The 72,089-nt window shown below is 40.2% G+C and overlaps 2 protein-coding genes across 2 annotated transcripts; one reads left to right on the top strand and one right to left on the bottom strand.

Moving 5' to 3' along the window:
• Nucleotides 1–9,932: 9,932 nt before the first annotated feature.
• Nucleotides 9,933–15,677, bottom strand: LOC140544133 (uncharacterized). The gene is made up of 4 exons (XM_072667525.1): nt 15,322–15,677; nt 14,885–15,040; nt 12,242–12,304; nt 9,933–11,723 (listed from the first exon to the last, which is right to left on the bottom strand). The coding sequence occupies exons 1-4, from the start codon at nt 15,400–15,402 to the stop codon at nt 11,691–11,693; spliced, it is 333 nt and encodes a 110-aa protein (XP_072523626.1). The 5' UTR covers nt 15,403–15,677; the 3' UTR covers nt 9,933–11,690.
• A 1,641-nt stretch (nt 15,678–17,318) lies between these two features.
• glrx3 (glutaredoxin 3) lies at nt 17,319–42,214 on the top strand. The gene is made up of 11 exons (XM_072667856.1): nt 17,319–17,387; nt 20,872–20,980; nt 22,573–22,647; nt 25,259–25,460; nt 34,574–34,746; nt 35,944–36,005; nt 36,120–36,177; nt 38,878–38,930; nt 39,103–39,142; nt 40,850–40,942; nt 41,972–42,214. The coding sequence occupies exons 1-11, from the start codon at nt 17,323–17,325 to the stop codon at nt 42,020–42,022; spliced, it is 981 nt and encodes a 326-aa protein (XP_072523957.1). The 5' UTR covers nt 17,319–17,322; the 3' UTR covers nt 42,023–42,214.
• Nucleotides 42,215–72,089: the final 29,875 nt, after the last annotated feature.

Consider the following 72,089-nt stretch of genomic DNA (forward strand, 5'->3'; position numbering starts at 1 on the left):
CATATTTCACTTTGTGGCCTAATTGGAATCAAACAATCTTTTCACATTGACTTATACTGACAGTTAAGCAGATTGAAACGTATAAATGTATAAATGTATTTCTACAGAGAACATAAACCTATTTACACGAATCAACAACACCAATAATGTGTCCAGGGGTGCCCAACTTTTAGCATAAGACTGCATAGCTAGCTACACTTTCACAAATTGGTGGTAAAATAATCACTGCATGAAACTGAATGTAAAGCTACTACAAAACACTGTATCATTTACACATGATTCCAAATCTGATTCACTTAAAAAAGCACTTTATAACACACTTATGAAAATAAAGGTGCTACAAATAGTTCTTTAGGCGATGCCAATTCTATTAAGAACTGTTTGAAGAATGTGTGTGTATGTACAATAATCCTGTATCTCCATTTTCGTTGTTTTTCACATTTTTACAAAAACATATATTGTTGCATATTAATTGGACCAACAGAAATGCTCTGAAATGAAATCTTTTCACACTTATATCCACTGAAAGTCCACAAAAAGTGGCTCTTTTATGGCATCGTTCAAAGAACCCATTGTTGCACCTTTTCTTAAGAGTGTAGGTGAGCTTTAGTTTTGGTGAATTTTAGGCTTCATGCAAACCGACACTGATACTTCCATGCTGGTGCATTATCCTGCATGGTGGTCAGGTGTCCCTGAGACACAGTGCCCGAGCACCTCTCCGCGAAGAAACTATCAGTTTGAGGCGTGGAGAAGCCTCCACTTGAGTATTTGAACAATGGAAAACTAATTCTGATGTGTGAATCCTACATTATTAACACAGAGAGAGAAGAAGAGAGTTTGCTGCGAAAAAAGAAAAAATAAAAAGCCCAGCAAAAGCTAAAAATAATCACTGCCAGCTTTGCACAGCGGTGTGGCGAGTGGCTGGGGACCGCCGAGGTGGCAAAGCAGTGAGGAAGAGGAGGGGGGGAGCTGGGAGAATGTTTAAATTAAACAGAGAAATTCAACATCTGCGTTCCAAAGCCTTTACCCTCAATTTCGCATCTATTGTTGTCTCGAGCTTGTGTGAATGTGAGTGTGCATGTGTGTGTGTGTGTGTGTGTGTGTCTGAGAGCATGTGTTATCTGAGAGATTTTAGGCACTCATTCGCACTAATCTCCATTTACTCTGATTTCTTGGTGTCTCAGAGATGAACTGTGGCACAAGTGCAGTGCTGAAAGCATCACCCGTGCACAGAGATGTCCCACTTTCAGACTTGGAGGGAGGCGGCGTGTTGGAAAAAAGCATATGGACGGCATATTCATTAGTGCGCTGCTGATAAATAGATTAATTGGCTAGATTAGGCAACCAAAGCTTTGATCACAGGGACCGAGCCAAGAATGTGTTTGTTGTTTATTGTGATTTTGTTCATTCAGGGGAAACACAGTGCCGGAAAACCTTGCTGTGCAGGCGTTTACGGGATTTATTTCCAGTTAGTGTTAAGAGGAGACCATAAACACGTAAACAACGGAGCAGCGATGATGTCTAATGAGTGTGTGGGTGTGTACACATGTAAATAAAAATAAAGAAAGGGGAAAAAGAGTGCTAATGAGAGCTGAAAAAAAAAAATTAGTGTACTGATGTTGACTAAAACCTCTCAATATCCCTAGTCTACACAGAATGCACTTTCACTGGATTTCATCATCTGAACTGTTCCGCCACAATGTCACTCCATTAGGGTGCTGTAAAAAACACACACTCAAGAATTGCTGCACCTGACAGGCCAGTTTTAATACATGATAACACCAATGATTTCAAATGACACAAAGCAGTAATTATTATGAACAGTGTAAGCTGATATATTTACTGAGCTGTATTTTAGAAACTCCTCCTAGCACCTACTGTACTGTACTGACTACCTCTCGCTCATGTGTTCCATCTAAAATCATCATGAGCTGCTGTGATTGTGACTAATCAAGGGGGAATGAGAAAAAGGGACAGCTGATATAGGGTCAGCTGGACTTGTCTGATACACTTTGTGAATATGTCGCATAATTAATGCATTTCCATGTAATACCAATGTTGCATTAATTGTAGAAAACAGCACAAAATGCTTCATGACCAGCATAAATTCATGAAAATGTTAACAGGGCACACACAGGGCTGTGTAGTTGGGAAAAAGTACAGAAAACTCCAAAAACTTTGAATAGGCTATTAATTGGCAATAATTTTGATTATTTGTTATTACATATGAATTGTGAATATGAAAAACACATTACTTATGTATCATATTGCAAATCACTAAAACACTGAAATATACTAATGTAAAGTCCATTCCAAACATCATATTACACTAAAATGGCTTTTAATTATTAACATATAGAGAGTGATGCATACTTCTGCACACTCAAAAACATAATTTCTGTTTCATTTGTTAAATTTAACCTGTGTAAAAGTAAAAAAGTATGAAATGGGCTGAGTGAACATGTAATGGCACATAAAATAACTATTAATAATAAATCAAAATGAACAGAAAATGTTTATATTTAAGTTTTTTTTTTCTTCTATAGAGGATTTGCTCACCTATTTTTACTTAGAACATCAAAACATGTGTCATTTGACCAGGGGTGCCCAGACTTTTGCATAACACTATTTATCATCACTGTCACACAAAAATTGCCAAAATAGCAGGAGAAGAAAAAAAACATCCTAACTTTCAGTGGAGGTCTGTGGCATATAAAAAGAAATAATTTTGGAGCATTTCTATTGGTCCATTCATTGTGAAGTTTGGACATAACATAAAGAACAACTGCCAGATTTACATAAAGGCAAAAAGTGAAAACAACAAAAATGGAGATAAAGTTTCTATATTAAGTTTATAGGAAGATTATAAATAAATATTATTGTAAATTAGTATTTATAAAAATGAGGTGCTTTTATGTCAGCTTATTCATATATTCTAACCTGGCTAGGCTCTCTCTCTCTTACTCATGGGCAGAAATCACCAACTATCTACACCATTCTTGACTTCTCAATTGAAACTTCTCTTGATTTTGCTGTCTAAACACTTTTAATAAATAAATAAATTATGAAAACTCACACAATTACAGTCCAGATTGCCAACGCAGCCCTTTTTTTCCTTTTTTGAGGGGTGGGGGGGAGAAATCTTACTGGCTGTCTGGCTGAGTTCACGTCCTCGGGTTTCCTCAGCATTTGGATTTTCTCAAATTTTCAACATCTTACTCTTATCATCAGAACTAGAGTCATATTTCATAATTCAGATGACCTTTGGATGCTGCTGGTAAGTTACAGGCTCTCAGTCTGAGCTGGATGAGGCTGATAAAGTGGGTGATGGTGGGAGTGTGTATGAATTGACAGGAGGGTGAAGTTTCCTCTCCAGCTGAAGAGGACGTGTCTTAATTCTCTTTGCCCTTAGTCGTCTCCCGGGGGAGCCCCTCTTTAACTGGGGTTTGATTTAACCTTTGAAAGCAAGGTGTGTGCCGTCCTCCTTGGTAAACACATCCAAACACCTTTACGGAGGAAAAAAGAGGCTGCCAGATACAAACAAGTCGTGAGGCCACGCGTGAATGCTGCTGGCATTATTAATTCATAATATGCTTACTGTTCTTTACGGGAAGGGGGGGGGGTGAAAGGAGATGAAAAGCACATGCAAGAGCTTTCTTCAAACCTGGCTGCTTTTCTGACACACAACCTGGCGTTAAACAGTTTCAGGAGAAGGCCTTTTGTGTGTATATGTGTGTGTGTGTGTGTATGTGTGTGCCCTAACACTTTCAACAGCGCAGCCATTAGCGCAGGCCTGCTGCTGACTGACAGGTCGACACGGCAGTCCTCCTTTCATGGCTTCATGTATGTTGCGCAGGTCTGTAGGGATTGCTTTGAGCGTCAGGAGAGCTCCGAGCACTGTCAAGGCTCAGGGAGAGAGCCAGAGAGGTGATCCAGCTAAGTAAATAACCTTAAAATATACCAGCATTGGTCCGCCTGCCATTGTTTTCCAGCGAGGAATAAAATAAAATAAAATAAAAGGTTTCCCAGAAGTTTTACTGTGCTCCCGGGGAGCAAGGAGTCGTACTGGGAAGAGGTGGTTTTAAGAAATAAATGGACTGTGGTTTGTTTGTGGTAACAAATAAAACGTGCAGTTAATCCATCAATTTCAGTTTAGTGAGGTACAATAGGATGCAAATAGACACATTCATTAATTACGTTAATGAAAGTTGTATATGTTAAAAATACATAATGCATTGAATTTAATTGATTAAAATGTATCAATAATTTATACAAGGATAGCACATATTAGCTAAATTAACATTACCATTGATACAAATTTTGGAATTAATGTGATCAGTAATACTAAGGTGCATGCTATTTATACTATTTGTGCATTAGAATATCATGAAATTAACATCCAGTATGAAGAAAGTTGTGCTATTTACTGCCAATATCAACACTATTCTATTTATAATACAGGAGAACAAGCCTACTACGTACACATAGGTATAAACACCATCAGTGCTTTTTAAATGAATCAATTGGGCCCAACATAAACATGCAAAAAGCCCCACCGTAATATCCATTCTTTCCTGTTGATAACTGTTAGCACTGCTGTTCTAATTATTTAGATAAGCAACTAGCATAATCACATTCTCAGACAGAATCCATGCATATCCGACATGTGAGAACCCCTGCTGTGTTTGTTATGTAGTCATAGAAAACACAGACCTGCTTAGAATCCACAGATGGAACAACATGTTGGTCCAGAATGACTAAGCACTTTCATCGTGACTTAAGCAGACCTCTGTACAGGGCTATCGTGAGGTACCTAGGGTGACATGAATTCTATAAAGTGTTGTTACACTGATACTTTGACAATAAACTGTATTAATCAAAACTAGCCTTAAATATCCAGAAATTAATGGGAGATTTATCGGTGTAGGAACATGATTCACTGGATAGTGCAAATAACCAAGCTGTGTAGTTAATATACAAAACTGTAAAAAAAAAAAAAAAAAAAAAAAATGGTATGGTGGCAGAAAACAAACAATGTAACTAAATATTACAATTATATTATTAACATTTCATATATTTAATATAATATAGTTATAATATATAATAGATGTTTGATGTGTCCAGAGTCTTCATATGATGCTAAAATGACTGAATTAAATTCTAATAAAATGTCTATTTATAATGCAAAATATTTTGAGGCACATCACTTAAGATAACAAGATAATTGTATGTTATTTTTATGTTATTTAATATGTTATTTGTACATATCTTACTGATGTTGCCAAAAAGAGCTAAAACTACCTAAAACTATTATCTCATTAAGAATTTCTAAACGCAGATTTCTTATTGTATATAAAATATCCCCAACATATAAACATGACTGATAAAGCATTTTTGGACACTAATGCAAGTAAACGAAAACTCAAAATTATGTTAATTTACTATATTTTATTCATGTGGAAATGATGTACATATTTTGAATCAAGTAGATGAAATCCACCACTTTATTCAGTACAAGCAGTTTATGCCTGCTGGGCTAAGAATTCTCCACGCGTTCATTATAGTGATATCCAGCCTGGCCATGTCCATGTTTCTGTGTGTTTCATTTCTGTGTGTTTACACTTAGATGTTATACCAAGAACAACCTGTTTTTAGATCCTTTAGATTTGGTGTAAAATACTAACTAAAAATGTCAACCACCCAACACTTGGTTATACTGTAAAATAAGGATATACTGTAAGAGTAAAAAATAATTTACAGTAAATTCTTTTATTGAATTAGTAGGTGTGTAGCTGTGTTTAGGAACAGTATACCAATCTTCACTTTCGGAGATTGTTGAGTCTGCATAAGCAAATAAAATGATGAATATGCTGAATGTAAAATCTTAACAAAGCTATTTTGCATCATGTGTTTTAGGTCCACAAAAGAAGGCCGGATATTTTATATTGCAGCAGTTCAGTTCAGTGATCATGACACTTTATCTAGCATAATATTACATCAGTATTAGCTGAATCAGATAGAGTTTAGTGCGGACTTTGCTTCCTAGACAGCTATTAAAGATGGGCCTTTCCGAAATTGTTCCTTTTGAAACATTATTGTGTACAAATATTTACTTAAAGACATTTAATAAGTAATAAAAAAGAACTGTTGGTAGTAATACAGTTTTTGACAGTGTTTTTATTGTATATTTCACTGTATATTATTGTTTTTCTTTTAGAAAAGAACATTGAATACAAAATAAACATTCAATTTTACTAAGTGAAGTCCAGTGCAATTTGCAATTTCAGCCATTTATAAAGGCACTTTAACATAACTGAGGAAGTTGTAGTGTACAATAAACACAAGCGGCTGAATACATAGGCTCACTTAATATCAAAGAGGTGCATTTTTTAAAATGGGTCAAAGTGCCATGTGTACAATGTATCACTAAAACACATTCACAAGGCCGGACTGTCCCCTATAAAGACATAATGCACACGCATCTATAACCCTTTATTCAGAGCCACAATAAGAAGACATTCAGCTTGCCGAGGCACATCCTATGGTGTGATACACAGTAAAGGGACACTTACAATAGCCGCCCATTCATAACGAAGAGAGCAGAAAATAAGACAGAAGATCACAATTTTATCAATTACAGCAACTACCCTCATGGGTCATAAATGACAGTTTGACATTATCTGGAATCAATCGATTACGCACAGTTTTGAGGATTACACCAGCTCCTGATTACATGGTGAAATCTGCTAATGTATCTTTAAGTGAACAGGGAGGCAGCATCTGAAAGGGAGAGCAAATTTGACTCATTAAAGGAGCATAAAATTGTGTCTTTGTGCGTGACCTTTTGTTCAGCATCTTTGGAGAATTCTGTTACTAAAGAGTCTAGTTTTTTTGAGTGGAGCGAGGGAAGGCTCCACGGGTATTGGGTTCCTATAGGGAACAATGCCGATAGGTTCACCTTGCAGTGCATGGGTGTAACTTAGCCTGGAATATTGTGGATCAAAGCCTCATAAACAAAGTAGGTGGAAACGCTGTAAGAGTATATGGGATCCGGCAAAGGACACAGCCATGAAAGAAGCAGGCCGGACTTTAGGAAGCGTAGGAAGCAAAACTGATTTTGTCACTCTGGCGTGTTTCTTTCACTCTCTTTTACTGGGAACTTTTTAACCGCTGAGAGCTCAGTGAGCCAGTCACTCTGAGGCCTTTCATTTATTCAATGATCATCTCACTGTAGAACTTATACTAATGCATATTAATCAGCAAAGCAAACAGTCAGTTCTTGAAGATGCTGTGTTGGCATACGAAGCATACAAAGCATATCGTATCATAAAGCAACACTGTGATGTTCTAGACGACTGGGTCAGAGCATCTCCGAAACATCAGCCAGGTCTTGTGGGGTGTTCCTGGTATGCAGTGGGCAGTACCTACCAAAAGTGCTCCAAGAAAGGACAGCCAGTGAACTGGTGACAGGGTCATGGGCACCCAAGGCTCACTGATGCGGGCCAGGGAGGTCCCATTTCACAAGATCTTGGTGCCAGATACCTCAGGACACCTTCAGAGAACAGGTCAAAGCTGTTTTGACGGCAGAACGGGGACCTATACTATATATCGTTGCTGACCAATGAAAACCATGTATCTCCAATTTTTTTCATTGTTAATTCTCCATGGTTTGAACCCTGTAGCTGCCCTGAAAACTGTGTGAATAGTTCTGGGTGAACGGACCAATAGAAATGCTCTTAATGATCTGGAATAAAATTTTATTTTATAAAGTTAAGAACATTTTGCCTTGTCCTGTAAAGCCACAATTTTAAAGAGCCGTTTTTTATTGGACAGCAATATAATATTTATAATATATAATATATATTTATAATATACATACTTTAATTTGCATAACATTTGCACTAGGATTATTGCACATTAATGTTAATTTCTTGTAAATGTTTGTATAATTATATCTGTACATAAAAGGTATTTTTTTATTTTACAGCTCTTCATTACTTTAGTACTTTTTACATTTATTATTCTTTATTTTGATTTATTGTTTAGTGTATTTTTCTCTCTTAGTGTAAAACTTGTTAACAGTTTGTTTGATTGTTTGTTACATGTCATACGTGTGTTGCTCTCACCAAGTAAGTAAAATAAGTGTGACATACCTGGTGAATTGCTAGATATATATATATATATATATATATATATATATATATATATATATATATATATAATTTAGAGATCTTGGGCCAGATTCTAAATGTAATTCAAAGTATTATAATTAAGATGAACTTTCAAACTTATTAGAAAAGATATATCAACAGTAATGACTGGATCTACCAACCAAACTCTAAAATCTAAATTATTATATTATAAATTATATATTATTATTAATAAAAACTTAAATATGACAAGTAAATCTAAACCAATCTTAGTGGGACACACCTCTAGCAATTCAGGTTAATATTTTGCTACATATCCCTTCTCAGAATGACTATATCATGTGTGTATATATGTGTGTATGTATATATCATGGTAATACATGCTATCATTGATCAATTCTAAGAACTTTTTAACTGAATTTTCATCGTCTTGTTTACTACTTGGGGGAAAAAAAATACAAAAGCGAAGGAAATGTTCTCTTTGTGTGTGCCGTGCTGCTCTGTGACCTGCTGATCTCCACAATAAAGCCATAATAGCCGCTCACCTCCCCAAGGAGCACCCCAGCAACCTGGCCCTCTTATGGAAGCAGCAGGTCACCGCGGGCGTGTACAGAGAGCAGCGACACAGAAAGCGCTGATACGTCTTTATGAGGCCAAAGAACTTACTTCCTAATAAACAGATGTGCTCCTGTCATAAAGCTTCAGAGGAGGTTGACGTACAGCCCTCATTCATATCCAACGTGTCAGATGGCAATTGTCAAGCTTGACCAGCATGAAAAAGCTCTGGTTCTGCCTCTAGCCCCCCACTCAACATCTCATCACTGTCCTTATGAAGTGTTCTTATGGGCCGCACAGCCAAGACTGATCTCCAAATATGAGTTTTGAAGATGAGGGTTTTTTTTTTCCTCCTCCTTATGCTCACTGGCACTGGCTCCTTTATTAGCAGCTAAGCTCTTTACACTTGTAGCATATTGCAGCAGGTTAGGGGCCTAAGCCTTATTGTCCCACATTATTGAAAATCTAGGCTGAGAGAGCCAGCCCCTGGAGGTCAAGCTTTGTCTGAGCGCACTCTCGCTCTCATTTCTCAGGCGACGAGAGGCAACACTGGGGGAGGACAGACAAGATTGAGCTGGTAATACACTTAAATCCATCTTGGTTGACTTACCACAAACTTCCACCTATCCCCACGGCGTCCCGTGAGCCGAAATAATTCCTTTATAACTTACAAGAGCAGAAACTATGACTTATGAATTCATGGCAACACGGGCGGTATTATGAGGCTGTGGTGAGCGAGGGCTGGTTTATGAGGTAGTCTGAATAGGCCGCTACTTGTCATAGTAAATTGGAGGAAAGATGCTCATGTCAAATTGAGCATCTCCTCTGAGGATACGGATACAGATACAAACAGATTTCCCTTTCAGAAGTCTTTCTGAGGCACCACAACAAAGCCGAAAGCACATTCTCAAGAATGTTAGGCATTTATGAACCCATTATGAACGGACCTCACTTTCTGAGGGCTACTGTTTCTCCTATCAGTACAAATCCATAGGCAGCCTCTTTTATTTGTTAATATATGTGGTGCTATAATGCATTAAAGAATTAAACCAGATAAGCAGCATTGAATCATGTACCTCAGTCTGATGATGTGCCTGATTCAGCATGCAGGTGCAGTTCAGAGTGGCATAGCACCACCTGCTGTTCGCTGTGAAAACCACAACAGCTGCTCTGTGCACTAATTTGGATTCAGATGACCCAGTCAACACAATTACAGCACCAACACAATTCAGTTCATCTTAGGCTTTATGTCAAATGTTACATCATCCTTTTATGGTATTAAAAATAGGGCCATTACAACAAACACAGGAAATGCTACTGACCCACACTTTCAACACTGTCTTTAAGTAGTTACACAGTAGAATTGAACAGGGGGGCAAGTGTGAACAGCAATACACAGGTACAGCATCCACTCAGGGTCATTGGAATATAGGAAGACTAAACTTTACATTCTAGGTTTCAAACTTAAGCCATGTGCACATTATTTTAAGCACATGGTGGAACGTTTACGTCTTTTTTCAGTGCGTTTTCAACCACTATTGTGATTTTACTGGGACAAAACATCTCAAAACACGAACGATAATCCGACAAAATCAACAATTATCCATAGGAATCAGTTAAAAACAAGGAAATCTACATTTCAAATGACGATTAAACATTTGAACTGGCAAGTTCTCCCTTTTTTAGTTGTCACAAAAGGCACAAAAAAGGGTCACCGGAAACTTTACAACACACTATACTATGTAATCGGTACTAAAAAAGACCAAATTAAGTCCCTTGGGTAAAATATAAAGGATAATATGGCTTTTGGTGAATCACAACGGTTAAATTCCCCTCAAACTACATTGTAGTAGAATCTAAATTAGGTAACGCTATTTTAAGACACAAATTAGGGGGTTATTACGGTCTCATTCTTCGTTCAGTCAAGCCTGAGTTCAACTTTTCTAAATGATTTATTCACTATGCATTAGACATTATTCATGTTGACCTTTATTAATACATAATTAGAGGTCTGGTGTGTGGAATTCATTAGAAATTGCATTATTAGTTGCAAAAAAAAAAAATGCACAATAAACACTTTACCACCCTGTAATGGGAAATACTAAGTATGAATTATGACCTACATTTAAATGCTGTTAGTGTGTAATTGGCAGCACTTTCGTTCATGTGGGTTCTAGGTAGTGCCAGGTTTATTGCTTGACGCAAGTTTATTGTGGCTTTCGAGTTACTAAGAGTTGAAAAACTGTTATAGGTTGTACTTATCACTAATTAGAGACAACGCTGCACTAAATATTTTCCATAACAGGGTGGTAATTAAATATTTATTGTGCGGTATTACATTTAAATGACATTTAAGGCATTTAGCAGGCACTCTTTTCTAAAAGTGCTTCACTGTTGACGCAGATCATATCCTTAGCTAGTTTGTAGAGGCTAGAATCCAAAAGATATCTCAAGCTAGATGCTGCCAAATAGAAAAGTCAGTATGGAGTACTTATAATACAGTAATAATTAATTATAATAAATAATTATTAAACAAATAAACAAATGAAAAAATACATTCCATGATGTCCTAATGAAGGTCATAATGAACAAAGCTTAAAGCCTTGTGAGTAAGTCTGCAGGAAATGTCTACTTCGGACAGAACGAGATCTTAATAAACCCCTTATTTGTGACCCTGACAATAAAGAGCTACACTAAATTACCATTCATATTGAATGTAGGAATATGAAACCAGTACTAATGTCCTGTGGTCAGCCCTTTCATTAACTGAGCAGTCATTTGGGTGCCAATATAAACGACAGGAGACAGTGCAGCTGGGTAATACAGTACTCGTGAGCAAAGGATAAACAAGGCACAACGTGTTCTGCTGTGATATGAGCTGGACAAAGTGCAGGCTACTCCTCTTCCTCCTCCTCTGGCAGTGTGGCCCGTTCCCTTCAGTCTCCTTGCTTATTCATCCTCTGCAGGACCCGGCTGACCTCGTGATCAATACCTCTGCATGATATGATTTATATGGCCCTGGGAGACACACATGGAGAAAACATTGATGTGACACAGGTCACCTTTCCGCAGCCGCAGTGTCATTTCACACATAATGTTCATTAACCCTTTGCAAATTGATATTCATATATGCTGAATGGGGTGTGAGATGCCCCCGCCTCCAGGTAAGCAGGTCAGAATGTACATTTCTCACATATTATTGTGAACGTGTATCGATTTGCTAAAAATGAGACATTTCCAAAGGCAATCTCATCGCAGTCGATAATGCTGTGGGGCACAGGGATGCGCCTGCTGATAGATACAGTTCCCAAATAGCAGAAAGCAGAAAGTTTGCACTGTGTGTATGTGTGTGTGTGTGTGTGTGTGTGTGTGTGTGTGTGTGTGTGTGTGTGTGTGTGCCCATGTGTGTGTAGTTATCGTCATCGGATAACATTGTTATGCAAGCAAAGCAGCCTCTGGCCTTGTAAAGGAGGTAAGAGGAGAGATAAGTGAACTAAGAGGGACTGTTCACATTATGTGTTCATACTATATCTTACCGGTTCTCCTGCCATGCATCTGGGGCAACACTGTGACGCACTGCCATTCTGAGCTTCTAGCACCTGTTAAAAAACCCAAAAGTATAATTAGTGCTGTCCACGGTTCCCAAAAGCATCTCCCTCCATCATTTAAGAATCACCTTTGGGTTAAGATGCTTTCGGGTGTATCTTCAGCCATATCTTGGATGTGAAGCAAAATGGAGCTCCCTTCTTTTGGTACTGCCTATTAACTCCCCTTAGCACTAGCAATGCTCCCGACACCAGGAGGGTAAGGACTTAACACATGTGTCAGATACACGGAAGCCAGCCACCGCCTCTTTTCATTACTGGGCAGCTGACATGCTCAGAGGAAAACACCAGGTCCCCTCCTACACCACCTGTCCTGACCAACATCACTTAAGAGTGATGCGGGGGAAAAGCACCATCTACCCACCTGGAGAGAACGCTGCCACTTCTGGCCACTCATGACCCCCCTGGAATGGAGCTACTTTTAAAATGTACCCTAATTTTCTACCCAGTTTGGAAGGCCAATTATCCAATTCCGGATCATGTAAACTCTAGCAACGCCCCCAACACTAGGGCACGTCCCCTCCGGCACATGTGAAGCCATCCAGCTCCTCTTTTTCGAACTGCTGCCGATGCAGCATCGCTAGGCAGCCAGCACGCTCGGAGGTGCGATACAACAGCTAACAGACGGCTGTGCTGACCAATATCACGCTAGGCCCCTGAGAGAGCAAGGCCAACTGTGCTCCTTCTGACTCCGGCTGCTGATTATAGAAATGTGGCCATTTTAATGCCACTGCCAATGCCACTGGTGATCGGGCATGCCTCTCAGTTCTGAGAAGCTGCAACTGGTTAGTTTAACTTAATTTACTTTACTGCAATAAGTAAAATTAAATATGTTTAAACAAGTTTAATTAAGTTAAATGCTTTACTGGTAGAGCAGGGGTTGACAAGGGGGGTCAGAGACCAGCACAGTATGTGGATTTCCCTGCTCGAACAGATCTACCACTCCAGGGAACTAACAGTTGAGTTAAATCATGTGGGGTTGAGATATTATTATTATTATTATTATTATTTTATATATATAAAGGTAAAAAGGTAAACGTAAACGTATTTGTCACTGTCCAGTGAAATGTGTCCTCCGCATTTAACCCATCTGTGGTAGTGAACACACACTCACACACTAGTGAACTAGGGGCAGTGAGTACACACACACCCAGAGCGGTGGGCAGCCAACTCCAGCGCCCGGGGAGGGTAAAGAGCTTTGCTCAAGGGCCCAACAGTGGCAGCTTGCCGAGCCCGGGTATCGAACCCACAACCTTGTTATCGATAGCCCGGCGCTCTAACCGCTGAGCCACCACTGCCCCATATATTTATATATATACATACACACACACACACACACACACACACTAGAGTAGGACAATATGACGATATTTTATCTTCTCGTGATTAGTTTTGTTATCGTGATGACAATATGCTTTTCTAAGCATATGGAGGATATTGTTAGTGCTTAATAAACACTGATCAACTGCTTTATTACTGTTTCATTACTAACAGTGTTAACCACCTTTCAACTATTCTGTTTGAAACACTGTAATTACTAAAATTACCTGCAGGTTAGAAAAAAATATATTTTGAACTTTCAGGCCCTTTTTAAATGCATATTGATCTCCCATTAAGTATTTTGCCTTGCCATCTTTATAATTAAGGTAAAGGTGCACGTATTTGTCACTGTACAGCGAAATGTGTCCTCTGCATTTAACCCATCTGGTAGTGAACACACACTCATACACACACATGTGTTAGGAGCAGTGAGTACACACACACACCCAGAGCGGTGGGCAGCCAACTCCAGCGCCCGGGGAGCTCCAGCTCAAGGACCCCAGCTTGCCGAGCCCGGGAATCGAACCCACAACCCTGTTATCGATATCCCGGCGCTCTAACCGCTGAGCCACAGTTCAGAGCCACAGCCCTCCCAGACTGCTTCTGTTACTCTTCCTTTATGATGAATATATTGTCACTCAGGCATAAAAACCTAATTTCACAATATCTCAAACCTAATTTTCTAACCTAACTTGACACAATTTGCTTCTTGTAGATGTATTTACATCGTCCTTGATTACAACTTTACCTTCCATTGAAAGATGTTTTTTTTTTACCCGAGTTGGGATAAACTGCTGTAGGCCAAAGTTGTGGAGTTATGCTTTTTTATGTTTTTGTGACATAATAAAAAAAAAAGTACTACAACATCGTAAAAAAAAATAAGCTTAGGTTCCATGCATGGACTGAATAGGCAAGGCAGTGAACAGTACATTCCCAATCTTTAACAGCAGAGCTATGAAGGTATATTTAGAAGGTATGTCTTTAGGTGTTGTTTAGTGACTTTGGCTTACAGGCAGATTTATTTACGGTCACTGTAGTCTTCCTCTACAGTGTTGCGCTGTTAGCGCTTACATACTTACATATTATTTAAGTCTTCTATTTAAAAACAAGTGATTTTTCTAAGATATGGCGTCTTTATTGCTTGCTTTATCTCTCCCTCAGTGCACTTTGTGCCTGTGACTCACAATTGCTTAAGGGCACTATGACTAAAGAAGCACAGGTGGTAAGGAAACAAGCCAAGGTCAAGGATCCTACCTGAGCGTGGACCTGGACCTGGTGGTGGTGGTTGTTGCTGCTGATTGTGTCCTTTAGAGGGATGACCTGCTGGGCCTCCCATGTGTCCATTGGGCTCTCGGTCAGGGTGCCATATTCAACCTGGACACAGCTTTGCAGTCCATTGCACACTCTTTTCTGACAAATACAGAAAGAAGAGACAGTCCTATGTTTTTTATCTTCATGGGATGACCTCTAAGACCCAACAGCACTGTATGGGATAGAGCAGCATAACCCCTCTCAGATTATTTATTTCTGCTAATAATAGCTTTGTCAGAGAGCCACTGCCATGAAGAGCAGTGCAGTAGCCAAGCAGGTGGCAAATGAACCAGAATGAATGACCTTTGGGTGTAATACTGGTCAGTGGTGTCTGCAATGCTTTTTAATGTGGCTATAGGTTTTTATAGGGTGCTATTTACCGCCTGGAAGTCCCACTCTTCCTGATCTCCCTCTCGGCCTCTCTTGTTTTGCAGTAGCGGACTAATATAATCCATGGACATGATGAAGGGGGTTCTCCAGCCGCCCTAGATCTTATCTAGAACCCGTTAGATCTTCCATACAATGGAAAAGGAGTAAAACCCCCCAAATCTTCTAACAAAGACTCGGACAGAGGGAGTCAACCCGGAGCACTGTATGAATTAAAAAGGCACAGGCACCTTCACTACTTTACATAAAAAAGGCAGCACAGATGTACTAAAATAAACATAAAAAATTAAAATAAAAGCAGGTCTAAAAACAGCGTGGCCTCAAACCGGCGCTTTCCGCCACTGTGAAGTTTCTCCTGTTCAATTTTTCCTGTTGTGCTCGCCTTCTAAGACAGACAGTCTTCTCAGCCAATCAGATGCAGGTATATGCCCTTAGAGGCGGGCTTATTACAAATACGGTGTTTCCATTGGCTAAAGGGACCTTTAGCGCGAAACAGCGACCTATCAGCTTCAAAGTCACTTACAGTCGTTTAATTTTTACTATATTTATACATATATTAATTATATATTAGTCATGCAAAAACCGTGTATTTCCATTTTTACTGTTTTTTTTTCACTTTCAGACATAATTTGAAGCTGTTCTGTACCTTGTGTCCAAATTCCACAATGAGTGGGCCAATAGAAATACTTCAAAATGACTTCATAAAATCATTATAAAATAATTGACTTCCATTGAAAGTTGTAAAATGTAAAAATAATAATAATTATTACAGCTCCCAGTGTTTGTAAACAATTCAGCATAAAGAGAGGCATGTGCAAACAGTATAACTTATCCTCATATGGCAGGTTTTAGGACGTGGCCTAAAATAATATATTGAGGCCACAGAAGTTTCTAGTGGCCAGAGCACAATATATTGAGGCAGCAAAAATAATAAACTGAGGCCATAAAATGAAAATGAAATGAAAATACGTAATAAATAAAAAATAAAGAAATAAATAGAGGCCACATAATAATATATTGCAGACACAAGATGATACATTTAGGCTGTGAGATAATATATTGTGGCCAGGCCTTATTAAAAACAACCACCATGCAGATACCACATATATACACACAGTTTAAAGCCCCTAATGTGACTTGTTTGGTGGTTGTTTTAGTATGTAGTGCTAAAATATAAACACACACAAGCACCTTTCTGTGGGTCAACCTTCCAATGTGATAATACAATTGATGGGATATTATTTAATAATATAATGAGTTTACAGAATATTACAATATCATTTATTATTTGTTGGCCTCAATGTATTGTGGCATCAATATATTAATTCGTGGCCACAAAACAACCATTATGCCACTTCGGGAGATCTGTACTTTCCAGCCTTAATAAATAAAAACACACAGGCGTCAAAATAATTCTTATTGAATCAGAATCAGAATCAGAATCTCTTTATTTTCTCTTTGTTGCACATACAAGGAATTTGTCTTGGTGAGAGCAACACGAATGACAAGTAACAAAAAAACACAGAACACAGATTATTTACAGTCTTAAACTAAAGGAAAATGACACTAAACAATAAATAGGGTAGGGGATAAATTAAACAAGTAAGAAGTACTAAAGGTAATAAAGACCTGATATTTACAGAAAGTAAAGAGCTGATATTTACAGAAAAGAACATCTGTACAGTGTGCAAATAGACATAGTGCAAATAGGCAGGGTGCAAAATAGCTGTTCAGTCCATATGTATGGCTTTTTAAGTGAATTAAATATAATTTAAATAAATATTTAGTGTCGTTTAATTATTTATATATTTATATTTAATTTGAAAATTATTTATTGTCATATTACACCATACATTTATCCAATCGTTTGTTTAATTTTAAATTAATAAAAAAAATAAAACTCTTACCACTGCACACAATCCGCGGTTTGATTAGTAATGCCTTCGTAGCACGAAAGCCAGTGAATAGGTAAGCGGCTGCATTTGTCTGAAATCATGGCGAACTTGGTGGACGCAGCGACGCCGCAGCAGTTCGAGGAACTGCTGAAAAAGGCCGGCAAGTAGGTGAAAATACCGTCCTTCAGCTCAGGAAGACGAGTTTGGGCCATGAGCAGATGAACCAGCGTGTAAATAATCGGGGTCCGACACGACAAAGAGGAATACAACTAAGGCTTTTAGCTAAGAGCTAAACTACAGTTAGCCGTTAGCAGCATGTGAGCTCCCAGGCTAACTGTGCTAGCTCACGTTTCTACACTTATAACGCGTCGTGTTAGTGATGAATGATGGTCATGAGTTATCTTACATGTGTAATAGTTCAGCCCAGGATCTGAAAGAGCTTGACAGGTAGCTAGTTTTAACGCTGTTGTAATGGTAGCAGTGGCATGTCTTTAACATTAGCACTGGGAGTGCAGCTGGGCATGGGAGTGCAGCTGGGCACTGGGGGTGCAGCTGGGCATGGGAGTGCAGCTGGGCATGGGAGTGCAGCTGGGCACTGGGAGTGCAGCTGGGCATGGGAGTGCAGTTGGGCATGGGAGTGCAGTTGGGCATGGGAGTGCAGCTGGGCAGCTGGGAGTGCAGCTAGGCAGCTGGGAGTGCAGCTAGGCAGCTGGGAGTGCAGTTGGGCACTGGGGGTGCAGTTGGGCACTGGGGGTGCAGCTGGGCACGGGAGTGCAGCTGGGCACGGGAGTGCAGCTGGGCACGGGAGTGCAGCTGGGCACTGGGACTGCAGCTGGGCACTGGGACTGCAGCTCCAGCGGTTCCAGAGTTATGCAGGTGGATCAGAGAACCACCCAAATAAAACCTGCTCATACACAGACATACACCCACAGTGACATCCACACTGCTGTCAGGTTCTGCATGTATATTATAAATAATATAAGCTATACATATGCATACAGATGTGTAGTGAGTGAGTGAGTCTGTAGGGTACACAGGATATACAGTGGATATAATAGTGATATTTGTACTTTACAAGATATAAATAGAATATGTACAGGATTTATTTATATTTTTGCAGGTTTAGATGTACTGGACCGCAAGATATGAATGATAAAGGCCAGAATGTGCTGAGGGAGAGTGAATGGGGGGGAAGGCTCATTGTGTCCCTCAGCTGTTACGGTTGTACCTGGTGAAGGTGTGGTGAGTTTGTCAGGATAACTATTAGTTATATATAATATCTCCTAACTATTTTATTGGATGATTATATTGTCTCAGAAATAATTGTACTAAATAATATATGTTAATATATAATAAATAATATAATAAATATTATGCTGACAATAACAGCATAATAGAATGATAATGTGTGTGTATATATATATATATATATATATATATATATATATATATACTTACTAATTAAATAATTTTTAAATCTTAAAAAAAAAAAATCAAAATTTTAATATATATATATATATATATATATATATATATATATATATATATATTAAAATTTTGATTTTTTTTTTTTTAAGATTTAAAAATTATTTAATTAGTATATATAAAATATAAATATAAAGTAATAAAGTATATATCTATAAAATATAAATATAAAGTAATATTTTAAGTTAAAATAAATAAAATGTATATCATTATTAAGAAATATATTATCCTTATCTTAATATATTAAAATAAAAACACAATATCCTGGCTCATTCATGCTAACGTAGCTCTCGATTAACCACAATGGGCAATATCAAGGTCAGCAAATTGAGTGATTGAGGTCATGTCCATATATTGTACAGTCAGTCAATAATGTAATTATGGGGACCGGCCTAGGTCCGTCCATAGCGGTGCTGACTACAGAGAGTGTGAAGTGGGGAGATGTGTAAGTGACAAGCTGTCACCTCCACCGTCAGCCCAATGGCCTGGTGGAGATCGTTGTTTCGGAACTGGCTGGTTCTGGACTTTGGCTGGACTGGCTGCTTCTTTGTGAACAGACAGTGATTGGTGGGGCCGTTTATAATCCTGTTGGTGTTCCTCAGGCAGTGGCTGGTGTGTAATGGAGTTTTGTAGAACAGTCATTTGGATTGGATGATCATTACATTTATGGCTCTAGTCTGTAAATTGGGATATCCTTGAGTAGCCACACTTGGCCTAAGGTCACCATGTACAACTCAAAGCATCAGCTGGAGGAGTATTAAGCCCCTGGCACTGCACTGTGAACAGTGGATCTGCATTCTCTGGAGTGATGGAGTGTGTGCTGCAAAGAGGAGCAATCATCTTTGATTTTAGAAGAAATGTTGGATGAGAAGTTGTCCACATACTTTTAGACATTAAGGGCATAAACTTGTGGAACTGTTTAGCACTGAGTAAGTAAGGCCAGTGGTTCAGTGGTCCATCAGTATACATGGTTCAAGCTACGCTATATGGACAAAAGTATTGAGACACCTGCAGGAGCTTTTATGACATCTCATTCTAAACCCATAGGCATTAATATGGAGTTGTTCTCCCTTTGCAGCTCTAACAGCAGCAGCAGGTCTGGAGCTCTGCAGTTATTGAGTCAGTTAGAGACTTTTCTGCACTATGCTTTGAGCTCAGCACTCGGCCCTGACCCCGCTCTGTACCTTTACGTGGTCTGACAGACACTCTGTGGCTGAGCTGCTTCCTGTGAGCTGTTCCTCCTAAACTCTTCCACTGTTCAATAATAATAATACCACTCACAGCTGATGGAGAAAGATCTAGGAGGGAAGGTCTAAATTTCACCAGCTGTTGGTGCAGCGGTGTCTCCTATTACATACAGAACCACGCTGGAGTTCAGTGAGCTCTTCAGAACCTCCCATTCTTTCACTAATGTGTGGCAACGAGACTGAATGAAACATCTGAATTTAATGATTAAGAGCTGTGTCCCAATACTTTTGTCAATGTAGTATATGTTGGTGTTATGGGTCTTACATGTACATTTAATGGTCTGAGGAATGCAAGTCTGGACCTGCTACCTGTTAACCCAACTCTTAAATAGCTTGATGATTGGCGGTTGAGTTGTGATGTGTTTGATAGAATAAGACATATAAGGAGAAAAGGAATAAATACAAATTTAATATTGAAAATCTTCACTTAAAGCTGCTGGAGTTTAATTTGTAAGCCTTTTAAGGATTCAGTTGACTGATAGTTGGTCCAATTAACTATGTATGACTATATTTATGAGTAACCTGCTGCTGTAGGTCTCATTTCTCATGTTTGTCAAGGTAGGTTAATTGGTTCCTCTTATGTCTTGCTCTCGCTTTGGGGGAGTTTTTGCTTTGCCGTTGTTGCCACTGGCTTGCTCAGTTGGTCCTCAGACCAGGACGTCTGTAAAGCTGCTCTGTGACAAAGTCTGTTATTAAGAGCACTAAAAATACACTAGAACCTGAACTGTACTGTTAGTAGGTGTTTAACTTTCGGTCTTCAGAGCAGAACACGTGTGTCCAAGTAATAAAGCATTGTGAGTGTAAAAGTGTGAATTATGGCAGTCATTCAATTCCTTACTGAACTCGTTAGAGAATCGTCAGCAGATTTAGGATCATTGTTATGACCGTCTTGTCCTTTTTCATCTGTTGTTGTCAGGTCTCTCACAGTTGTCCACTTCCATGCATCATGGGCTCCTCAATGCTCTCAGATGAACGATGTGATGGAGGAGTTAGCCAAGGACCACAAACACACCATGTTTGTCAAGGTAGGTTGATGAGTATATGTAATTCAAACCCTGTTTGTTCCTCAGTGGTCAGGACCCCACAGAACTGACCTCCACAGAGCAGGTATTATGATTTGGGTGGTGGGTCATTCTCAGCACTGCAGTGACACTGACTGACATGGTGGTGGTGAGTGTGTTAGCTGGTGGTACGAGTGGATCAGACACAGCAGTGCTGCTGGAGTGCTTAAACACTGTGCCTGTCCACTCACTGCTAGACACTCCAACCTAGTCGGTCCTGCTTGTAGATAAAGATTAAGCCAGAGACTGAAGGTCTGTACCTGTTACTGCACAGTCTGTGCTGGTCATGCTCAAGTCCTTCATCAGTGCTCATCAGGACTCTGCCTAGAGGGAATTTTGCAGTTGGTGGACTACTCTCAGTCCAGCAGCACTGCTGTGTCTGATCCACTCGTACCATCAGGACAGCACACACTACTAACACACTCACCACCACCATGTCAGTCAGTGTCACGGCAGTGTTTAGCATGGCCCACCACCCAAATACTACCTTCTCTGTGTTAGAGGAGGCTGAGGAACTGATGGACTACAGCCTGTGATTATAGAACTGCACCTTGCTCCTATGTGGTAAGTGCAGCTGATTATAATGGACAGTGAGTGCAGAAACATGGAAGTGGTTTTAATGAAGTGGCTGGTCAGTATAAGTACCATGCAATCCTCCATATAATCATAAATGTAGATAGTAGGTAAATATACATGCTTATGATGTTGTATGATATGAACTTTGTTTTTAATTAACATCATAAATTCTCACACACACACACACACTTGCACAACCTCTGTACAGCCTTTATAATGGTTAGCGGCCTATAGAGACTGTAGAGTTCCAGCTGCAAAATTGCCTGAGGCTTTGTATGACCTTGCCTGCCTTGTGTCCCCAAGACCACTAGAGGGCAATCTTCTCATCAGTCCGAGGTCAATATTACCTTTGTTCCAGTGAGGGAGCAAAACAGTTACAGCTTGTTTCATCCAGAAGCCGAACTCATGACTTAGGTCGTTGTGAGTTATAAGTGGATTTAGACTTTGTGTAGACTCAACTTTCTGCATTCGAGAAGGCTTAGATGTGCACTCTTAGTGTAATCCCTGCTGCTGTGCATGTAGCATTTCGTCTCTCATTAATTACCACAGTGTTCTACCTTAGCACAGGTCTTTTTCAGTAAAAGCTATTTACCTGTGTTGGAATGCTGTACACGTAGACGCTCGCAGTGGGACCATACAGGGCTGTTTTGGGGTAGTGTCCCTATTTATGTCCTAATTTGGCCAGCCAGTCCCAAGTCAAGGCTTGTCAGCTATGATCCTCCAGCTCATTGCTCTTGTCAGAAGCCCGAACCGCAGTATTAGCCTGGGGCGGAGGGTAACTACTGCAGTCATGACATAACCTGGGTCAGTGATTTATGGATTTCAATATCTGGTGGCTAAATGTGACTGGAAATCTACCAGGTCAGTAGTGCGTCAAGGTTTTCTCTCAGTCATTCATTCTCTCTCTCTCTCTCTCTCTCTCTTTCTCTTCCTCTCTCTTTTTCTCTCTCTCTCTCTCTATCTCTCTCTCTCTCTCACAGCTGGAGGCTGAAGCAGTCCCTGAGGTGTCTGAGAAATATGAGATCAGCTCAGTTCCGACTTTCCTCTTTTTCAAGGTATGATTTCACTCCTGTGGAGCACTTCAGGCTTATCTTCATAAACGCTTCCCAAAGCATAAGCTGCTATAAATCATGGTTATCAGACAATCTGGTCTGTCTGGACAATATTCCACATTACTTCAGTTGTTGTCCAGCAGTGTTACCTCCTCACAAAAACCCAAAGAATGCTAACTAAACCATTATAATATTGAACAGTGCTGTCAGTACAGTTAAGCCAGGTTTGCTATGGTGGTGTTTCCAGCATAGCTTCAACGCGAGCTAGCATATATGATAGATATGACATTAAAGAGGAATTAATCGTGAGATGTGATTCAGAGTGAAAACACTTAGTTGTGGAGCATTGCGAAACCATATTTCTTTAAAATCATATACAATTCAGGCTCTAAGTTCCTTTAGAACTAGGGATGCACCGTTCCATCTTTTTCTGTTCCGCTACAGATAGCGATACTTTGCGGGTTGCAGATACCCGATACCGATACCATTGTTAAATTAATAAACCATATACCTGAGTATCTGGGAGAGACTTAAGGCGTCAGGATTGACGTAATCATTACTTTTCTAACTTTGTAAAACAAACTATAACAAATGAACACAGATATAAATCAACCTAACTAAACTAAAATTAATAAGTGTGCTGGACCTCGGCACAGTGTTTCTAGGCTCGGGTTATTTTTTTCTGAAAACCGAAGTCTGTGAGACTAAAGAGGAGCTCGGTTCTCTTTACATGGAAGCTGGATTACTCGCTGATTGATGATGACTAGTCGAAGGCACTGTTTAGATGCTGAAGTTTGCTATGATATGTGTATGATGCCTGTAGGTTAAGCTAATCTTGGGTTATTAAGCCTAGAATATCAGCCTGTGAGAGAATCGGTTTCCGTGAATGGATCAGTTCTTTGTATCAAACTATTTATCCGATACCTGATCCAGCTAATTTTGTAAGTATCAGGACCGATGTCCGATCCTAGTATCGTATCGGTGCATCCCTGTTTAGAACAGCGCATCACATCAAACCAGTCAGAAAGATTTTTTTATATTGACAATTTAATTGTTCAGAAATGTAAATCAAATACATTCCTGATTCAGCAAGGAACGAGTTAAGTACTTGAACATACTGCCTAGGTTCTCTCATATTTAAGCACTAACAAAACTTAAGTGTGTCTTAATTGAATACCGTCTTTATGGGAAGGAAACAAAAGTAATGTACATTTCACTTTTATTTTACTTCCTGCTACTTCAGACCATTTCTATCAGTTTGTTCAGCATAACATCGTCCCATGGTGTACAGTTCACGTTTTCAGAGGGTGATGAGATTTGAGATTTTGATGCAACTGCAACAATATGCTTTCATGCTAGGGCTGCACAGTATATCATTTCAGCAGTGTCCTCTCAGTGTGCATGTGCATGATAGTCACATCAGAGGACAGGGAATTAAATTAATTACAAATGAATTCAGACCTCATGCTGCAACTTTTGTTTCTGCTTAATAAATATTAATAAACTAAATAAAAATATATTAATAAATAAATATAAATATTTTTCGGGACACATCTGCCCATTATAATTGATTTTACTCCAGTCATGCAGTAATTATGAATACTATATTCGTATTTGTATATTCGTCTCTGTGAAATTGGGAAATAAACTCCTGCATTATTTTTTGAATGTCAGGATATATATTTCAGAAAACAAATTGCAATGTCAGTTTTATTTTCCAATATTATGCAGCCCTGTTCCATACAATAGGTCCAGCGCTCGAAATGTATATATACACATTTCTATACTACTGTACTGAACAGTAAAGCTTAATATGCACTTACCAAGTGTATCCTAAATGGTATCACGTGTATTAACATCTGGGGCTAATGTCATGGACTTTGGGGAAAAAAGAAAAAAAAAAAAGCCTAGTCTTGGACTAAATTGCTGTGTCAGTGGTGAAACACTATTGGTAATTGTTTTAACAAAGGCTCAGCCTGTGTATTGCATTGAACACAGACAAATATTCAGGTTAATTATCATATTTAATCACTGTATCATTGTCTGTGGTTTGCCAAATTGCAGTATTGATAAAGTGTTGAGCAATGGGCCTTTGTGAAACTCGCAGTACACCCCCAGTACGTCAGTTTGTGTATGAAGTGATTTTTGATACGTCTCTGTGGTGCCGTTATGAAAAGGCTTGGAGTCCAGCCCGTACAGCCCTGGATGGGTTTAACGATCGAGCTTTTAGAGGTAAAGACCAACACGATGTCAGGATCAATCAACTGAGAAATAATCAGAGGTTAACCCCCCACATCACTCTGCCCAGCTAGCCTTTCACTCACAGCTTAACATGCCAAAGAGCTGCAGGAGCCTGGGGGGACCCACCTTTCTCTCTCTCTCGCTCTCTTTCGCTCTCCATCGCTTTCCATCGCTCTCTCTCTCTCCACCCCACTCGCCACTCTTCTCCCTCCTTCTGTTTCCCCTCAAAACAATCTAAACTAACAAACAGGCTAGCACTCTGAAAAATTAATGGTGTAGTGTGTCTCCCCTACCCTCCAGACCCCCCCCCCCCCTTTTTGTGCTTGTGGAGTGTTGCTGTTTATTTATTTATTTATTTCTGGACGCGCCTTAGGGTGGCGAGAAGATTGACAGGCTGGATGGCGCGCATGCCCCTGAGCTGACCAATAAGGTACAGCGGCTGGCGTCCAGTGGGGGTGGGCCTGCCGGGGTGGGGGACGTCCCTAAAGAGGAGCTTAACGAGAGACTGAAGAAACTCATCAACGCTGCGCCCTGCATGCTGTTCATGAAGGGATCGCCCCAGGAGCCACGCTGCGGTAAACACACACACACACATGCACACACACACACAAACACAAGCAATTCACAGGAGGGTCCAGGTAGAAAGAGGGAATGTGTTCTTGGGTGTGAGTGTGTGTTTGAGTGTACAGTTAAGTAAAGTTTTTCACTATTTCACAGTTGGTAACATTGGGTATGTACTTTATCTCCAAGAACTAATAAAAAAAATAATAAGACATTTTCATTATTATCATTATTATCATTATTATCATTATTATTATTATTATTATTATTTATCTATTTTATTTATCTATCTAAGACATCCTGAACCGGGGGGTCTGAGTGGCTCCGTGGTCTAATGTGCTACCACTATGGCCCCAGGGGTCACAAGTTCAAATCCCGAGCCATGCCGCTTTGCCATCAGTCTAAGAAAGCACAATTGGCTGTGCACTCACACTCTGTGGTTGGGTAGATGGCACTCTCTCCCCACATCACTCTTAAGTGATGTTAGCCAGCATCTGTTAGCTGGTGTGGCGGAGCTGGAGACCCGACACTTTCCTCTGAACGTTGGCAGCAGTTTCAAAAGAGGCAGTGGCTGACTTCTCATGTATTGGGTAGATGTAGAGAGCATTGCTAGTGCTAGCTATGAACAGGTGGGTTGAATGGCAGGACCAAGAAAATGAGAAAAATTCAACAAACCAAGAAAATCAAGATCAATTTTGCTTCTTCATTCGATCCAAATTAATTCTGAGTTTTGGCCCGATACTGATCAGATCTGATCCAATCTTTGTGTTTCTGTAACTAATACAGCCACAAACATTTGGGCAAGATAAGCTGCTAAATAATCAGTTCAGTAAAACCCCCTTAATTTTTAGTATCAGTTTCTATAATCGGACATCCTGGACTGATTGATCTAGTTTAGTCGAGACTTTTCTTGAAAGGACTGTTTTATAGTGTTTAATATCTTATAATTCAGTCTCCAGACTCTCCTTCCTGACCAATCAGCTCCCAGCCCCTTTACAACACTTCAGTCTAATCACTATGTATGTGTGTGTATGTGTGTATGTGTACAGTGATACACACACTTTTTATTATTTCAGTGGTTCAAAATGAGTCATGATTATGGGGAAAATCCTGCCCTTCAACAAAAAAGAGCCGATCAGCTCGCTGGATATGAAGGGTTAACGATATTGTGGTGCTATTGCCCCCTTGATGTGGAGATCAGTTGCCAGGACAAGCTGTAAAATCAGGATTTTTGTTGTACTTTACTGAGCCAAACTCTACAAACTTTTTTAAAAAGTTAAAAAACAATTAATAAATGTAAATGTAATTTTAGCCCATTATTTCTGACAGACCTGCTGTAATTTTGCTGTAAATGTAGTTTGTTGGCATTGTTGCTTTTGTTATTTATTTTTTTTATATAGGATTCAGGTCAGCTTTTGGGATCATTGTCCTGCTGGAAGACTTATTTGCAACCAAGTGTCAGCTTTCTGGCAGCTGATGTGAGGTTTAGGTTTAGGCTTTTGAATAATCCTCTCCTTTATAATGCCAGCAGCAAAACACGATGCTGCCACCCTCATGCTTCACAGCTGGGATGCTGTTTTTTGTATTAAAAGCCTCACCCATTGTTTTTCATACAGGTCGCTGATCATTATGGGAGTTCGAGTGTTAAAATTTTTGTTTAATCTGACCAAAGGACAGTCATTCAAAAACTTAGACCGTTGTACTGGTGATTGTGTGCAAACTTCATCAGTTTCACCAGTTCCTTTGTTGTTGGCGTCTTTGGTTTCATTCGGACCAGCATTTTGCCAAGCCTTGGAACTTCTTCCTAAAAGATGCTGTGTTTGTGTCGTCCCAAGTCTTTTATATTTGCCCTTATTGTTTGTACTATTGTCTTAAGTCTTGTACCCCCTTTAGTTATTAGAAATTGCTCCTAATGAGCAATCAGCCTTGCAGAGGCCCACAGCTTTTGTTTAATTTAATTTAATTACATTTCATTCTCCTGAGTTGTCTGCTGAGTTGCTTGGATTTTACCATTGTCCAAAAACTCTGGCTGGAAAGATATGCCCTCAAAAACAGTCATCAGTGCTGTAATTAACTTCTTATTTTCCAGTTAAACAACTCCAGACTTTTTATAGACAGTAAATTGGATGTAAGTGAGCTTTAGACCCACTGAAAATCTGATGTAGTCAGTACATCTGTTTCTAATACATAATATTAAAATGACCTTTAGATGCACTAATTGACCAAGGTTCATACGGGTCCTGGAAAACCTGGAAAGTCATGGAAAATAAACATGCTACTACTGAACAGTCCTTAAAAAATGACAGAATTGAAAAGTACTTAAAAGTCATGAACTTCTATAGTTACGTAATTGTTCAAATGACCAATCGCTGCCCGTATTTCATATGACCGTGGTATCATGAACTCGCATTATGTTGCTATCTAGCTAGCCCGGACAGAAGTGTGGAATAAAAATTTAAATAAACAAATTACAGGACATGTTTTACATGTTTGATCCTGGAATTTTACTTGAAAAGTCATGGAAAGTCCTTGAATTTGAAACAGCGTATGAACCCTGTTAACTGAATTAGGGGTAGAAAAACTGGGTTTGAAAGTCTGACATCAAATATATATGATGGAGTGTATAGTGCTGAGGAGGAGTGAAGGTGTGCTTTTATGACTGAAAAGGTGACCTGTACAATAATGCCATTGAATGAGGGGAAGAGAACAGGGGAGCGACGAGCTCAGAGACCAGGCTTGTTTGAGAGGTGGACGCAGCACTACAGGGTACTAATCTGTGTATTGATGTTGAACAGCTCTTTAGCCCCAGGCTCCCTGAGGTGAATGCACTTTCACTCTTTGGTTGGTTGGTTGTGACCAATTTGTATTTTGCCTTAGCACTTTCTTCTAACTGGGGCTGGACACCACATGATTCGTTTAAAAAGATGTTACTGGACAGGAGCCATTAGTTTTCAGAAAAAGTGTGTGTGAATGTGAAAAATACTCTAAAAGAACACTCTTACTTACAGGAGAGTTACATTCACATTTCCTTCATGCTTACACAAACAGACTAACAAACAGGTCATCGCTGTGCCTCGTCTGGTTCATGGGAGGCTGATGGCACAGGTGCGATCACTGGAACAGCCACTCCTTGCAGTCATCTCTGCCCTTACATAGCTGGAGCGCCCCCTACTGCACCCAATCACAGTTCTCCAGATACTGATACTATGAAAGGGTGAATAAAAGAAAGTGAGGGATCAAAGGCGAGATAATAACAGCTTTATCATGGAAACGTCATGATATGCAGAACATAGTACAACGACAGGTGCCGACCTGACGTCAAGAATGGACCAGCCCTTCAATACTTGATGGCAATGGTCAAAAACCAAAATGTACCAAAAGCTCTTCGAGCATCAAGCGCAGCTTGGCTTCGGGTGTCCGAACGACAGAGTCGCTCGCTATCTTCAAACGCTAACTGAAGACCCTACCTTTTCCAAGAGTGCTTGGGTGAAGTGTATTGTTGAGTATTGTGGTCTCCATACTGACTTCTGTATTCAGTAGAGTCTAAGCTTAGAGGTAAATTTTGGATCATAGTCTATACAAACTAGGTAAGGGTATTTTCTGAGTAAACAGTAAAGCACTTTTGCAAGTTGCTCTGGATAAGAGAGTCTGGCAAGTACATTCAATGTAAATGTACTAGTTAAAAATACATAAAAATGGATTGCTTGACCAGTATGATGGTCTATTGCTAAGGATGCTGGATTGTATTGGTACTAGGGTTGTTGAGTACACCGTGTTGTGAAAATTAATGGTTTTCATTGCATGTACATTTTCTTAATACCAGTATTAAAAGAAAAAACGCTGCTGAGCGGAGAATCCCACCAGCCGCTTCTTCTTATAAAAATTACACAGTAATAGAATAGAGAAATAATCAGCAGATTAATCCATTATGAAAATAATCATTAGCTGGAAACAGTAGTTCAAAAGAGCTCCACCTCACATGAACCCTCCTTATTTATTTTTAAAAGGGAGATATTTTACATATACTTCAATTAATAAATATAAAAAGCTGTAGTAAAACTGTAGTAAAGCTTTTGTTCAACTTCAAAATACATCATTCCTTTAAGGATCAGTGTACAATCATAGTAATGATAAAAAAGAGGGAGAATTACATGAAATGCAGGAATACTGGACTGTGAGACCATGATTGGGACCATGATGAGACGGTTATTATACCGTGAAAATCCTCTACCCTTGCAACCTTAATTGCCACATTCGCATTCACACTATAATAACTCTAGTCATTTGCTAAAAATATTTATTTATTTATATATATATATTTTAAGAGCAATTAAAGTCTGTGTGAAAACACCCTAATCCTTGTAAATCCCCTCTCCACCTGCTTCCATTTAAGCACAGCATTACAGTTTGAAAGCGTGCAGGTGCTCTCATGAGAACTGCAAATAAATACAGACTTTAAAAGTTTGCAGTTTTTGAAGGCTTGTGAATGTTTAATGTGCTGAAGTATTGGACAGAGAGTTATCTCTAGAGTTGCCTTTTCAAAGTCATGTTTGGAAATTTATAAAATGTAGACTGGATTTAAGATATTTTCTTCTTTTTGTGTTTTTTTTTTTTTTTCCCTTCCTAAAAATACTGGAGGGTCTTAAACGCATTGTGGTGGGAAACTGAATACTGATATTTTAAATTGATCACAGAGCGAACAATGTTGAAAGAACAACACATACACACTGTACTGTGCAGAAAATTTAGGCCCCTAAACACCCCCTAAACAAGAGCTTCTCATTCTGAAGAAAGAAAGTAGAGATATCTTGTCGGTGAGCTAGTTTGAAGAACCGAGCTCGGTTCCTCCAGGTTTCTCCTGGACGCCCCCCAGTCCAGCCAGCACAGCGTGGAGGAGGTGTTCAACTCCATCAGCAGCAGCAGCTCATCTGATTTACCATCATTAAGCCCTGATCTATCACCAAACCAGGTGTTGATCTGAGGAGAACTCTAAATAATACTAGACTCCATGAGAGAGGAGAACTTTGGAGATGTTCTAATGATGAACACAGTGATGGAGAACCACCACCACTTTCTGTAGGAGTGTTATTATTAGGCGTTATTCTAATATCAGTGTTTTACTGAGCAGATAAACACTTACTGCCCAGATAAGGAGCTTTTCATTGTCTAATTTTCACAGAAACCTACAACTTTTGCACAGTACTGTGTATAGGCTGCTACTTCCATCTGTACCATTTACAGAAGTGACTGTATCATGTGCGAAGTGTAATAGAAAATATAGCCGTGTATTCTCCCTCTCTCACACACACACATACACAGGTCAGTAAAACTCAGCTACCCATGTAAATATTATTTGCACTTTAATGTAGCCATAAAGAATAACCATAAATTCGTAATATAAAGTTCACGCTCGGTTTGTCGTGACCTCCCTGCAAGTTTACATTCAGTGCCAGTGTCTGGGTCACTTTAGCCAGTACATTTGTTTGCATAGTTCAAAGTTTCAGAACATGTTTAGGTTGGCTTTTCACATCTGATAGAGTTCAAAATGCATATTTCATGCTGGACTGAGGCAGATTTGAAGAATTACCATGTGGACCAGGGAAGGAGTCAAGTGAAGAAAGTACAGGTCTGTTGTACACGGTCTCTTTCTCCAAGCCGATCACAGAAGGCTTCAGCTCGCGGGTCCCGCAGCCGCAGTCTTGTAGGCAGGCTGGCTCTTTCATGTGCTGCCAGTTCCTCTAGCCCTGTTTTATATGAAAAGGATCTGCTGCATTTATTCATTTGTGACATCCAAGCCAGAACCTGTTGCTAAGTGCAGCCGTGTTATTTAAAGCTGGACCAGGTGTCAGTAGGTGGGTCGGAGTCGGAGGAATTTTTAATGCAGCGAGTGATTGAAGTTCCCACTCGCTTGGCTTGTATCCAAATCGGCGAGATTTCTCAGCGACCGCGAGTCGCTCCTGTTGAGACTAAAATGTAGCGCTTAAGCTTTTTAGGCAGATTTAGCGCGCACACACACACACACACACTCTCGCCTTCACTGTATGCGCAGAGAGCTAACTGACAAAGCTCTCAGCAAACCCGCTTGAAATGTGCCTCCCCATCTCAAATTAAAAGGTTACCTGCTCCCATGTCAAGCTCATCTATATAAATACTCTCTCCCCTCTGTTTGCATACTAAGACTGCTCTCCTCGCAGGAAAAAAAAAAGTGAGACTTTTATGTTGCCTGGCTCCTGGAGCAGAGTCGGGCCTAGCGAGCGCTGGGCTGTCCCTACAGGGAGGAATAAAAGTGGGGGAAAGACCTCAGCAATCAATCCAGCGTGTCTGGTGGAGGTAGCCTGGAGCCAGAGAAGGCAGCTGGACCGCGTGTTTGCCTGCTCTAATAGAAACAAGTTAATATAGTGCCAACTGCATGAGCATTAGTGAGCCGCCTCCAGCTGTTTTATAATGAATTCCCACGTGAGCGGGGAAAAATCAGAATGGGTATTTTACTGCAGGGGGTTACACGAACCCAGCACATCACCTTACACACACACATCTCTCTCTCTCTTTTGCCTTCTCTCACTTGCTCTCTTTCTTTCTTTTAGCTTGTATCCAATCTGCTTCTCTCTCTATGCATTTCCCTCTCATCCTTGCTTCTCTCCTGCTGTATCTTCTTAACCCCAGTGCTGTGAACCTTCACTGATATTTGCAGAATGGGAAGAAAAACAATTTTAATGTAATCAATGTCTCACTCAATGTCGTTGAGTGTAAATACGTTTGTTTTGAGAGTGTGGGATGAATAGTAAAATGCAGTGCCAGTAATCATAGTTGACCTGAAATTAAAATTAAATTTATCTTCTAAGTTGTAGTTTTCCTGTAATCTTCAGGATCTTCATCAAAATGTCATAACTTTTTGTTGTGCCAGCCTCTAAAACGTTTCTTATATTGAAATAAAAACTGTAGGGATGCATTGATCTGTTAATTATTGGCAAATTCTATGCTTATACCTAAAATGAGTAAAATTCAGATATTTTAGTGCAGAAGCCCAGAATTATCTAAACATTCTGCTCCTTTGCAATTTCTCAATGTTTGCAAATCTTCTTAATTTTGCCTTTAAAGGCACTTGCATATAAGAGAATACCCACATATTTACATCAATATGTCAGAAGTTTCAGCACTCTCTGTAACGAGACCCCATTTTTGACCTAGAGCACCGTGTGAAGAGATCTTCTGACCCTAAACCTTAAATATTTAAGCCTGAGGATTTTAGAAATTCTACATATCTCTTGTGAAAGAAGACCTTTACTCATGTGGACAAACTGTTGTGCTTGAAATGGGTTTACCAGAGTCTGAGCTTCACAAAAGCAGTGCAGTGTTTAAATTAAGAGGCTGAAAACGAGTATTCCCGAGTGCTCATTGGTCAGTTTCACACAAAACCATAGACGGACGCACAAATCCACCAATTACAGACGTGAGGCAGATGACGGACACACAAATCCAACAATTCGACACAGAGAGAGGCAGAAATAAGTATCGCCACCAGTCTTCATTGCCTCTTAACTCTGGCTATAAGATGCAATGGAAAGGGCAGAGTCCACAGGTTCCGGAAAAGTTTGAACCGTACTTCTGTGCTGGATTACTTCGAAAATATTAATAGAAACATTGAGACTTCAGAGGGTTAATAAAGACATTAAATATTGATTTGAAATGCTGGTAAATCCACAAATTTGTCCAGTGCCCATTATTTGATATGATTCTGATATTTTTCCTGATAAAATGAACCATCTTATTAAAATCTCCCACTAAAATCCGCTGGAAACATATAACTAGCTCACAGATTCTCACTTAGACTGTGTTTTTTACTAAAACTTACAAATACAGTACGTCATAGTATGGAAGAAGAATGCCTTATGATTTACTGTGGCTTTAATACGAATCAAGGGCACTTGCATCATCTTCATTCAGCTCAGTTCAGTGATTCAGCTTTAGCGATTAGAGTTGGTAAGACTGGGCTGATTGGTATTTGCTTAACTTGTAGTTTACTTAGTTCAGTGCTGTTTCAGGAACCTCGCAACACAATCAACATTGAGACAAGCTGTCAGTAACAGCAGCTCTTCTCACATGTGAGTTAGGAAGGATGCCGATAAGAGGCTTTTCCCTGCTCTCAGCGCCTGTCCAAATAAAAATTGGGTAGAAAATTACATAATCTGTGAATTCAGTTGTTAAATCAGCAAAACTAACTGGATTGCTAAACTAATTTTGTGCTTTCAGACTACTTTAGCTCTCCAGCTCCTTGTGACTTGACCTTTATTTCTCTAACTCTGTCTAAATAACCACTGGATCTTTCTGGCGAACTTTGGTACATTAATTAATACAGCATAATAACTTATATTGACCTTGCTGCTTGGGATGTGCTATACTCTGAATCACTGGAATTACCCCACCCCATACGTATACAACCATTTACTCAGGACTTCCATTGACACAAGTTTTAGTAACGCATGATTTTGGACGCATGAACATGAACAGTCAAAGGCAGCAGAGTCATGGGAACATATTGAGCGTTTAATAATCAATAAAACAGCCACATAAGCTGCAATTCGAATATTGCATCTTATTTGAGTTGTTGACATATCCTATATGGATTTGTAGAAGTGCAGAGACAGGCAGCCCACACATATTTCTTCTACCCCCCCCACACACACGTTTTAAATTAGCCTTATAAATTGTATTATTGCCTGGATTATATGTATGATAAATCTGCCAGAATAACTGCAGCATGGCCGCTGCTCGACTTAAGAGAATCTTAAGTCGAGCAGAAGACTAATGGCTCACCGACAGATGGTTCGACTTGTTGACTTACAGAGAGCAGCCCTACTTGCGGCATGGTGATGTGCCAGCTGTTTATTCCATATGCCAACTAGACTGTAGTTTTTATTGCAACACAATAGAAGTATTAGTAAGATGTGAAGCGGTTTCCCATTCGATCTAGTTCTGTGAATGAATTGAGAGATAGATCTAATCAAAGTGTCAAACTGAAATGAATACTCAATTGCTTTTGCTTTATTTACTTTTGAAAGAACCATGCATGTGAAACTGTAGTCGCATGTCTGTGATGGTTTTTGTTGTCCTTTTTTTTGGGTTATAGGCTTCAGCAGGCAGATAGTGCAGATTCTAAAAGACCACAGCATCCAGTACAGCAGCTTCGATATCCTGTCTGACGAGGAGGTCCGGCAGGGGCTAAAGACCTACTCCAACTGGCCCACTTACCCTCAGGTGTACGTTAATGGAGAGCTGGTCGGGGGGCTGGATATTGTCAAGGTAAGAGCAGGAGGACAGACACTGTGGTTCTTGACTGTAGTATAGGAGTAGTAGTGTAGTATATTTCTGCTAATAGGAAGATACATTACATACAGTGTTTAATACTAAATTAAATAATAGATATAATCATTAAAGGTTTGCTTTTAAATGAATCTGTTTTAGCTGATAATTGGAACTTATAATATAGACATTGTCTCATATAATAAAAACACAAAAATAATTAACTATACGTTTGGTGGGTGGATTCCCTGTCCAAGCAAGGACAGGTCCTTGGATTAGAGTCACATTGATGTTACTTAGTTCCTGTTAGGCCCGAAACATACTTCTCGCAAGGACTGGGTTTAGCACGTAGTTATGTTCAAAATGTGCACTGCATAAACACAAGCGCAGTTGAATTGGGCGCTGAAAAGGGGCGCTAGAGCGACAGCCATGTTGTCTTTTTTCCAGTCAGTTGTCCTGGCAGACCAGTTTTGATTGATCGAGTACTGATTTTTTTAAATCCTCACAGTAATGCAGAAATGTAGGTTGAGGTTGTACAGCAGGACTGTGTGTTTGCAGCGTGTTGGCTGGGCATTTGCTTGACTTTTGACGTTGACTTACAGAAGCTGTTCAACCAATTAAATTCTCCTACCAGTATCGTAGGCCTGGTGAGAAAGTTCTCAGTTCGAGAGCATTGCCAAATCTTCTAGAAGTACCTTCAACTTTGATCCATGTTTGTTTAAAAAATGTTCCGAATAAAAGTCCCTCCTTGTGAACATGCTGCAGCATTGATGATGTACAGAGAATGCAATGCTCTCATGGATGGTCGGAGACTGTGTGTGTTCTGGTTCTAAGCGCTGCTTGTTGATTTTAGCTTCAGTGTGGTGCTCCTACAGTCCCTTCGAGCTCGTTCTGCTTAAAGCTAGCACAGCACCCCTGCTGAGAGAGGAGATATAGATTAGCCAACAGCAGCTGCGTTCGTTTATATTCGTTCTCGCTCTCCCTGCTCCTGGAGAATCGTTCTGTACCACTCCCTCATTAAAAGAGTCAGTTCACCTGCAAAGCGTGGTAAAGGAACTCTGCAGGGTGCCACTTAGTTGTGTGTGTGTGTGTGTACACGTTCAGTAGGAAAAGGATGAAAGTGTGGAGTGTGTGAGATTGCTCAGTGTGAGCTGCAGTTTCAGAGTATTTCTGTATCTACTTCCACATCTACTGTAGGAGCTGGTTGAATCCGGTGAGATTGAGAATACCTTCCCCAAGACAGTAACACTGGAACACAGGTAACTTACACACACGCACAGACCACCCACTTAGGGAACGATGGGGGTTCTACAATGGAGGAGAATAAATGGGGATTGTCTAGAACATTAAAGAAGAATCTGCTTTTTCCACAGGTTGAAGTCTATCATAAACAAATGTCCCGTCATGCTCTTCATGAAAGGAAATAAAGAGGTGAGTGACTTGAAACATGATTTTCTTTCTTTTTCAGTCTCGCTTGCTCTCAGTCTCTCGCATCCACCCTCTAATGGGCTTTATTTGCATGGTGAAAAAGGTAAAAAGGTAAAAGTTCACGTATTTGTCACTGTACAGTGTACAGCGAAATGTGTCCTCCGCATTTAACCCATCTGGTAGTGAACACACACACACACACGTGTTAGGGGCAGTGAGCACACACACCCAGAGCGGTGGGCAGCCAACTCCAGTGCCCGGGGAGCAGAGAGGGTAAAGGCCCGAGCCCGGGAATCGAACCCACAACCCTGTTATTGATATCCCGGCGCTCTAACCACTGAGCCACCACTGCCCCTAATTCTGTTCCTAATGAAATATTACAGTAAATTATATGGAAAATTTGGTCTTAATTTATTTGGGTAGTACACTTCAGCGCCTGTAGATGATCTGCAGGTGTTGAAATAGTCAACAACCTATTTGGATGAAGTTTGGTTGATTCTCAACTGTGTTTGGGTCAGGGCTAGGTTTAGGATCAGGGTAAGGGTTTAGCCCAGAGATTTCGATCAGCATGAGCCAATCCAGAGAGCTGATCAGATTACATCTGCTAGTTAAGGGTTGCAGCAGTTCTGCGCAAGATTGTTCATTTATTGAAAATACTGCGTATTTTATACTGTAAATACTGCATTTTCTGCCATTTCTAGAAAATGCTAGACTGCTGCATGTGTGTGAAATGGGATTTATTTATTTTTTTTTACTTTTTTTTACTGTTGTAATGAATGTGCAGGAAAATAAATTTAAAGCAACACTTAGGAAAATTTGCATTTCTCGCTCCTGTGCTCCCCTACAGTCAGGACGTGCAGTTTGCGCTTTGAGCCACTACTGAAGGACACTTTTTCTGGACAAGCTATGTGAAGGTGAAAGGAGCATTGTCCTGTCCACAGTTCGTAGCGTGCCAAACACAGAGTAGTAACTATAGCGACAGTCAGTGGAGCATCTTAGTGATTTTGAAGCTGCTATTCTAAGGTAAAAATGTTGCATAGTGTTGCTTTAAAAGATATTTAGATAAAGTAAGGTAAGTGTAGGCTACGTATCTACAAAACATCAAATGATCATCTTTAAAAGCACAACATTTATTAGGTCTGTTCTTTATGTGGAGACACATAATACGTGCATATTTTATAATAAATAAATAAAAAGAACAGAATATGTAATACACAATCACCTTAGAACCACCCAAGGTAGTGTACGCCCCCCCCCCCCCCCCTCATTCTTTCTGTTTCCTTATTTAGAAAATCTATTAATATGAATTAATATTAATAAAAAAAATTAATATTGATATTAAAGTTAGGGATGCTGTTGAGGAAATTGAATTTAATTGTATATACATTAAATGGACAGAAGTATTGGGACACCTGCTTATTCATCGTTTTCTGAAATCAGGGGTATTAAAATGTATCCTGCTTTTGTTGGAGTAACTCTCTCTACTGTCCAAGGAAGAAGGCTTTCTACTAGCATTTGGAGCATTGTTGTGATGATCTAATTGCATTTAGCAACAGGAGCTTTAGTGAGGTCAGGATGTTTGATGATCACCACCCCAACTCATCCCTACCTCCCCAACACCTCCCCCACAGCTCAACGCTGGGAGCCTTTTAACACCTCTAGCCCACACCTGGCATTAGGCAGCATGGTGCCAATGTGTTTATCTGCTCCAGAGAGTCCTATTCTGTAGGCAGTACTTCTCTACAGGTACTAGACAAGTTGTGTGTGTGCATTTGCACATCTGTGTATTCAGTGGGTGGAGATGGCTGGTCCAATATCCAAGCACAAACGTTGGTGAGCCTGTCCTGTATGTGGACACACAATATGCCCAGAAGAGCAGAATGCGTAATACAAAACCACCTTGGGATGTCTGAAGGTAGTGGTGTTTTTTTTTCGTGGTGATGTTTTTATGGCCTCTTTTTCATAGTTTTTTTTCTCTCACGCCTGCTCTCTCTCTCTCTCGCTCTCTCTCTCTCTCTCGCTCTTTCGTCCCTGAAATATAACTTAAAGCAACAGCAGAAAGAAAAGACATTAACATACATTTAGAGAAGCTGTCCAGAAACCGGGTCGTACAGGAAATCAATGTTGTGCCTGTAAGAGTGGAGAGAACTGGAGTTCTCCATCCTTAATGGGGGAGAAAGACCCCTCACCTCTCTCTTCATATCACTATTGATTTCTGCAGCTCACACATGAAAGCAGTTCTTTGGAGTAGTTTTAAACCTGTTCTCCTGAGATTCTCTCTCTCTCGCGCGCTCGCTCTCTCTCTCACTCTTGCTTTCTTTCTTTCTTGCTTTTGCTCTGTCTCCCTCTCTCCCTCTCGCGCTCTCTCTCTCTCTCTTCTTTTTCGTGTTGATAAGGATCTTACTCCTCTTGCGGTGGAGACGGTTCTGAAGTGTAGGCTTTACAGACAGGAGCGGTTGTACTTTGCTAAATGAAAGCCTGGTTTGGTACCAGCCTGTGGTCTGAAGAGCTGGCGACGTCTGGCTGTGAAAATCTGCAGCGCCGAGTTGCCTTTGAGCTTCCAACAGACTGGGAGAGTGTGGAGTGCATCTACAGGGAGAGTTTTGAAGACTAAATCCCTGCTTCCTCTGATTGCACTCTCATTCCACTCCTCTGCACACATGTTCTTGTTCTGCCTTCCCTAATGTGTGTTTATGGATTTAGGTCGCCAAATGCGGATTCAGCCGGCAGATACTTGAAATAATGAACAACGTGGGGTAAAGCCTTTTAACGTCTTAAGTCTTTTGTTCACGTCATATTCACATACGGTGATTTATAGAAATGGCTATTAATTAGCATGTGGAGTTCTGTGTTTTGTAGTCAACTTGTTTGTTTATTTATTTATAACAGTATGTTATTTACATGGTGGTGTTTTTTTGTTTTTTTCAGGGTTGAATATGACACCTTTGATATTCTTCAAGACGAGGAGGTAAAGTACCAGGCTCTGTTGAAGTGAAGTCCTTTTGAAAAGTTTTCGCACTCTCACTGTAGAGTTCCCTGAAGAGTTTTCTGTGGGAACAACAGTTTATATACAGTGGCATGCAGAAATGTGGGAACCCAGTCAACATTTCTGTTACTGTAATACTGAAATAATCTCCAAAAAAACACAGTTCAAAGATAAAACATTATTTTCAGCATTTAATATTCACCATCTAAGTGCAAGTAATGAATTCATGCCTGGCACTGTGCATAAATGTGGCCACCCTAAGAGAGTTGAGCTTCCTGGTAGCTCTACCAAGGGCTCAGACCTTAATTATCTTGTGAGGGCTAAGGCCTGTTAACAGTAATCGTGAGAGCCTACAAAGACTCTGACCCAACAATCAGCAGCCATGAGCTCCTTTAAGCAGCTGCCCAAAACTCTGAACATTAAAATCAGCGATGACCACAAAGCAGGGGATGGCTGGAAGCAGATAGTAAAGTTTTTACGTTTTCTCAGTTCGTAATGTTGTTAAGAAATGTAATAGTCAGGTTGAGGTCTAGAAGCCCAAGAAAATGCTGAGACAAACCTTCATGTAGAATTGCTAGAGATGCAAATCAAAAACCCCTATTTGGCTGCAAAATGTGTTGTAAGTTTCCGTAGGAACATGTAAACAAGTCGATTTGGAAGCAACTTTAGTGGGCTGATGAAGTGAAAATAGACCAATTTGGCCAAGATGAAGAGAGGGAGGTTTTGAGAAAAATAGGGTGCATATGTTCATCTAAAAGAACACCACTCCAACTGTTAAACACGGGGGTGGGTTGATCATGTCTTGGGGTTGTGTTGCAGCCAGTGGCGTGTTGAACATTTTAGTTGTATTACGACATATCGATTCAGTTCAATTCAATTCTGAAAGCAAAGCAAAAAAAACAACAACAACAACAAACAGAACGGCTTCTGCTGCGAGACTATCCTTCTAAACATTCCTTAAAATCCACAATGGACGATCTCAAGAGCTGCAAGATGAAGATTTTCCTACGGCCTTCACAGTCCCTTAATCTAAACATCATCAAAAATCTGTGGCTAGACTTCAAAAGAGGAGTGAAGTAAGAATGCCTGGGAAATTAGAAGGAAGAATGGGTGAAAGTCCCCCCAAACAAGAACTGAGTGTTTATAAGCTGTGCTACTTGCCAAAGGGAACGTTACTAAGTACTGGTACCCAAATGTCTGTAAAAATAAATCTTGTTTAAAATGTAAAAAGGCTTTATCGTTAACTTTGTGCGTTTTGGCAATCAGGTCAGTCCTTTCTTACTTAGTAACAGACACTTTAACCAGGGTGCCCAAATGTTTGCTTGCCACTGTATAGGTTAATTCCCATGTGGAGCTTAAAGTGCCGTGATGACACCTGGTGCTACAGTTGGTCTCTCAGTCTAGATGCTGTCGTGTATTGCATTATGATGGTTTGGCTAGTGATTTTACTTACATAACAAGCCTGTCAATCATATATCAAACCAACTGTATGTTATACTAACATATCTGAAGTTATCCATAAAAAAAGTTCCTATTCTGTTCTAATGAGACGTATACTGTATCTCTATATGCTGTTAAAAAAGCTCTCTATTTGCTTATTGTAGGTTACTGACATGTTCCCACTGTTAATGTGTTTGCTTTAGTGAGATTTGTTCATTAACTTTACTGTTCCCTTCTTCGTTCCCTTAGGTTAGGCAGGGCCTTAAGGCATATTCCAACTGGCCCACATACCCACAGCTGTATGTAAAAGGAGAGCTCATTGGAGGCCTTGACATTGTCAAGGTAATGACCTTTTTAGCTAATTCCATTCATCTACACACAAACATGCCCATGGAAAAATAAAATTAGGATCAGATAAGACATTTTTACACATCTTCAAATGCTTTTGTACAAATAATATTGAAATATTATTGCTTCTGGTTATTATTTTATCAATCACAAAAGTGCCAGCTGTCGTTTACATTGTGTGTATATTCTATAACAAAATCAAAGTGGAAATGATCCGTACATACATCTTTTACCTGCATTTAAAGTTAAGAACATTTTTCTTTTCCTTAAAAACATTGTCTTCTCTTCCTTGAAATACTACCTGCAGTAGCAGCGTTTGTCCATAAGAGGGCATTTAAACCTCACATATGAAAACACATTCAGGCTCACATTAACTCTCAGTATTGAAGAACTCAATTGTTTATGTGGTTTGGAAAGTTAGTATTTATTGATTTCAGTGAGACAAACTGGCCTATACGGAGGCATACATACAGGATGTGGACAAAATAGAAAGTAGTGCAGTCGTATAAACGACCTGACTTTAACATTCATACAGTTGGTATTTAGATGATCATAGTGCCAAAATTGAGTGCAGAATCAAAAGGGCAGAGTTTTTTATTAGGAGAGAGGAGAACTTTGGAGATGTTCTAATGATGAACACAGTGATGGAGAGAGAACCACCACCACTTTCTGTATGAGTGTTATTATTAGTGTTTATTCTAATATCAGTGTTTTACTGAGAAAATAAACACGTACTGCCCAGATAAGGAGGTTTTTATTCTAATTTATTTAGATATATATATTGCTATGCGACTTTTTTTGTGCTGTTTCGTCATTTGGCAACCCTATCGAGTCAAAAGTTCATGATAAATGGACCAATAGAAAATGCTCCAAAGTTGTTGTTTTTTTTTTTACATATAAAAAGTTTATATATTAAATATTATATATATTAAATATTATATATTATAGTTATGTATTAAAGGTTTTTTTGTAAAGAAAATGTAACTATCTGTGTATAACAAGAGCTGTGATGTGGTTCTACAGGAGCTGAAGGAGAGTGGTGAGCTGGAGTCAGTGCTAAAAGGAGAAAACTAGAGGAGGAGATGGGAACAAAGTTACGCTGAAGTCTCCGCTGTGGTCATCTGAGACGTGTCCTAGAGGTCACAAGGAGGCACACAGCCGTTAATTTCTTGTTGGAGATCAGTTAGTACAGAGCTGCTGTATTGTTGTCCAATATCTGGTGAAATAAAAAAAAAAAAGTCCAATAAAGCCGCCCCACAGTTATAAACCCGAGTTTTACGCTTCCATGAAACCCTTTGTTTTTATTTCTGTTCTGTAAGAAGGTTTGTAAGCAGTATCCTCTCAGAGCAGTGTGTCTTTAACACTACATACTGCCTGTGCATTCCTGTCTGTATGTATGTGTGCGTGTGTGTGTGGAATCATAAAAATGTCAGATGCCCCTCAGTATTCATCTGGCGCACACACACACACACACACCACCAGCCAGTGTGATCAGATGTGACCGCACCATCCTCACCTGCTCAGGCTGCAGCCGGCTTCAGTACGCGCTGGAAAAGGATGCGCCCCCGTCATTATGAATAAACAAATCATAAATATTTATCAACAGCCAGTCATGAGGTTGCCTCTCACCTCGTCTGGCTCTGAGCCGGGAGCACGGAGCAGCCATTAGCCCCCTGCTCTTGTACACACACTCACACCTGTGGCTTTATGGGTAATTACTGCACTCCCACTGATGCCCCAGTTGTGCTGAAGAGGAAAATGTTTGAAGCCGGCGATGGTACCCCAACGCCCTGCACGCTCAAATATTCAGTCGATAAATCCTGTATGCACAGAAGTGTACAGCTGCCTGTGCGTTATACATGGCGTCCACTAGGACAGTTATCTTGCACAGATTCTTAATATACATACAAATGCCTCGGTACAAGCACACTTCAGAGTATTGTGCAAAGCACCACATGCAGATTCCACCCAGTCTTTGCTCATCAGTATTCAGATTCATTCTGATGTGTTTCACATGCATTAGTGCCGTCTCATAAGACTCCATTCTGAATTTTATGACCATCTTTCGGATCTGAATGCTATTGGTGCAAATTGGTTCATAAGTTCAAGCTAATTTAAATATTTGATTAATACAAACACAATACATTATTTATTCATATATATATATATATATATATATATATATACACTTCTCAAAAAATAATAAAGGGAACACTTAAACAACACAATATAACTCCAAGTAAATCAAACTTCTGTGAAATTAAACTTCTGTCCACTTAGGAAGCAACACTGATTGACAATCAATTTCACATGTTGTGCAAATTGAATAGACAACAGGTGGAAATTATTGGCAATTAGCAAGACACACTCAATAAAGGAGTGGTTCTGCAGGTGGGGACCACAGACCACTTCTCAGTACCTATGCTTTCTGGCTGATGTTTTGATCACTTTTGAATGTTGGCTTTTACACTCATGGTAGCATGAAACGGACTCTACAACCCACACAAGTGGCTCAGGTAGTGCAGCTCATCCAGGATGGCACATCAATGCGAGCTGTGGCAAGAAGGTTTGCTGTGTCTGTCAGCGTAGTGTCCAGAGGCTGGAGGCGCTACCAGGAGACAGGGCAGTACACCAGGAGACGTGGAGGAGGCTGTAGGAGGATAACAACCCAGTAGCAGGACCGCTACCTCTGCCTTTGTGCAAGGAGGAACAGGAGGAGCACTGCCAGAGCCCTGCAAAAAGACCTCCAGCAGGCCACAAATGTGCATGTGTCTACACAAACGGTTAGAAACCGACTCCATGAGGATGGTATGAGGGCAGTGTGTGTGTGTGTGTGTGTGTGTGTGTGTGTGTGTGTGTATATATGTATATGTGTGTGTGTGTATATATATATATATATATATATATATATATATATATATACACACACACATCTAATTCTGCATGTCTCCACTTATTTCTGCCAAAGAACATAAAGCTGAGACTGCAGTGACTCACCACCACTGGACAGTTGATGACTGGAACAATACAGTCTGGTCTATTAAATCTCAGTTTTTGCTGAGGTACACAGATCAGAATTTGTTGCCAGCCTGCCTTGTGTGAACAGTCCAGGCTGGTGGAGGTGGTGGTGTAATGGGAATGCTGGTTATTATACCAATCAGTCATCGCTTGGATGCCACAGAGTGTTTGAGCATTGTTGCTGATCATGTGTATCCTTTCATGACCACAGTTTACCCATCTTCATTACTCCATCATTACCAAGCAAACAGTCTCAAACTGGCCTCATGATCTCACGATGAGTTCAGTGTTCTTCAGTACCCTTTTCAGTCACAGGATCTGAATCCAATTCCCAGCATCTTGTGCAATGCAGTTAAAGCTCTTTTGAGAGTAAAAGGAGGCTCTACCTAGAATTAGTAGAGTGTTCCTAATAACGTTCTTGGTAAATGTAATTAAAACACACAACATACAAAACAATAACCCAGAGGGTAAAGGGCATTACTTAAAGGCCGAGCCCAGATATTGAACCCACAACCCTGTCGCATTTTCTGATCGAGCTGTTATAGGAATGCGAGAACCAGGTATTGTTCCACTGCATTGTAGAACCACATTCATTACTCTAAACTATTCACAGCTACCCGGAGCAGGACAGTTTGAGGAACCGCTGTTTACAGAAAGTAAAACAGAAGGGATTTGGCGGTTGGGGTTTTTTTTTTTTTACACAGGAAAGTAAAATCAGATCTCATCATACTGAAGTAGATCCAGTAGATGGTTGCTAAAGATAGGTATAAACAGGCCCTTAGATCTATTAAACATCTGGTTACTTTGGCTACTAATGTGAACCGTTCTGTCATCATATCAATTATCTTATTTTCAGACCATATTTTCTGACTGCTCTTGTTTTGTGTAGTAATGTGCCTTCATTCTCATTTAAACCAGAATCAGAGCAGAGGGTAAACCCCAGGAGCAGAGAGGGTATTGACCTTGCTCAAGAGCCCAACAGTGGCAGCATAGTGGACCCAGGTATCAAACCCACATCCCTGTGATCACTTAACCAGAGCTCTACTTGAGTCATCACTTGCATTCTAGCCTGAGATTTACAATATGATGAAATTTAGCTGCATTGAAGTTCAGCAAGACAAGAGACTTGATGTTCTACAGCTTTATTATATCATATTATATATTTTATCAAATATCTTTTGTGGAAGTGCTTAAGCATGAATCAAACATGACTAATGGTTGTCTTTAAATCAAATCAAATCTAAAAGTCTAATTAGGTCGATTGGCATGTCACATGAGCACAGGTGTAAAGGTGAGTGAAACACTTAGGTTAAATATAGAAAATACATGTAGTTCATAAAAAGTGGAATATATAATATTTATGCATAACATATACTATATACACTACTGCACTGTCAAATGTACAAGCTATAAGTCTTTGACATGCATATATTAAACATTGCTATTTACATATAGGCACTGCCCGCTGTCCTGCTCTGAGGCCTTGCGTTGAGTCAGCATCACTTCACTGCATGACTATGCCTCTGACTGTTTACCTGCATGGACTTTATCATCTCACTCATATTTTCATCTTCATCATTTTTATTATTATCCGGTGTCGACCTGAAGAGGATAGGTTTCTCTTTTGAGTCTTAGTTCTTCTCAAAGTTTCTTCCTCTCGACCCAAGGGAGTTTTTCCTTGCCACTGTTGCCTTAAAAGCTTGCTTAAAAGAGGCTCGGGCCCGGATCTCTGTAAAGCTGCTTTGTGACATTGTTATAAACAGCATTATATAAATAAAACTGATCATTTTTAGAACTTGAATTGAATTAAAATTGAATTATAGAGAAATGGTGAGTGTCTCTGAGTGTCTTGTTAGTCCCAGTTGACTGGACTGTATGACTGGACTGGAATGTTAGTCCCAGTTGTAAAGTGCCAGGTGCAGAGTGAGTTTATGTGGGTGAAGGTGTGTGTACTTTGTCCATAGAGTTCCATAGTAGTGCTGATTGAAGTGAGATGTGGGTGTAATAAGCAATGAAGTGATTCACAGCCTCTGGCTATTCAGCAACCTGATGGCCTAAGGGAAGACGCTGTCTCCGAACCTGCTGGTTCTGGTCTTTGTGTTTCTTTGTTCCTGTAGGGGGTGCTATGTCCTAACCAAGCATGTACTGGGATGATTCCCTGTGGGGACGTGTTTTCCTTTTCTTTTATTTTATTTTCTTTTCTTTTCTCTTTCCTCTCCCACAATTACATTTCCTCATGCACCATCATCGGTTCTCTGAGCTAGTAATTAAGCGGCTCCAAAAGCGCTGTTCTTAATGAATAATCAATATCAGTCAGTATGTGCTTGCAATTGCAAGAAGTTATCAAGGCTGTCTGAGCAAGTTCTCTGATTAGCTATTCATCAGTAGGAGACAGAGAGCATCATTGTAGCTGAGGCAGAAACCTTGGTCATCTTGTTCTTTCTTTCTGTCTTCCTCACACCCACCCCCCACACTTCCCCACCCACCATTTTATCCTAGCCTTTCTTCCTCCGAGTAACACATACACTCACAGACCTTTGCTAATGAGGGCCAGTTTTCTGTATGTTTACGTACCCTTGTCTCCTTCTCTCTCAGAGCGAAGGGTTGCTGCTTGATATGCATTCACCTCCCCAGCACTAAAAGCCTAGTGTCAATCTATTCCTCGTTCCCTCTGGCGTTTTAGCATTCCACATTGAGACCGGCGCAACTTTCCTTATGCTTTTTTTTTTTTTTTTTTTTTTTTTTTTTAAATTCCCTTCCCCTCTTCCTTCCTTTCATTCTCTCTCACCCTCTTGACTCAAGGGGTGGAGGATTATTAAGATGCATTGCAAATGATCACAGCGCAAGTGTTTGAAGTAAGTGCGTCTCGTGGCTGCCGAGGCCAGATCTGGGGGACAGAGGGCTTGTGTTTTTTTTGGGGGGGGGTGGAAGAAAAGAAGGGAGGATGGAGAGAAGAGGGCCAAGAGCTGACTGAGCGGTAACCTTGCTTCGTCTTTGCTCTCAGCTCGTACGGTGGGCCTCGTTAAAGTGGATATGAGATGAAATGCAGCTTAATATTCTTCTGCCGGAGAAGCAATAAGCAGCCGGTCGATGGCGCGCATGGAGACGGAGCTCTTCTATATCTCTTTCCATTTATTTTTGTCTCTCCATTTCATTCTCCTTCTCCCTCTGAAATTCATCATTGAGCACTCTTGATCGCAGGCTCGGAAGCCACAGTCACACATGCATATTTGATAGCGAGCGTCTCCTCCTCCTCCTTTTTCTCTCTGACATCTTCTGCCTCACTTTTTTCCCTCTCAGGTATATTTGACCTTGGTCTGCCGCAAGCCGGGTCACATGTATATGGAAAAAGAGAAAGAAGATGGAGGAAGGAAATCACCAGAGACAGCCCAGATCAATACGTCCCTCCTCTTCATCTGAAGGAAAACAAAAGTCAGTCACTCTGTGAGGTGTTTTATCTTTTCAAGAGCACTACCTACACTTCCCTTTTATTCTCTTATGATAGCAGAAGGGCACATTCATACAGAACCTGGTGCAATCATAGTTAACCCTTTAACAGGCATTATAACCTTGGTTCTTTGACCTCATTCCTCTTATTGAAAAGAGTGTATAATGGTAATTATATACACTGGGTGACAAGGTTTTATAAGGACATCGTTGTCTGAAAGCAATCTGAGAAAAACATTGTTTCTGTTGTCTATGTTGCGGCTCTGCAAACATTTATCACAAGCCACAGAAGGTTGACGTGAGAAACCTCCTAGCTATTGTATTTTTATTGAATGGCAGTGACAATGACATGTATGTGTGTAACTGCTTGGTTGAGTTTCAAAGTAAGGATAAACAGAAATGGACACTGTTAATGTTCGCTCAGCATAAACGCCGCACAAGATCATGTCACAAATGTCCTTGCTGTCATGACATGCCAGGCCAGACCAAGATGGGACGAACACTTGCAGAGATGGAGTCAAAGCAAGCAGATTTATTAACGCAATGGGATAAACAAAAGGGGGCAAGTGAGGCAAAAAAGCAGCAAAGCAAGCAAAGCAGTGACCAACAAAAACCTGAACATGGCAAACAAGAGGGGCAAACCAAAAACGAACCTGGGACTGGGGGTAGAGCTGGGGGACCAGCTACTGAACAAGAACGGCTAGGCTGACCAAACCTGGAACCGCAGCGCGCTGCCGTGAGCGTGGGTCGCCTAGCTAAGACGTGGGTTGCCAGTAAATCCTGGCCGTGAGCGAGCGAGCCTTGCTGATGACTTGATTGGCAGGATGACCTGCTCCTGAACGTTAACTCTGAGCAGAAGCTGGCCTCAACACACTTCTACAGTACGGGGAACCTCATGTAAAACCTCAAGGTCCCAAACGATACAACTGTTGGCACCGAATTGCAGTGTTCAGGCTTCTTAAATACCCCCCAATCCCAAGTGTCAGCATGTTATGTAGAATTGTCTAACCGGTGTGAATTTAAATGACTTTAGAGCAGACAGATCGTGTGCTGTTTGGGTGGAGGTGCTGCTATGTAACAACATACAAAGTGCACTACATGGGGAGATTTAAGACAGGGCCTTGTAGAGTGCTTTCTTTTTTGGAAGTGAAAAGAAGGAAAAGTTTCATAGATTCAACTTTAATTAGAGCCTCTACACAGTTTGGTAGCAGGTTAAACCATTTAAAAGTCCACAGATAAGTTGGATACACAGTGAGTCCAATTAAAGTTCTCGTTGTCAGTAGGCACGACTGGCTGGAACCATATAAAGCTATAAAAAGAGCTGTGATTGGTGGAGAGAGCTTATGTCACTGATGAAAAATCTTAAAATTAGGCAAATAAGACCAAATGTCATTGCAGATTTGCCTTCTGACAAATCAGAAGGTGTGAAAGTCTTTGTGTGAAAAGTTTGGTGTAAAAGTCAAGTCAAATTTAATTGTATAGCGCTGTTGTCACAAAGCAGCTTTACATGATTAGTAATTAGTAAAAGACAGAGACAAAAAAGAAATAACGTAAGACATGAAGGATCCAAGACCCCCAGAGAGCCCCAACGACAACAGTGGCAAGGAAAAACTCCCTCAGAGCTGGAGGAAGAAACCTTGGGAGGAACCAAGACTCACAAGGGGGACCCGACCCGTCCTCCTCTGGTCAGAACTATTTAAACATTATTTGATACCAGTTACCAAACCATCTATACTGTTGAACTGCTCTGATCATAATCATAATATATTAATCATGGTGTAGATGGTTAATAGTGGCAGATAGTTTAGAGTCTTCGTAAGGATACACACGTTTTAAAACATGTCTGATATTCACGAAAAAAAAAAATCACATTCAGTGTGTAAGGGCCTGTAGTGTTATTAGTTAAGGATTAAATCATTTCTAACAGCTAATTCGGTTGTTTACTTGTACCTAGACCTCGAACAAGCATCATACAAGCTTTATAAGCACAAAGCACTGAGGTCAGGAGGCTGTCCAGTGGAATAGCAGTGCTGTATCTGGCCGTGTAATGAGAGCGTGGCATATCAGGTCAGAAGCGCAGTAGCTTTGATGTTGAAAGGCCAAAGTAGAAGGATCCAAGTGGAACGTGCAAAGGCTCTCAGTCTGTAATGATACCTGACTTCAAGAAGACCCTTTCATGTTGCCGATGCACAGGAGAGCCTAGAGGGAACAACTGCCACCGGTTTGTTCAATTTATACCATTAAGCCGGGCCACACTTAACTTCAGCATTTCACTGCCTAAAGGCCAGAGCACACATACCCAACACACACCAGTGAACCCAAGACTTTGGGTGGTGCCCTACCTGTGGGATCGCTGGAAGACTCTAGGACATGAGGTGTTGTCCTTCCTTTCCTTAATCAAACACATCTGATTAACCTCCTTAGTTAAAGTTGATGTGTGAGCAGAAAAAGGCCCAAACTGTGCAGGACACCAGCCTCCCAGAACCAGATCTGAAGAACACTATCACACTCATTGGCATTGTTCTAGAAATATCTACCCCCCCCTTCACCCTATTCATATCTTACTCGCTATTCTACATTGTTCAACAAATCTTCAGTCTGTGCTAGAATGTTCTCCCCAGTTCACTGTTCTAGTATATTCTGCATTTATTTGACTTCTAAAATGTTGCTTTCCCTTCACTGTCCTAGTAAGTTCAACCCTCATTCAAGTTGCTTTAGAGTTTTTAAGTGTTTAAGAGGTTCTCCTCTCATTCACACCTTACTATGATGTTCTCCAATATTTTCACTGTAGAATTTTCTTGTTACCCATATTGTCCTAGAAAGACTAATTTGGTGCTCTTTACATTTTCTGGCAAAATCACTCTGGATTCATTTCAAAACATGGACTGCACACACTGCAAACATTCATTTATTAAAAAATCTTAATTCTAAAAAAGATTGCTAAGCGTTAAGCAGAAGCTTAAAAAGTCATGAAACCAACAGCTAATAGTACCTAAGGACCATTTGTGACCTACCAAGAAGAAACTAAATCAAGTCATCCGTCAATCCATCCATCCATCCATCCTCTTATTCATTTTATCCTGGCAATACCTGCTATTACCAGAGTTACGATGAGTCTGAAGCCTACCTGGAATGAATGGGCGCAAGGCAGGAAAACCCCCTAGACAGGCCACCCTAAACCAATAAACTCAATTAAGACCTAATTAAGGTTACAATTTAATTGACTGACAGCTTGGAAAAAATCCAAATTTAGTACAAGTTTCTGTTGTTTATCAAATACAAAGTAACTGTGAATATACACTGATCAACCATAACATTAGCATCACAGATGGATGATCTTCATCTACAGTGGCATCTGTCATTAGGCAGCAAGTGGACAGTCCGTTCTTGAGGGTGGTGAGATAAAATGGGTGAGCTTAAGGATCTCAGACACTTTGATAAAGCATCTTTGTAGGGTGTTTACATCATCCCATTATGTGTGTACTTACCAAAAGTAGTCCAAGCAAGGACAACTGGTGTACCTGTGACAGGGTCATGGGCACCTAAGGTTTATTGATGATATCCATGGAGGCCCCACCTCACAACTTACAGAAAGGATTGTAGAAAGGATCTGCTGCTACTGTCTTGGTGCCAGACACCACGGGACACCTTCAGAGATCTTTAATGGTCAGATCTATTATGGCAGCAGAAGGACGACCTACTCAATTTCAGGCATTAGGTACTAATGTAATTGCTGAAAGTATAACCAAACTACATCCAAATTTGTGTTTGATGTGTTGCCTACTTCTTGAAACTTTGAATAATCCAAAAATATGAGAATGTGTTGGGACATTGTGAGCAGGTTGTGTTACTGAGGAAGAATATTGAACCTATAAATGAGTTTAGTGTGAAAGCGATGCTCTAGGGCTGGAAGAGGACCCCCGACACACTTCTTTTCCTCCTCAGCGCTTGGTATGCTGAATGAGTTACCCTCTAAAACCACTGAAATAACCTCAATTGCACCTCCTTTCTTTTTTTGCTACACTTGCTTGTTTCGCTGAGGATATTGGAATTGCCTTGCAAATAGGGGAGGCAGTGTCTAAATTGAACATGTAGCCTATTTCTTAACACCTGTTTTGTAGTAATGAAACTGGCAATGTTCGGCTGGAGAGCTTAAAAGCAGATCAGGGCTGTTTCCTTTTTCCTCTGTCAAATGGACCTGGCGTGGAGCCCATAATCTGCTCTTTGTTTTTCTGTTTCTTAGCTCTTGCTGTGACTGGGTGAGGGATGTGCAGCTCCACTGTGTGGCACCAGAGACTGATACATAGCTTCAAGTGCAGTACCATTTACAACATCCAGGGGGTGGTGATGATAAACAGCCCATTTTACCTGTGAAGGACTTCAGCTAAGACTTATCATTTAATAATAAGTTTTATTTTATGCATAAATAGAGATTGGATTCCCTCAAATATACAATGATCGTAAATCTAGATGATTTGATGGAGCTATGTATATAGAATGAAACTTTGAGCTTCTGACATTTAGACGTTTTAAGTGTAGCTTAAAGCATCTAATTTTCAGTGTTTTATCAATAAGTATCCAATCCCAGTTCAGTCTGACAGGTTTTAATTAGTCAAGAAAAACACCCCCCCCCCCCTCGCCGCCCAGCAGCTCATCACAGGGTTCAATAGCTGGGTCCACTGAGCTGCCACTGTTGGTCTGTTAGGCAAGGCACCTACCCCTCTCTGATCCATGGGAGCTGTAGTATGGCTGGATCTGCACTCTGGGCCCAACCTTCCAAGCTGAGCTAAGCACAGAAAAAAAAAATGTCTGTAGAGTATTCGCATGGCACAGTGGTGGCACTGGTTCGATGCCCACTCTTGGGTGACTTTGGTTTTGAGTCCAGCTGTGGCCTTGAAGTTAGAGGAGTGAGTTTGGGACCAGAAGGTCACTGATCAAATCACATGGCTCACAGGGGAAGTGGGAGGGAGAGGGGAAGTGACAGAGGTACCTAGGTACCTAGGCACCTAACCCCACCACCCTATTGTTCCCTGGGCACTGAGGTGGCTGCCCACTACTCTGGGTGTGTTCTCACTGCCCTTCTTCACTAGTGTGAGTATGTGTGTGTTTACTGACATGGATGGGTTAAATGTTGTGGCTGGATTCCGTTGCAATGGTGGAAAATTGTTAATGTAAATCTTAATCTTTAACACACCTAGGATTCACTCTAATCAAATTTCGACCAGATCAGTCAAACCCCATATTGAGGGGAGGTTGGATATGGATCCTGACCACATTCAAAACACAAGGGTAAATGGAACGTGCTTTGCAAATCCATATATGAGCAGTGGTGTAATCAGAATTTTATTTATGTGGGGCTGGTTACTTGAGTGGGGGCCACTTAGAAAGCATTATGTCCCAGAGACATCGCTACTGAGGTTGACCATCATCTAGCCTACTGCTTCCATTGTAGCATCCATAACTAAAGAGAAGAAATGCTAAACCTTTGAGATGCTAAGATTACTTTATGTAACTGGCTTTAACTTTACCATAACTAGAGTCTTCACACTTTTCACAGCTCAAGGCAAGGATATTAAGGGCAAATGATTGAAGACTCTGATTTTGTCATCATGTTTTTTTCACAGTATTCAGCTGCACTTCAAAGAAAAAAAAATCTATAAAGTACAGACAAGGACTTTTTTTTACTCCTAAACAGCTAAACAGAACCATTGCTAAAGTGCTAAAAGAACCACATATGCAAGGTTTTCCTTGTATAGAAAAAATGGATTCTTTCAGTTTGCCTGGTCTATATAGGACCATTGGCTTTACTAATGAACCCCTTTTCTCAAGAGTGCTTTCTTTACCATGGTCAACTTTATTAGCTCTTCATCTAGCTACACCCCGGCCATATACACTGGTGATGCACATCAGTGAAAGGTGTAAAAGGAATCCAGCCAGAACACAAGGTGTGCAAACAAGCTCTCAATCAGGCCGCTTGCATTTCAGTGCACTAAGCTACCATACTGCCAGTGCTGTCGTCTAGATATGAAAGTTATTCCAGCAGTTTTTCCAACATCATGCGCCTGAAAATGGAGAGGCTGTATTTCACGTATGGATAAATATACAATATGTCTGTCTGCATATAAAACTTGAGAATCTGAGGACTGCTTCAACAAGTTGCACATGTAAATCTGAAATTGGGATGATGCAGTGAAGCACAGAATCTAAGAAAAAATTAGAAAACAACTTGATTGAGTGCAAAATGGAAAACAAAGAAGGTACAACCAAAACAAAAAGCTCTCCCATATGTGTAGCAGACTGTCAACAAGTAGTCCAGACACTTGGGATAATTTTCTTGTTTTCTACCACAGCAAACAATGCTCTAATCTCTAATATAATCTCCATCTTAAAAGAATAAATAATACTCAATTAAACACAATAAATAATACTCAACTTTCATTTATACAGCCCCTTTTCCACAGGCTCGAAGTGCTTAAAACATTAGGTAATGTCAGGCCCTCGTCATCGCGCCCTCCCCCGGGGCGATCCCAAGTCGCCACCCACAGGCCTAAATAAGGACTTCCTCCTCATTTCCGGCTTGTTTGTGTTCATGTATGTTTGGTTCTGTTCAATTGGTTTAATTCATGTTCTTTTGTGTTGATTCATTGTTCATGGTTTTGTTCATGTGTTGCACCTGGGACTGGGAGTACTTAAGGAGCTTTACCCGCCTTGGTTTACTGCTATGAATTGATGCCATTGGAATCCCTGGGAGATTTTGCACACTTTACCAGTGTGTTCAGGGCGGCTCTAGTTTGTGGTTCACGTTCAGACGAAGTTCTCCTACCTACTCTTGAGGCAAGCGAGGTACGTTCGCTTCTGTTTTGGTTCCAAGGTGACCTATGTTCAGGGCAGCATGCTGCAAAGTCAGGTTTAACAGAAGTTAGGTCTGCCTTGCCCTTCGGTCTAGCGGCTGTGCCCTTAATTTGGTCCCCCCCACCCCCTGTCTGTTCTGGCTCCTTCCTTGGTTCTCCCCTCGTTACATTCTGTTCTCCACGCTCAGCTCCCTGCCTCCTCCCAGTCCCAGGTTTGTTGTGTTTGACATTTTGTTTGCCACTTTTTGAGTTTGTTTACTGTTTTGCCCTTAGTTGCTGCGCCCCACATTTCATGCCCCTTTGTGTTGTACTTGTTTTAGTTAATTAACCTTCTTGCTTTGATCCCATCCTATGAGTGTTCAATTCTGTTTGTCTGGCTGTACATGCCATGACAGGTAAAAACAGAAGAAGGTACCACGCATTAACATAAACACAAATATTAAAGATTATAGTACATGAAAGTAAGTTAATGAAATGGAATAAACATTATATATGGACACAATAAAAACATAAATCAAACCACAATATATAAATGATGCAATATGTAACATACATTAAAATGCTTTACCAAAGTGCTACATCTTCTATAAGATTTAGGATGTCAGCAGTTAATTGCCTTGCAATTCGCGGTTGGTGTGATTTTGATGATTTGTGCCTTCCTTCCATGTTTCTCAGTTTTTATTATATAGGCTATTATGTTTCACTTATTTATTTGTGCAACTGCAGACATGCAACTGTGCTTTGTGACTTGTGGAGCACACATGGTTGCATTGTATTGCTCATTCTTATGCCTTAAGGACAAATGGCTATTCAAACAGATTTTATTGTTGAGATTACAGGCAGCCTTTTCAAGCTGAACTTTAATGGAAAATGTTTCTGTTGTTGAAGAATGCCACCATCAAATTTCAGGCTTGCAAAATTAGTTTTTGTCCATCAACAACGGGAAAAGTAATGAGCCATTCCAGTCAAGCTTTTTGTTTGTTGGAAACAGCAGTCAAATCAGAAAGCCATCAGGCCATGTTGAGAAATACTGGTCACAGCTGCCTATCGAGTAGGTGTGAAATTCCATGTTTTTCTGTTGTGATTGAGGAGATTATTTCTCAATTATTGTGTCTTCAATAGTAATTTGCTTTTTTTCCTTCAGATATTAGAGGTTGAACTTTCATAGCAGGTATTGACTGGCCTAGTCAGACTGTTGTCTTTTCACTGATAACCAATATTGTCTAGGGTCTCCCTTTGCTGTCAAAAGCTTTAATTCTTTGTTTCATGGATTCTATGTCATGTTAGAAACATTCATTTGAGATTCTGGTCCATGTTGACATGATTGCATCACACAATTACTGCAGGTTTTTGAGGAGTATGTTCATGCTGTGAATCTCCTGTTCTACCACATCCCAACAGTGTTCTACTGGATTCAGATCCAGAGTCTGTAGACCAGTAAAGAACAATGAACTCAATTATGTTCATGGAACCATTTGAAGACGACTTTGCGACATAGAGCATCATCATGCTGGAAGTAGCCTTTAGAAGATTAGAAAAATTGTGGTCATGAATGGATGCACATGGTCGGCAACAATACTCAAATAGTCTGTGGCATTCAAGCTTCAAATTCATAGGTATCAACAGGCCCAAAACATTCCCCACACCATAACACCACCACCGTCACCATTCTGGACTGTGAATTCTGTTTGTGTCAAATTCTGACCCTACTGTGTCTACTGCAGCCTCAACTTTCTGTTCTTGGCAGACAGAAGTCAAACCTGGTGTGGTCTTCTTCTTTTAAAGCCCATCAGCCTTAACGTTGAATGCGTTATTCATTCTGAGATGCTTTTCTGCTCACTTCGACTGTACAGAGTGGTTATCTGAGTTACTGTAGCATTTCTGTCAGCTCCTACCAGTCTGACCATTCTCCATTGACCTTTCTCATCAACAAGGCATTTCTGTCTGCAGGCCTGCTGCTCACTTAATGGAGTTTCTTTATTACACCATTCAAATTAACTCTAGATACTGTTGTGCTGAACATTTTAGGAGATCAGCAGTTTTAGAAATACTCAAACCAGCCCTTCTGGCACCAACAATCATGCCCCCCTCAAAATCAATGAGATCACATTTCTACCCATTCTGTACATTCCCATAAAGCTGCTGGTCCACATATGCATGATTTTGTAATATTTGCATGAATGTGCAGTACATGTGTATCTGAAAGTGCTTAGTCAGTGTTTTTAGTATATAAGATATCATTGTGTCCTTCCTTCCTAAGCTGACAGCTGTCACTGATTAATGATTGTCTGTATGTCTATGCAAAACTTGTCTATATAGGACCAGAAAAAGTTATTGATGCAAAGAAATATCACTTTATATCCTTTTTAAATGATATAAAACAAACTATTGTTATAAAACAATTTGCCATATTGTTGTGTACTCCAGCAAAAGAACAAACTGCAAGTGTTTGCACTTTAGAATTGGCCAAACAGGCTTCCACTATCGCTGTGTCCAAATAAACTTCCTGTCCTTTCTGCTCTGTTGATTTTTGCCTGGTCTGTTGCCCCTGCCATCACTAAGCTAATTGGCAAAAACGACTAGCACTTGACATCAGATCAAGGAAAATAAAGGAAAACATGTATAAAAGTCATCCAATAGTTCTCATCCAACTATTCAGACCCAATCTGTGCCATTGTTCTGGAATAGGTACCAGCAGGTTGTGGTGCAGGTTTGTTCATAATAATTTTTTTTTTAAATGATAGCTTCTGTGTTACCCTGTTTTCCTCCCCAATTTTAGATAGCCAATCAAATGCAATGCTCTCGACACTGGGAGAATGAGGACTGACGCATGCCTCTTCTGACAACCACCACCTCTGCAATCGATGCAACACTTGCAACCCAGCACTGATAAACCCCCCCATGCCAATTATGCTCTCTCTGGGTCTGGCTAGAGATATGACAGTCAGCAAGACCTGGGATTTGAACCAGCAATCCTTTAGTCCTTCTTTGTTTGTTTATTGGTTTATTTGTAGAACAAATAATGGCCTAATATTTGAACCAACCAATATTTAGGTTGTCGTTGCAGATTTAAGGCTGTTCCATTCAGTTATAAACAATGGTATCGATGCCCAGTTTTACCAGGCAGTTTGCCAGGCAAATATGGAACATTAACCCATAGAAAGTCATTGCTATGAGCAATTCACTTTTTGCTACCATCATATTTTGCTCGCATTGAAATATCCCCCATGTAGGGTATAGTGAATAAGGGACAGGTTTGGAGATCACTATGGAAATGGTAGTTTTGTCTCTTCCAACCTACTCCTTCCCTCTCACCACCAAGACTCTGTCTTACTGTTATGTTGCAGTAAAATGACTGGAAATAAATACACTGTATTTCACCAACATTTTTTTTTTTATCTTGTCTTTCAAATATTTCCATTTTAATTTTTTTCCAAGTTTGGTCCTGCCAATTAACCCACCCATTCGTACAAACCCCCTAGCAGTCGACTGCTGTCGATGTGCCATTGCCGGACAGCAGACCTGCTCAGAGAAAAGCGCCAGGTGACCAGCTCACAGATGCCTGTCCCATCGCTTAAGAGTGATCATGGGAGAGCGTGCCATCTACCTGAGAGTGCCATTTACCTGCCCAGAGAGAGCACGGCCAATTATGCTCTACTGGACTCTGGCCACCGATGGCAAAGCGGCATAGCTCAGGATTCTAATTTGCTACAGTGGTAGCTCTTTAGACCACTCTGTGAATATTCCACCAACATTCTGGGATTTTTCCATTTTATTATACCTCATGAAATCATGGCGGATCAGACAAGGACAGTGCCTCAGCAATGTTGGACGATTGTAGAGTTGGTGCACAAAAACACACCTAACATGCTAATACCCTGTCAGGGGGCAATGGGGACACTAGGGGAATGAACATTTAACTTGAACGCGTACTATTACACCCCTATACGTCATTACTGGCTTGCCAGTCATTTAAATGACCCCTCTGCAGTGAGCACATCCACATCCCTATGGGGTTCTATGGGTTAAAAGTGGTGCATGTGTTATTTTCAGAAGTGCTCAACTGCTGGATATAAAGTTATTTAAAGTTCTGCCCTTTTTCTGGCCTGTGTCAATCTATTGCTGTCTGGCCTTTTATTCCACATCATACCTCTGTTCACCCTCATTTGACTAAAAGCAAAATAATGTACCTGGCTCTCTGAGCTGCCCCCTCTGTATAATGTATAGGAAGTTAGGAGTCAAAACGGGAGAGGTACCCAGTGCACTCTGCGAGGGAGAAAAATAGAACTTAAAGCATGTTCTGAATAATAATGCATGACGTGTCCCACTGGCCAAACATACCTTTTTTGGCAGGTGCTGTCTGGACTTCAAACTCAATTTTAGAGGGTCTATTTAAGTTTTGCATGAACATTTTAAGGTACATTTTTTTAAGGCCGGGGTTTTAAGAGTTGAAACAGTCCAACACAATAAATGAGTTCTGACACAAGGAACAAAGGCATTTAAGATGCGATATGGACAGTCCCAAGTTCATTAGATAAAATGCACTCATGCATTTTAAATGCTGCCACAAACAAATGCCAGCTTGAGAAACTTGAGGAACAAAAAAATTAATTTCCTTGAGAAATCTTCAATTCAGTAGTTCTAACACTGCATTCACCAATATCATCCTACACATTTTATAACAGCTCAGCTTTTATAGCAATGGGTCTCATTGTCCTCATAAATTGAACAAATCCCATGTAACAAAACACTGGTGAATGTCAGAATCTTTGTGAAAATTGCATAAGCAGGTGTTAAGAAGATTTGCTTTTTTAAAAAGGGTTCATAAACAAGGTCCATTGCTTTTAAACAAGACTCAGATTTTCTGAGGCTTTTGGAGTGACTGGGCTGGAGCATCCTTGTTCGTTGAGCTGTACTAATTAGATTGAACTCACCTGGTGTGAATTAACCAGCTTTCAAAAACCTGCCATTTTACACAGCAAAACTGGCAAAGAGGCATGGATTCAGTCTGGTGTTTGCTGATTCTCTTGCACAGAAACAAATAATACTATATAACAGATACAAAGCAAAACAAAAGGAATATGTTTCAGTACAAAATAATGTTAAAGGAAAGAAAAGTTATGGGAAAGATTGTGTTTAAGATAAAAGGTACAAGGCAAAAACAAATAACCACGTTTAATTCTAGTTTAAAGAGTATTTTAGTTTATTTAGTATATTTAGTTTGATGTATAAATAGTAAGTGTGTAATATTTGTGGTTTTATAAGCATATTTACAACCCTATAATTTTCTCTCAGAATGAATCACTGAGATTGTCCTTTTCTGGAGGGCTGGTGGGAAAAAAAAACAGCTTTTCTCATCATTGGCTGGGCTGGGCTGCATTGTGATGGCTCACAGGAGCTGTGTAGCTTAGACTAGCCTAGCACATCTGTGTGGTTAGCTACCAGAAGACACTTTAGCTAGATGGCTGTGTTAACCAATTCCATTTAAATGGATTTAAAGGTATTGGCATTGGTTACAAAGCAACGTATAGCTACACTCTTCAGGTTTTAAAAAAAACTCCCAAATAATCACTGAATTGAATAAACTGATTCTGACAGGAAACAAAGGCATGTGCGATGTTATCTGGGCAATCAAAGTCCACTACATGAAGTACATTCATGATGAAAACCAGCATTTTACAATCTGATTTAGCCACAAATGAATACCAGCTTGTATAAACTAATACAGCCATATACAAATAACTTTTTCTTAAGAAACCTTGATATAAATCTAATGCTGTTTTTAAACAGCACTCAGACTGCTTGAGGCTTTTTGGAGTGACTGGGGTGGAACAACCTGTACTAATTTTGTTAAACTCACCTGGCGTGGGTTAGCCAGCTTTTTTTTTTTTTTTTTTTTTTTTAAACCTGCCATTATACACAGCAAGACTTGCAAAGAGGCACAAATTCAGTCTCCTTTACCCACAAAATGTAGTATATAACAGCTACAAAGCAAAGGAGACTAACACATCTCAGTACAACATAATGTTGAAGGGAAGTAAGTTATGGGAAAGATTGTTTAAAATAAAAGGTACAAGGCAAAGAAAAAAATATATCCTGGGCCTAAATCAATCTCCTGTGTTTAGTTTAAGAAAGCCTGATTAAAGCCTCTTTCATATTAATTGTAAAAGCTTTTTTTTTTAAATAATAAAAAAAAACTTTTTTTTAGTCTTGTATTAACATCTTTAAGATATTCGTCACAATCCAGGTTTAATGTGCCATAGACTGCATCTATTCTGTATTTTAACTTATTCTTTGCTATATAAATTGTCAATATGTTGGGATGGAAAATGCTCAGATGTGGCTGTACGTGCCTTTTACCACCCTGTTATTCTACCCCAGTGAAAAATGATTTTTCAAATGGTGTGCTTGTGAGCGGAAAGAAAATAATGAGCTTGTCTTTTATTGACTAGTTTGCTTTACAGGAGCCACCTAGCCTAGCACAACGGCATACTGCACAGCTTCTTTTTGTTAAGGCCTGTAACAAGAACATGAATTATTTTCTATATACTGGATAGTATTGGTGTTCACAGTGCTTCCCTACATTAATGGCTATATAGGTGTGTATTCCTAGCTTAGCTGTTGGCCCTTTTAGCCATGCTTCTATATTTTCCCATGTAACAAAACACTGGTGAATGTCAGAATCTTTGTAAAAATTGCATAAGCAGGTATTAAGAAGATTTGCTTTTTAAAAAAGGGTTCATAAACAAGGTCCATTGTTTTTAAACAAGACTCTGATTTCCTGAGGCTTTTGGAGTGACTGGGCTGGAGCATCCTTGTTAGTTGAGCTGTACTAATTAGATTGAGGCTCCCCAGCCCTTGCTGTCTGCTTGCTGGTGGTACAAGTTCATTTGTGCTTGTGTGCTGGTGCCTGCCTACCCCCTGGTCCATGCTCTCCTGCTGTGGAAACCACTCCTAAACCATCCTCCTAATCCCTTTTGTTTTACATTTCTTTCTGTTTCTTTCTATCTCTTTGCCATGTATCAAGATATCCTGTTCCTACTGTCTTGCCCAGAGTTACCAACCTGGCTCTCTCCACTATTCTGCTGCCCACTGCGATGGTGTTCTGCTCTGGATCTTCACATTGTTTAATTCAGGCTCCAATGCATAGCTGTCCATATGGCTGTTTAACCTGCATTGACTTTTAAATTAATACTACACAACATGTGTCCTACATTCACTCACATAATCATTTATGACTTGATGTCACCACTGCCATAGCTCTTTCTCAGTATTTCCATCCAATTATTTTGGTGTCTGTTTTGTTCTGCTATCCAGTGTCTTAGTTCCTCTCAAGCTTTCTTTCTCTCATTCTAAGGGAGTTTTTCCATTGCTAATGTCACCCCTGGCTTGCTGAAAAGAGGCTTGGACCCAGATCCCTGTAAAACTGACTTTAAATAAATTAATTACATTTTTAATTCAATTGAAAAGCTTTCGCTAGTTGTCTGATTATATGTACATTTGGGGGTGTATATAAACTGGGTCAAGATTGTTACCAAACTGAGATTATTTTACAGCTCAATTTTACTCATGTGGGTTTCGCTCTTGAATTAAGAGGCAACAGTGTTTAAGTTTGTCACTTACATGTTCCAAACCCTTATTCCTCAACTATGCTAAGATGCATACAAATAGATTTTTCATTTTAGGGTTCATTTAGAGTGTGATGAACTTAAGGGGTAATTTCATACAAAGTAAACTGAATAAATACTATTTTTGTAGCAGGTGAACACCACTTTTTACATATGGGTGGATTTAATGCAGTATTTAGTGGTAAGTTGGTGGCTGAGTGAGCAGACTGCCTCAGGCTGTCCTGTCTGAAGTCCTTGGGTATGTGTGAGTTACTTTACATTTGTGTGTGAATGGTAAAACTATTGAATCAGTGGTGGCACAGAAGAGTGAAACATTCTTGCTAACTGGGGGGGGGGCTTCTAAACCTCCTAGCTATCTGGTCATATTTGCTAGAGAATAAATTTTCTGCACAGTGTAGTGATCTTCCATAGATAAACATTTTACAGACTTAGATAGCCAGCAACGGGAGCAATAAGCAAGCAATGATGGCACTGTCTTCAGCTCTGTGGCCTTGCAACAAGGTCTCATAAAATGCATACATGTACGACTAAAGTGTACCCCAAGAAATATGTAGCATTTGCAAGATTTACAAGGAGCTTCCTTGTACATATTTAACAATTTCTCCCCTCCACTGGTGGTGCTGTTTTGCCAAACACACAACTCTTATTTAAACCTGCCCTGTACTCGAAGAAGAGTTGCAAAAACAGCAATGACAAAGCATTCTGCTGTCATTCTGTCATGGAGCTTCTAAAAAAAGGAAATAATTGACAAAAACTCCTGCAAAAACATTCTATTATGGTCATTATGGTAAGTTAACATCATGGTTAAGGTTAGGTGTACAGTTAGGGTAATTATTGGTAAGGTTAAGTTTAGGCTAGGTTAGAATTAGGTTTAGGTTAAGTTTAAATTTAGGCAGAGGTGAAGTTTCGCACTGCGACCCACCAGTGGATCAGTTTTAAAACCACTGGGTGCGATTATGCTATATTAAACATATTCATAAAAAAAACCTTTAAACAGCAACATTTTAAAATTATTGCCTTAACCCTGGAACCCTTAATGCAGGTAAACCCCACACATCTCTGCATTCTTATCATCCATACATGTTTTGTGTTTGTATACAACCAATAATTTGTACTTACTGATGAGGGAGTACTAATTTAGCGGCCAAGTAATGGTATGTATACAGGCATCATGTATCTCGGACCTTTTTTACATGTGTTTGTTTCATGTGACCAGTAGGCCTATATAAATTGTAACCTGATTAGAACCACTTGCAATTACAATTGGTAAACAAATATCTTTGGTTAGCCAGATTAAAATCTGATTGCTGTTTTAAAGATGGATAACTATTTCATTCAGTTTGTATAGTGCATTTCTTCAACTGAAGCATATTCACATTTTGGTTGTATGGGGAGGAGTTTGTTGTCAAATGGGTTGATCTGATTTGAATCTAGTTTAAATGAGTCTAGTGTGTGTTTACATTTGCACTTTTATGTCACTCAGTATAATCCTGATACTTAAGACTGATGAAGTGACGACATGTAAACAGGGTCTAAGCTGGCCTAGATAGTCCCTACCTCTCAGAACAAGAGGCCCCAGAGCCGCAAAGCACAGTCACTCCAATAGCCAGAATGGACGGGCCCTAGGCCATGACGCAACCCAGGAAACATCCCATATGCATTGTAGTCATTTGATTTATGCACAATGCAGAGTCCCCCTGATGGCAGTCTGCTGCAACATCCACACCGAAGTGAAGTAAAACTGAGGCAGTCGGCTTTGTCAGATCTGTTTTGGTTCTGCTGGATTTTCTTGTGAAGACACAGTGATTGAATTCACGGTTTGTCACTTCCCTGTACACTTTATTTTTAAGGCATTTAGCAGATGCTTGTATCCAGAGTGACTTAAAAAGGAGCTTTGCTGTTTCCTCAAATATCCTAAGCCAGTTTACATTTACATTTACTGCATTTAGCTGATGCTCTTCTCCAGAGCGACTTACAAGGGTACTCCTATTACAGAGGTGGGCCAATGTACAGTAGTGTTAGGAGTCTTGCCCAAGGACTCCTATTGGTGTAGCGCAGCATAGCCACCCAGACCGGGAATTGAACCCCGGTCTCCAACCTGGTGTGGTAGCTCAGTGACAGGTAGTGGTGTTATCTCTTGCTAGTTTGTTTGGGCTAATTTTCAAAAGATACCACAAGCTGGATGCTGCTAAAGAAAAAGGACGTTATGGATACCTAGATACAGTGTTTCCATTCTACACCCGAATGTCAACTTATGACTACAGCCTTTTAGGGTCCTCTTGGAAAAGATGGGTCTTTAGTTGGCATTTAAAGACTCCAACTGAAGCAAGTGACTCTGCTGTTCAGACACCCAGAGGGAGTTTGTTCTACCACTTAGGTGCCAAGACAGGAAAAAACCTAGATGCTTGTTCTCTATGCATCTTTAATGATGGTGCGTCAAGCCGAGCCGTACTTGAAGCTAGAAGGGTTCTTGGTACAGATCTGGTTTTGACGACTGCCATCAAGTAAGGAGGGCAGGTTCGTTTTTGGCTTTGTAGGCCAGTGTCAGGGTTTTCATTATTCAACTATGACAAGGTAAATACAGTTCTTCATTCTATGGCACATTTTACACCTGATCTTGTTTAACCACATCTGTGATATTTTGTGGTGTTTTTTTTTTTTTTTTTTTTTTTTTTTTTTTTTTCTGCTGTGACGTTAGATTCATCCAAAAAGCTAAGATGCTGCTAACTAATTAAAATCAGTTCTGCATTTCAAAACAGTGGATCAGTCATCCATTGAAGCAGAGAAGGATAGCCATCCATCAGGTTTTTAGCTGCCACGTTGCCTGCTGGCCCATGAAGGGTCTTCAGTGCTACCTGCTGTAGCTGCTAGAGATTCACACAGAGCTCTGTCCATGAGAGACTGCAGGAGGTGCATGTGGAACTGAAAGTGTTGATTAGTGGAGCTCATTAGCTGTGGCCTTTTTCCAATCTCTTCTGTCACACAACGTCTTCTGGGCGCACGGCTCCAAACCACATGTGTGATTATAGTGACAGAGTGGCAGCTGATCGCATAAGAGCTTAATGATGCATAATTATAGAACTGTCAGTTATTGCGTCATCACTGTCACAAAGGATCCACATTCGAGAAATGCCCAACAGATCCACAGATGTGAAAAAAGGCCACCTTTCTTTTATTCAACTGCAGATTTTTAACTGACCCACTAATGAATCATGAATAGAGAAGAACATTTACCCGTTACGAAAAAGACGGGTGTTTTTGAGGAACCACAACAAAGCATGTTATCAAGTGTTCTCATAAAAATGCCTTTTTTGTTTAAAGGAAGAGTCCAGCTGTGCAGGGGAAGAGGAACATTTTAATTAGTACTTTTACTTACAATAAAGACCAAATCAGGCCAGCGCTGCTCTTGTTGATTGGTTTTAAATGTTTTATTGGCTTTTCACTGTGTTTCCTTATTTTGCCCATTTTCCCTCTCCAACTCCCTCTTGCATTTTTAAAATAAACATAAAACTTATTAAATTTCTGATTAATGGAATTTAATTGCTTTGCTTATGCGCTGAGGGAAGGAGCAATGAAATGGTGGAGTCTTTGGAGACAGACTCCCAAGCGTTTCTCCTGCTGCCTCATATGCTTGTGTAATTTGATGGGCTTGTTATCAATTTCATCATTTTCACTGCAAGCGATTTTTTGAAGCACAAGCTTTAGCACACTGTGCACGTCTCGTGTAGGTTCCGAGTTAAAGGGCCCAATGTTCCAAATGCATTGCGTTTTAGCGCCGGACTATGTATCCTAAAGATACGGAAATGGTTTTCTGACATTTCATTTTTTTTACACAGCGGAAAATTTAAAGACCTGACATACGAATGGATAGTTTTGTTTCTGCTTCACAGCGTGTGTTGTTGCATTCTGGTTTTGGCTGACATGAAAACAATATGATGCTGTCGAGAAGAGATAAGGCATGCTCACAGATTTTTCTTTTGACGCAGATGTGAATGCAAGGTCTTTTCAGACCTGCCAGGCACAATGTTATCCCGGACAATAGCAGGCCGTGGGCCGATTGGCTCTTACACAAGCTAGCCTGTCTCTGTTAGATTGGAGGAGTTGGTCCGTTCATGTCCTTTGCTATTTAGCCTTTGAGAGACTAAGCTCCAGGCCATTGTCAAACACTGTCGTTCATATCAAGTTTTGATCCATAAGCCTTTTAAAGCAGGGAAGAAAAGACTGGATGACTCGTTGGTATGAACACAGGGACTTTAAAAGCCCTTTTCTATGCCTTCAGAAGGAACAGAAGTGGATGGTTTCAGTGTTTGAATGATTAGTGCCATGCTAATAGTGTTTACAGTCAGTTACTTGAAATCGATACAAGTACTTTGAACATGGTCAAGCCAGTCTCTGCTTGAATTTGTGTACCGCAATGACCTTTTAAATAAGGCTGAATAAAGGTAAGTCAATTTTCAGTGCATTTACTAATACAGTAGTCGAGACTGGTGGTCATTTTCTGAAACATTTGATAATTTTTCACGGCTGTGAATGGCTACAGAAGAATCCTCTTGAGCAGGGCCTACAGGAGTTTGGAACAGGGCACTTGGAGCCACTACGTGTTCTCATTGTTATTTCTAAAATAGAGCCTGACATTTAAAAAATTGTCTCCAATACTGATATTTGAATGGATGACCTGCTGCTTTTCTGACCAATACAATCGAAACTAATGCCCTATGAAAAGGAATCAAGTGGTTTAAAATGTCCATGGCAGGCAAAGAAATTCTTTTAAAGTCTACAACCACCCAGCACTGGGTGAAGACCTATGCATCTACTCATTAATGTAATTATCTAATTAGCTAATCATATAACAGTTTCAGGTAATGTTTACATCAACCAACATAATGAAGGCAGAATATGATCAATAAATAAAGAACATCCAGTGAGTGGCAGCTTTGCCAAGAGAAAATGGCCTGACTGGTTGAAGCTGACAGGCTACGGTAACTCAGATAATCACTCTGTACAACATCCAACCCGATGGGCTACAACAGCAGAAGACCACATCAGGTTCCACAACTGTCAGCCAAGAACAGAAAGCTGGGGCTGCAGTGGGCGCAAGGCCACCTAAAGACTAAATAGTTAAAGACTGGAGAAACTTCCTGCTGAAATACACAGAGGGCAGGGTCAGAATTTGGTCCCAACATCATGACTACATGGACCCACCCTGACCTGTGTCAACAGTTCAGACTGGTGGAGGTGGTATAATGGTGCGGGGAATGTTTTCTTGGCACTCTTTGGGCCTGTAAATATCAAATGATGCTTAAATGCCAGCCTCCTTGAATTTGGTTGCTGACCATGTGCCACAATGTAGCCGCTTTCCATTATTTAGGTATGTGATCATCTTCATCTATATCATGTAGATTGTATCCTATAGCAAAATGGAAATTTTATGGACAAATAAGGGTTTCATTTTCTTCTGGGAACGGTAAATACTTTTTTTTCTATCCATCTGAAGTTCAGAGCTGCTGGCAGATGTTAGAAGAATGTTAGCAGTCTCTGATGTGTTGGAGCACTATAGTCTGGCTTAAACATGTTTGATTATACTTGTGTCCAGTCCAGTGCCCAGAAAACTATTATTGTCCATATTTTGCTGTTCAGAAATTCTGTCTGGTGCAGTACCCACAGTTGCTAGTTTTGGGGGGTGGGTGTATGTGTGTAAGGCTCCCTGAAAGACCATTTGGGATGTAAGTTTAAAAATCCTGCCCCTGGGGTAAAGACAGCAGTACATGGCATGCTCTGTCTTGACAGCCCAGTCCCAAACGGGGCCCTACTCCCCTGGCGCTGCACTCCTGTTCAAACTTTGATTTAAACAACATACAGTCTTATAGTTCCAGAGTGCCTGGCTTAAACATATAGATTTCAGACAGGCTGTGTTTTTTCTGTACCCAGTGTATCTGTCTAGTCAGGTGAGCTTTAAACAAACCCCTCCACTGTGATTTATTCCTATTGCAAGGGATGCATTCCTCACCGAAGGCCACATTGGAGGATAGAGGGTGCCCATTTAATCGGCTAAATAAGAAAAGGAACATTTCTAAAGCCTCTCAGTCCTTGCATGCATGCACAAATGTAGACTGCAAGACGGCTTTAGTTTGAACCTTAACTATTTGACTCAAAAAACTGTAAAATCACTTTTACCAGTAGCTACAGGTTTTGCTAATTGAAAACCTCAGTATTATACTCTTTAATATGGATAGAAGTATTGGGACAGCTTCTCATTCCTTGTTTCTTCCAAAATCAAGGGTTTAATAAAGAGTTAATTCAGTTTTTTGTTGGAGTTACTGTCTTGTAAAGCTTTCTGTTAGACTTTGAAGCATTGCTGTAAGAACTTGATTGCATTCTGCGACAAGAGTTTATGATGTCAGGATGTAGGATAACCAACCATCCCACCTCATCCCCAACTCCTCCCAAAAGTATTGGATGGAGCACCATCCTTCCAGAGAATACCGTTCCTCCACTGCTCCACAGCTCAGTGCTGGGGGCTTTATACCCCTCTAGCTTACGCCTGGCATTAGGCAGCATGGTGCCAATACGTTTATGTTTATCTGCTCCATTGCTTTCTGCGAATGATCTGTGGAAGATATTGCTGTCCTAATGCCTGTAAGTAAAGTATACTCTATACTAATGGAAATTTTGCTGTCCAGCCTATACTGCTGTAGAACTGAAGTGTATTGTACTATATTGTAGTGTAGTCACTATAGCACACCACAAGCAAACTGTAAATGATGCTTTATTGATTGCACAGACCCATCAATACATGGAACGTTTGGTCAATTGATGCCTTGATCACCAAAGGTCTCAGTTAACACCTCCAGCTATCCATCCTATCTATTCCTTTCGGGTCAACGCTGTGCTGAGTCCACTGCTTACCCAGAATTGTTGAGCTGAAAGCAGGGATACCCATTGTATAAGGTGCCAATCTGCCATAGAGTAACACCTTCACCCATTCACTTCCTCTTTCAAGCCTAGGGGCAATTTTAAGAAACACTTGCACACCTGTAATGAACTCTTCCTCCAAAGGAAATCCTTAAAGAATCATTTCTTATGAAATGATGAGGGGGGGGGGGGGGGGACTCTACATAGAGAAATAGGTCATTATAATTGGTGAGCTCACAAACGGCGGATCTGGCTTCCATAAGTCCCTCATAATGAGATGAAATCAATTTAGTGCAGTGCGGAGAGACTGTCTTAGCAGAGGGTGAAGGAAATCCACATTACAGAGCTGTATATCCCTCCAACAATGACAAGGATTACAATAATTTAACAGTACTTGAATGAATACAGAAAGAGAATACAGTCACTTTCCTCAGAAAAAAAAACAGCATTGCCACAATCTTTAGCATAAACCACATATTTTGAAGTTCTGAACAGTGTAGATGTTTTAAGCACCTAAGCTCAATATTTAATGTCATGTCTCTCAACAATAAGAGTTTTACTGGAGAAACTCCAGATCCCATTGGAACAGATGCAGGTACACATGAATACTGTGGAAAGGAACAAGAGCTTCTCATTCTGAAGAAAGAAAGTAGTGAGATCTTGTCGGTGAGCTAGTCTGAAGAACAGAGCTCGGTTCCTCCAGGTTTCTCCTGGACGCGTGGAGGATGTGTTCAACTCCATCAGCAGCAGCAGCAGCAGCAGCTCACCTGATTTACCATCATTAAGCCCTGATTTACCACCAAACCAGGTGTTGATCTGAGGAGAACTCTAAATAATACTAGACTCCATGAGAGAGGAGAACTTTGGAGATGTTCTAATGATGAACACAGTGATGGAGAACCACCACCACTTTCTGTAGGAATGTTATTAGTGTTATTATTCTAATATCAGTGTTTTGAGGGTAATAAATTCTTATTGCCCAGATCAGCTTTTTCATTCTAATTTATAATTAATAAGTGTCCATCAATAACATCAATAGTCAAGTTTAAGTTTTCAATCATGATCATCTTCAATCTTCGTAAGTTCTCATATTTTAAACCATAGACATAACTCGTCATAGAAGTATGCAAGACTTGTCACAAATGGGTCTGAAGGTGCTAAAAACTGTGACATGCTTGAGTTAGCATAGCAACTGCACTCACATTAACAGGTCAGAGGGCATCTGGTGGTTAATTGGCTCATTCATTCGTCTGTGGTATAACTGCTTTGAAATCGAGTAATAAAAGAACATGTCTTCACCATGTCAGTTCTGAGGTAAATTTAGCTTGACTAATTTAAGGCATGTTATTAAAAAGCATATGGCAGTCCTTTCTCAACTGCACAGCTTGCCTTTGCTCAAGAGACTCTAAAATGGAAGAAAAGAACAGCTCTCTCCCCAACCCCAAAATACATTTTTTGCCTCCCTCTTTTCCTTCCGAAGCACCAAAATAGCAACACTACTGTATTATACTGGGTTTAAAGTCATCTATGATGAGATTTTAGCCCAAAATCAACATCAGCTGTTATTTAAGATAAGATAATTCTTTATTAGTCCCACAGTGGGGAAAATGTCACAGCAGCAAAGGGATAGCAAGACGTAGATGAATGACCAATATATACTCAATATAAATAATACAAGTATAAAAACAATACAAGTAGAGAAACAATATTATATACAGATAATTGCAAAGGGGGGGGGGGTATTGCACATTGTATTTTTACATTGAGGGACCTCTGTTCCCTGAACATGTGTGAGTGGTTGGTGTGGCGCAACAGATACCACTACCTGCCAGTGAGCTATTACACCCTGTGGGAGACTGGGATTCGATTCCTTGTTTGGGTGACTGTGCTGTGCTACACCAATAAGAGTCCTTGGGCAAGACTCCCAACACTGCATTGGCCCACATCTGTAATACAAGTAACCTTGTAAGTCACTCTGGATAAGGGCGTCAGCTAAATGCCGTAAATGTAAATGGTCCACTGGGAGCAGTGCTGGTTGTTGGCGCTGCTGCTACATGCTGCCACCTCCACGACGCCATCTTTAATCTGGCTGATTAATTGCATTTTCTAATAAAATGCTGTGTAACACTTCAAAGAACCTCTTGCCACCCATCAATGTGGAACCAAATCTCTAGGGGAGTTCAAAGGTTGACTAGTTAGGAGTTCCTGCCCAGAAAGCACCAGTTGTCAATGTGTCATCAGAAAAAGATGGTGGACTCTAACATTAGAAAGATGTTGGATTAGTTGAAAATGAAAATCGATTGACCTCAAAACCCAACTTTGTCCAGTCAGACTTAAACTGGTTGGTTACTTAAACCAACATCATCAATGTCTGATATGTAAATTTCACATTGTGTGGACGTTAATATTAAGTTTACCAACCGTTGGGTTTGGTCACCATCCCTCAACTAAATGTTGGTATTTTATGTCAACATGTTAGCTTTTGGTTACTACATCAAACCTTAAAACCAACAAAGAAAAAACAACTCATCAGCGCCAACTGATTCCACCATTCTACATCAAATTGACGTTGGCATTGCACATTGTCCTAACATTGGTTACCAACTGTCCTGACATACACTGAACCAGATAACATCCAGCTACACTGGTGACCAGCTGTGTAGTGTAGTGAAGACTGTACTGCATTTACTCAACATAGATAAAAAGAAAAAAGGATTTGACCATTTGTTTGAAGAAGATCAGGAGTGCTCACTGCTCCACCACTTTGAGTACTACCAGGTCTACACCCAGAAACCCTAAAGGTCACTGCTTTATTCTCCTCCTCTCCTTCGTGACCTGAAAACTGATTTCATGACACCATCTTGCTGTCTGTCCAAATACTGGAGGAGCCTAGATAAGCAGCTTCAAACAGCTGCCAAAGCGACTTCCAGCACAGGGTATGTGGAGGAATGTCACTGCTTGTAAACCCAGAGAGGATGAAAGACATGGAGGAGGCCAGAAAAAAAGGCTGTGAAAATCTAGATGGGCTGTACATGTGCAGTGACTGCAATTGCTACAAGCAGTGGAGGGGTGTGCCTTTAATAGAACATTTTGATTGGCTAAATTTATCCAAAATCAGTCAGCCCTAATGATGGTGAGGTGCTTTTACAAGCTTGTTCTGTTTTACTCAATTTCTGCACATCCCCTAGTCTCTCTCAGGAAGGAAGGGAGAGGTAGAAAAGGAGTGGAAAGACAGGAGCAGTAGCAAAACTTTCTGAATGCAGCTGTAGGCCTCCCTCCTGCACC

Source organism: Salminus brasiliensis, chromosome 22 (assembly GCF_030463535.1).
Source record: "Salminus brasiliensis chromosome 22, fSalBra1.hap2, whole genome shotgun sequence".
NCBI lineage: Eukaryota > Metazoa > Chordata > Actinopteri > Characiformes > Bryconidae > Salminus > Salminus brasiliensis.

What these genes read in the sequence shown, in the direction of transcription:
- LOC140544133 (XM_072667525.1), bottom strand. Translation starts at nt 15,402, where the DNA reads ATGTCCATGGATTATATTAGTCCGCTACTGCAAAACAAGAGAGGCCGA. An exon ending in AAGAGTGGGACTTCCAGGCG is followed by an intron (nt 15,041 to 15,321) that starts GTAAATAGCACC and finishes TGTATTTGTCAG; the next exon opens with AAAAGAGTGTGCAATGGACT. An exon ending in AGGTCCAGGTCCACGCTCAG is followed by an intron (nt 12,305 to 14,884) that starts GTAGGATCCTTG and finishes GTTTTTTAACAG; the next exon opens with GTGCTAGAAGCTCAGAATGG.
- glrx3 (XM_072667856.1), top strand. Translation starts at nt 17,323, where the DNA reads ATGGCGAACTTGGTGGACGCAGCGACGCCGCAGCAGTTCGAGGAACTG. An exon ending in CGACTTTCCTCTTTTTCAAG is followed by an intron (nt 22,648 to 25,258) that starts GTATGATTTCAC and finishes GACGCGCCTTAG; the next exon opens with GGTGGCGAGAAGATTGACAG. An exon ending in TCATGAAAGGAAATAAAGAG is followed by an intron (nt 36,178 to 38,877) that starts GTGAGTGACTTG and finishes TTATGGATTTAG; the next exon opens with GTCGCCAAATGCGGATTCAG.